The sequence below is a fragment of the Parasteatoda tepidariorum genome, chromosome 1 (genome assembly GCF_982258835.1).
Source record: "Parasteatoda tepidariorum strain Cologne lab strain chromosome 1, Ptep-v5.0, whole genome shotgun sequence".
In the NCBI taxonomy this organism is placed as follows: Eukaryota; Metazoa; Arthropoda; class Arachnida; order Araneae; family Theridiidae; genus Parasteatoda; species Parasteatoda tepidariorum.
In genome coordinates this window covers 121,462,468-121,534,556 of record NC_141755.1, presented here as the reverse complement: position 1 = coordinate 121,534,556, position 72,089 = coordinate 121,462,468, and the positions used below count along the sequence as shown (strand labels likewise).

Genomic DNA, 72,089 nt, shown 5'->3' with positions numbered 1-72,089 from the left:
TAAAAAATTAGATTACAAATGCTTTTTATTTCTATTAACTGTGACTCTTCTTCGCATTGACTTTTCCATTTTCATAATTAGCATAAAGAGTGCAGGCTAAGAATACTCAAATCGTGAACTAACAGTTGTTCTGTTTTAGTGATAGACAAAGAAAAAAATTAAGAACATTTCTTTTGCAAAGTATTTATATACCAGACTGCTTTTTTTTTTTTTTTTTTTTTTAAAAAAGACAAATTTAGAAAAAAATAATAATTTGCTTCACTTAAGTACATTAAAAGTGAATTTTATCGCTAAAGAATTACAAAATATAATATTTTTAGTTTCAAAACTTTGTTTAATCAGATAGTTTAACGGTATCCAGTATCATAGCCGGATTTACGTATAAGCTAAATAAGCTGTAGCTTGGGCCCCCCAGATTCCACTTTTTTCTTCTTTTTTTTTTAAAGTTTTATTAGGAGCTGAGGCCCTGTGAAGCCCAAAATACATTTTTGTTAATCGTTTTTACATTGTCGGGTGCTTTTTAAATGTTTTTATTAAATCAACTTTGGTAGTGGTTAGGGAAAACATGGAAGGTTTGCATAGTTCTTAATTCATACGTTTCTTAATGTAATAAATTTCAATGTTAAAATTAATAATTATGTAAGAGCTTGTGATATTTCCCCCCCCCCCTAATTACATCAATACTTTTTACTTAATTTATAAACTCTGTCAAATTAAAAAATATTTTTTATAAATAATTTTTTAAGAGCTAAAGAACGGGGTCAAACACAGTTCTTTAGCCCAGTCTTAAACCTTCTTACTAAAGGGTAATTTGACCTACTTTGCTCTGATGGATGAGTATTTCAAGAGCCAACATAGCAATAAGTAAGTGTCTAAAAAATGTGATAGTTAATTTTGTTTAAAGAAACTTCAAACCTAATAGTTGTTTACTGATGAAAAGTGAGAAATTTGAAGCACCATAGTTAAAATGAATATTAATGTTGATTCAGTAATTTAACCTATTGGAGAGAAATATATATCTTTTATAAATTTATTTAGTTTTTCTTTCTTTCAATACTTTGTGATTTCTTTTTATTTATTTAAATGGAGGGCCACTATTCAATCCCCTCTTTGACAGCCTATCAGCCAAAATTCCTGATTTGGTCTATTCTGGATGAAATTGAGATAACAGATGTAATATTATTCTAATTTTACTTACTGCTAATAGACAGAAACAACATGTGATTATGCTTGATAGACCATTGAAATCAAGTGGTCATCAGCTAAACAAATGTTTAAATATGAGAAGAAAAAAAAACCTCCTGTCTGACCAAATTTTTCATGTTTCCCCTAAATATGAAATATGTTTAATTGGTAATGTTATATTGCATTCTCAAAATTCAATTTTTTAGTTAGCTTGTGATTTTGTTGTTTATTGATCAGACTTGTTTCTATTTTTAACTCCTTGATTTTTGTTGTTATTATGTATTTAAAGTTAATGACTTAAATTGTTTAATTAATAAGGCTCTTAATTTTTTAAATAAAAGTCAAAACAATTTCTTAAAATTATAAATCGAAACTTTTTATGAAATTTGGACAGCTTTGTTTTTATTTCAAACGTGTGCATTGGAAATAAAATACAATGTGAGGTAATGCAAAGTAATTTCTAATTGCTTACTATTTCTAAATTAATAATTTGGAAAGCACTTTTCTTTATAAAAGAATTTGGTTATTTTATTTTGATTTAAAAAGTGTGGTATGAAATAATAATGTAATATTTTATGAATGCTTATCCTTTTTCTAATTTGTTCAACATTCAACATATTGTTTTTAGAAATATATATTCATTTAAAAAATACCATTTCTATTTAATTGGTAGTTTACTTCAAATAATTTAATAAAGGAAACCGAAATATTATATAAGATATGATTTATAGTTCGGATCTAAATATAATGAGAGATTATACAAAGTACTAACTGGAAGTTATAAATGTATTTTTTCTGGTTATAAAAAATACTAATTCGTGGAACCTCTTTAACTCTCCACGGAACACTGAATTTCCATAGAACACAGTTTGGAATTGCTTCTATCATGAAAAAATTTACCAAATTTTACCACATTTACTACCGAACAGCAAGGTAAAAAACTATATTTTTATTATGTTAATTTCATTTTCATTATGTTATTTTTATTATGTTAATTTAATGTTTATGTTAAGTCATAGCCAAATCGTTACGGAAAAAAATTACCGTTTTTTGGTCCTTGCACAGATACCGTAAATGTTACTATATTCTAATAGTTTTGACTATACTTTTTTTTCTCAGTGCGGTCAGTACCATGGTTCACATTTCAGAAAAGGTACTGTGTATTGCCGCATGCAAACAGTTGTGTTTTTCTCAAAATTTCAGAGGATCTTCGATTTTGATATTACAAAATAAAATTTATTCGCAAAATTGAAGAATAAAAAACTCGTGTCTAATAGTTTTATATAAAGAACATATCCAGAAATTTTCAAAAAAATCAAGAATGTCAAAAATCTAAATTACTCTTTATTTATTAAATTTTTGAAGAAAATAGATATAAAAAAAAACCCGATAGGGAGTTGTGTATAGGTGGGGCTGATGATTATGAAATCTAACGCAGAACCGAGAGATCGGGGGTTCTATTTCAGTTGATGACAGTTTTTAATCTTTATTCCTTAATACCATAAAATGTTTTTCTTATTTTTTCTAATGTATGCATGTTAAAAGAAATTAATATTTAAAAAACTACATCTCTTGTTCAATTTGCTCACCAACCATCGTGGTTGCTTCTCATTAATCATTGCAGATTAAGAGGAAGAACGGTTTATTTCCATTTTTTGCAGAAATCGCGAATGAGTTACTATTTGCATTTTTAAGATGACTAAATTTTGGCAAATCAATAAATTGGTGCCACCCGCAGAGTTATTACTCAGTGAAGATGGGCTCAAGGGATAGAGTATTTGCCTCCGAGTGAGGTGGCCCGGGTTCGAATCCCAGTGATGTCTGCTTGATACGAATTCCACACCAGGCTCGCACCGACCACAATGCTGGTGCAAAATATCCTCAGTGGTAGACGGATCATGGGTTAGAGTCCCCTTGCTGTCAGACTAACCGTGGGTAGATTTCGTGGTTTTTCGTCTCCTAACTCAAATGTGGGTTAGTTCCATCAAAAAGTCATCGACGATGGCAAACATTTCTTCCAATACTTGATCCTGGAGTGCCCTTGTGTGCTGGATTGGGTTCAAAATGACAAGGCTACGGAGTTGAACATTAGTAGTCTTAAACTCAAAATTGGGTAAGCTGTTCAATGACGGTTATATTTTATTTTATAACCGTCGTTGAGCAGCCGACCCAATTTTTGGGTTTACGACTACTAATGTTCAACTGCGTAACCTTGTCATTTTGAACCCAATCCAGAAAACAAGGGCACTCCAGGATCAAGTATTGGGAGAAATTTGTCGTCGTGGAGGACTTTTTGATGGAACTAACTCTCATTTGCGTTACATGGAGAGGAAGACCACGAGAAAATCCCACGGTCAGCCTGACAGCAAGGGGACTCTAACCCATGATCCATCTACCACTGAGGATATTTCACGTCAGCACTGTGGTCAGCGCAAGCCGGATGCAGAATTCGTATCAACCAGCCATCCCCGGGATCGAACCCTGTTCACCTTATTGGAAGGCGAACGCTCTATCCCCTGAGCCATCGTGGCTCTCAATGACGGTTATAAAATAAAATAATTTTGCCAGGATAGCCTGGTTGGTGAATTGTGAGAATGGGAGTTCGAATCCAGCCGGCTGAAGAGTACCTATGTACAAAATGGTGGATGTGAAATCTGTCAGGGTCACAAAGTCCTTCAAGTTCTCCCAACAAATCAATACCTCTAGGTACTGATCCAGGAGTTCCCTTGTCCTCTGGATTGGGTTTAAAATTACAAGACTATAGAGTTAAACAGTGGTAAACTCAAAATTAAGTTTGTTGTTCAATGGCTGTTATGAAGAAAAAAGTGAAACTAATAATCAAATTGTATTTTCTTGTATTCTTTGAAACTCCTTGCATATTTTCTATACACTTTCATAATGTCACATTTCTAAATCTTATAAATTTTGAGCAGCCAAGCAAAATGTAAAGTAAGAAAAAAACAATTTAGAAAAAAATTAGCAAAAAAATCATTTAAAATTTCAAATGACATATATTCAGAAGAAAAGAAAAACTGTTTAATATGACCTTCCAGCATGCCAAATTTTTACTCTAAGCTTATGACGAGCTTAAAATGTGCTTCTGTTGTAACTTTTTTTCCTCGTTCAAAAAATATGTGCAATAAAAGAAAGGTTCTACATTATAGTCTCTTCACAATCAATATATTTAACAATCAAGTAATATCATATTCTCTAATAATATATTGCTAACATTCAATAATAAAATATAATGACAGTTTACTTTAGGTTTATAAAAATAGAATTGAACTTATGAGGGCCCCATCATTTTCAGTAGCTTAGGGCCCCATGAAGCTTAAATCCGGCCCTGTCCAGTATAGTTCTATTAATGGAGTACTGAACAATTCATAATACATATAGAGAGATCAATACACATAAAATTTTAAATCAATACATATAAAATTTTGCAGTGCTGTTACATTGTAATAAAAAAAATAATCAGTATCAATCAGTTAACATTTCCTCATACCAATATTTAATTAAATTTTGTAATCGAGTTTAAGACTTCCTTAACACATCGACTGCCGCATGCATTTGCAGTGAAATCTCCTTCAGGCCAAGAGTATGAAGTGTATTCTGCTAAGTCCCAACGATATTTTAATAATATGAGTCCCTGGAGGTCACAAGAACAATATCTCGGTCCGTTTTGTTTCCATGATATCATGCCTGTTTATTTGAATCTGTTGCTTCTCATCTCGCAACTTCACATGATCAGTTTGAATCTTTGCTGAGTAAAGAGGAATATAACTTAAAGTTTTTACTCTAATTAGATGAAATTTCAAAAAAAAAAATAATAAAAGGAAAACTTACTATTTAGTGAGTCAGATAGAAGTGAACAAGAAAGCTTTTATGAGGTTCACAATAATTTCCTTAATAAATCATTTTTGTATTACTTTTATAAAAATTCAATAGTTTTGTTATGTTCTGTGAAATATCTTTTAAAATACATACGAATATCCTTCGCAAGGAGTCATCGCAAATAAGCATCACCCCCATACGGGTGACGTGGCCTGATCAGAAACTATGCTGTTACCTGAAGATGGGTGACGCGGCAGTCAATGTGTTAATCAAATAAGTATAAAGTAGGGTTTCAATAATCTTGAAACAAAAGCAGAGTGATTGTGTTTCTTAACACTTTTGTACAAAATTAATTTAGTGGATAATACCTCAATTTCCCATTCGAAATTGTTATGACATGATTAGAATCAAATATTATTAAAATCAGATAAAAGAGATAGATCAATATGACTTTTAAATGTTCAATGTTTGTTATTGCATTTGCATAAATAAGTGTATGAACCTTGAATTTTTCACCATAAAAATTTTACATTACATAAGATTTATTGAGTATCCTTTTCGTAAAGTGACTGCATTCCTAAATAATTTGAAACAAAGTATCCTGCAGGGAAGGTTGTATGACTTAATCGTGCATTTAAATGAGCAGTCCATAAATTTGAATCATCAAATATTGCGAATTTTAAAAGCACACTTACATAAAATAAAACGATGCTGGGTTGAAAATACAAATTTTTCAAAATTAATTTGACCATTCCCAAAATAATGGAAAATTCAAACTTATGGGCAGTTTAGTAATTATACACATGATTTTTATTTGTAGAAAATGGAATGTTCTGAATACACACAAAAATCAGGAACATCATGACAAAAAAGATAAAAATGGGTACAAAATATGATCAGAAATATCAAGAATATCAGAATAACTAAGAACTGTGAAGTTCCAAATTCTTAATAGTTATAAAAATAGCATATTATTCAATAAAAAGCATCATTTTGTTTGAGGCTCTAAACGAAAGAAAAACAAACAAATATTTGACCTTTCCAGCAACATACACCATTTTAGTATCATGATCATAAAGAGAACGCCAGAAGAAATATCAATGTTCTCAATTCTCAGAGGAGTGTCCAAATTGTGCTGAAAACATAAAAATTTTTTAGTTTACTATTCAAACATTATTAAAGAACTTTTTAAGGTGAAATATTTTAAAGGAGGGTAAAGATGAGGGTTCGGTTATACGAAGTAACATAGACTAGTTCTCTTCTGGAGGTTCATTTTGGAGAGATACATTTTTTTCAAATTTGTCAAAAAATCTTATCAAAAAATCTTTCAAATTCTAACTAGTCAAGAATTTTTTTCACTAATAATCTGAATGTTTACCTGTATTCTGGTTTATATCTAGAATTACAAAGTTGCTTAGTTATTCCGTAATATTTTTTATAGATATAAAAGAGCTGTTTTTATCCTCAGTAGCTCTACTACACAGGACTAATGTGGGCAAACTAAGGTGCTAGTGACAAATTTGATAATTTGTTAAGTAGTCATTTATCATAACTCAGAAAGGTATATCTAAAGATAAAATTAAATCAATTACAATCTAAGCCTTATGGAGGGCATTTCACTTAACTAAAAATGACATTTTAAACAAAATCAATTTATTAAAAATTAGTATTCAATTCGATTTTATTTGATAGCATGAATCAATTTAAAATTGAATCAGTTGCAATAACCATAGTTTTAACTTGATGATGAAATGGTTCAAATGAGGAGCGCATGGTTTAGTAATATTTCCCTCAATGAAAACAACTGTCAAAAGAGAACCATTTGCTGTTTTAATTTAATGTATGGCAAAAATTCTTTCATTTATCTATATTGAATGGTATTCTTTTATCAAACTTGATAAAACATCACCTTTAAATTTTCTTAAAACCTTTAAGGGATGAATTAATCTTAAGGTTTTGTGTTAAATATTGAAATCACTAACTGTAAAGGTATATTATTCTACAAAATCATTTTGATTTAGGAAATGCATAGCATCAATTGAGTTATATATTTAACCAATAAACATTTATTCCATTGGAAGTTGAACAGAGTCATTATCCACACTACCCATACCACCATTTTCTTAACTAGTTCCATGAAGACATGCTGTATTTGTTTAAGCCTAATATTGGTTAATTGAAAATATACAAAGCAAAAGGTAATATCAAAAAAAGGCAAAAATGTATAATTTTTAACTTATTGGCACCTCTTTTGAAATAATGAATATAAAATATGTTATAAAAGAGAAATTTTAAAAGTCACTTTTGCACCGTAAAAACCCTCTTTCACGAATTTAAACAAAAATATTCAGTCTAATCGTGATATTGCATTTTTGAAGTGTACATCAATGTACACTTCACTTTGACATTTTGCATTTTAAATTTTTATTTTTACATTTTGATCATTCAAAAATTAAATTTTGATGTCTAAAAATATTTTGTTTGATCAGGCAAATCAAATCAAATAAGCAACGAACAAAAATATTTTCTTGCGAGCTTTAAAAAAAATCTAAATCGATGAGGCGAATTTTACATTTATTTGAATCTATTTTGAAAAAAAAATGGGTTTTCGAAGTTTCTTCTTAATTCTGAGAAAACATAAACTATCTGTTAAGTTTTCCTGTTCTGTCATACAAATTAACAAGATTAGTAATTAAGATTTTTCTGCACCTATATTTTAGCAAAAACAACTTACAAAAAAAAATAAATAAATAAAAATTAAAAAAAAAAAAAAAAAAAAAACCAGATTTAAGAGTGTAATTTTTTATTTCAATTAAGAATTTTTTCCCGCGTTTAATGATTAAAATTCTACTAAGATTTATAAATACTCAATACCATTTAACAATAAAACTGTACTAAAATTCTTAATACCAGTAATAATAAAAAGTTTAATATTATTTAATTAATGCAAACTAATAAACCAAAATTAACCCGACTTATTAAGTATATATAAATTCTATATAAAAAAAACTTTAATTTTTAATTAACAAATTTATTAGTTAAGGCCTTTTTGCCAAAGTAGTTTTAGTACACAAATAATTAACTTGCTATACAAAAAACCATGCCAGGTAATTTCGTGTTTAGGGTTGTAGCAGCCCTGAACGAAACATAGAAGAATTTTATCAGGGTACATAAAAATCATATTTGTTTAAAAGATATATATTACATATTATAAACTTTATTTCAATAAGATTTTTTATTTTAAAATTCTTTTCACGTTGAAGGATCTGAACTCTAAAATGTACAAATAATATTTAATATTACTTAACAATACTGCAATAAAAATTCTTAATACCATTAAAAACAGCTTAATATGATTTAATTACTACAAACTAATTACAAAACAAATTATAGAAGCTATTATTTTTTAATCAAACTCAAAACTTAAAATAAATTATAAAAACAGAGTACCAATTTTGCCAAATGAAAAATAAATTTATTTAGATAAGAAATCATTTTTTAAAAAAAAAGTATAATTAATTATAAATTGAAAAAAAAAAGAAATTAAATTCCTTTTCAATATTCACACAGCCATTAAACTTAAGGGGTTTTGAATCCACGCCGGATTCTTTATAAAACAATTAGAAAAAATGTATATGATAAGAAAAAAAGAGTTAGACGTTTAGAAATGTAAAAAAATAGGTTACATATATGAAGTGTTCAGAGCAAAAGTAGATCTAGCTTTAATAAAAGTAGTTTAAGTTTGATTTATCTAAGTAATTAAAATTTAAGTAATTTATGAAATTAAATGTATTTCTTCTTTCAGCACACTAATAATCAGAATTGAAAACATAAATTACTTGAGCTATTGGGAACTTTAAAAAAAAAAAAATAATAACTAAAAATAAAAAAAAATCACCCGTTTTGGGGGGCAGGGCGGGCGGAGTCTTGTTTTTCGGTGGGCATCTAAATCTAGAAGACACTGGACGTGCACCATCCTTTTGACCTTGAGACAGTTTGATGAAAAAAGAGAATCTTAAGTTATTTCTTAAATATATAAATACTTTGCAACGTAAATGCCTTCAACTACCTACTGTAAATTCCTGTGAGAGATTTCTCCTAAGCATTCTCCTCACGTAGGAAAAAAAATGTAGTAAAATTTGAAAAATGACTTCAGAAAAATCAGAAGAAAAACAAGAATCTGGCACGAATATTTCACATTTTTTTTTAAAATAACTTCACAGAAAAATACCTAAAAATTATGTTATTTTATGCTGAATAACAAAAAATGTAACATTGTTCCTCTATGTCCAGACATAAGAGTATAGTCCTTTAATGTATTTCATTCTATTGAAATAAGAAAATTTTACAAAATTTCAAAGACAAGTTAATAATGTCAGTAGAGTAGTTAACTTGCCTTCGGTTACTATCTATGTTGTCTCATAACAAAAAAAAATTATTATTACTAAGTTATATCAAAAACTGAATAAATAAAAATAAAATGTTAAACCTTAAGGTGCATTTTTTCTTATACTGATCATAAATGCTACACTGTAAAGTAGAAAGTAAAAAGTCCTGCTTGATATTTCCTTTAAAATTTGTTTAAAACATTTCTAAAATTTATAAATTTAGAATAGAGTTCTACTTTTAAAAATAACATACATTGCATCTTAACAGCAATAAGACACTATTTTTGCACATTTACAACATACACTTTTATGCATTTTTGTACACCTTCACTCTAGCTTGGATCTTACTTATTTAGCTTACCCTAATAAAAAAAAAACTTGATAAGAAGAAATTTTCTATGACAAAAAGAATTTTTTAACATGAAAATAAGGATTTAAAAAAAGTATTCTTACACACAATTAAAAGTCGTAACACAAAAATTTAGCAAGATTAACCATACATTTTTTCTTAATTAGACATTTTATAAGACTTGTCAAATATAATGTGAAAAAGTACACATTAGGAATTTCAAATTAATATTTAAGGAAAAAGGAAACAAAAAACACTCTTAAAATGCACTTAAGATGCACAAAAAGATCCGTTTGATTGCTCTCAGAAATAATAATCAAACAGTTTTTTTTTATAATGTTAAATCTTTTTCTTTTTTTTCTCCAGCAATTGAATGTGTTTTAATGATTTCAGTCCAAGTTTCTTTTGCAGTGATTCTTTTGACTGCAATAATGTTTTTGATTTTTCATTGCTTAGAATTGCAAACTTTAATGATAGGACTATAACTAAATTTTAACTAAAATAATGGGTGTTCAGGGACCTAATATTTAAAAATAAAGGCCTAAAAAATATGCAAATATTTATACAAAATCAAATAATGCATCAACTAAATTTAATAATGAAAGAAAACGCCAAACATTTTTTCCGTCTTGTTTCATTAAAAAAATTACATTATTTCTTTCAAATTAACTGTTTTCCAGTTCATAAAAAAATTTCAATAAATGATTTTTCTTAAATTTATATAAAAAATGTAAATAATATAAAATATTATTTACATTTTATAATATTTTAATGTTTATAAGAAAAAATAATTTTGAAATAAAAAATTTGAAAGAAAAATCTTCAAAAAAACTTTTAAAGTTGAGATGAGGTTTGATTTAGTGAGGTTGCAACTATAGATGTGAGACGGGTAAATACCCAGGGGGTAGGTTATTTACCCAAGCATTTACTCTTGCATTGGATAAATATCCAAAATTGGGGCTTTTAGAATTTTTTGTTCTTTTTAAGGCATGTAAACAAGATTTGTTTTGCTTATAGTTCTGAGAATAATATAATTTTATATTTAATTTTCACAAATAAACTTGAAACTTATATGTCAGTTTCAGAGTAAATAGTTTAAAAGACTATAAATATTTAGTTTATGATACAATGTCTCATTAAAATGATAAACAATGCATAAAATCAATGTTGATTAAAATGAGACATATTTGAATTAAAAAAGTAATGTATAAAGGTTAGCAATGTGTAATGTAATAAAATAGACATTATATTAAATCATTTAAATTAAAATTGGTGCATTTTGAAGAAAAAATAATTTTATTCAATGTATTAAGATAAATTGTATTAAATGGAAGAGATCGTCAATTATCGCAGAAAATTAAATTAAAATTTATGAAATTTGCTGAAGTTTTTAAACAGGTTTTGTTTATTTGTAGTGAGTTTGTAAATTTAATATAAGTGATATAACTAAAACTATAAATTTTACTCTAAATTTATTCATAAAATTATTTCACTTAAAACAAATTTGCCTTTTTTTTTTAATTTCTTTTTTTTTAAGAAAAAAAATTCAAGATTATATTTAGCTTTCATCTGTATTAATTCTATTTTTTTTTTTAAATAATAAGAATAATTATATTATTAAAAATCAGCCATATTTGAGAAATTTTAAAATTTCATTTTAGTCAAAAGAAATATTGAACTATGCAATATAACTTTAATATATTACAGAGTTATTGGTCAAACTTTAAAATACAAAGCAATTCAGAAAATTAAACAATAGGTAGTCATCTGTACACATAAAAATTATTGTCCGTGTGTGTGTGTCCTTTATAGACCCCTAAACCATCTGACCGAAAGCTATGAAACTTGGGATACAGAATGAGGAAGGTCACTGTCGACATTAAAACATTTTACGGCAAATTGTTCTAATAGGATGAGCGAAAAACGAAATGGAATTTTGTGATTGGATAAGCAATAACCATTGTTATAAATTTAACAACTCAATTTTTCACATATTTAAAAGATAACATTAATGATAAGTGTCAGCTTATAGCTCTATTTAATCAAAAAAAATAGTTTAGTGCACATATTTAAATATTTAATTATTCTATATTCCCTATGTCAGATAAATTCAATGAACATTGTATGGTAGCATGCTTGGTTTATGTCGCCAAATGTATACTTTGTCTGATACTATGCAGTATCATTTTGTTTATTTTAATTCTTTTAAACATGTTTCTAAAAAATTACTTATTTAAAACCAACAGTAAAATAGAAAAAAATTAATTTATGTATTCAAAAGCGAAATTAATGGGAAAGTGGTACTATTCATTTAGGAGAAATGTTAAAAATTGATGCCAATGATGCTAAATTAGTTAAGGTAATTTATGCATATTGAAATAAAAGATATAAGCCTTGTACTAGAAAGCAAAACTAATGGAGTAAAAGCCTTTACTTTTCCAGAAGAAACGTAAGAAATCGTCATACAATCATTGATTACAATAATTGCTTAATTAATGTTGGTAATTTGTTTTACCTAAAAAAGCAACTTATGAACTAAAAAGCAAAAATGAAGAGAAAATATATTTATTCATGTTTTGAGCAACCCCAAAAAAATCAGCATGTTATTATTGACACCAATGCTCAATTAATATTGATGTGTATTAATTATAATAAAATAAGCTATGTGCTCAATTAATAATAATGTGTATTAATTAAAATCAAATCAAATAAGCTATGTGCTAAAAAGCCAAGCTCATGGAGGGAAGATTAAAGGGAAATTAGTTTAAGAAAATCCTAAAAAATATCCTTTCACAACTGAGGCTTAATTCATATTTATCACTGAGAGTAATATGTACTGCTGTTATTATGGTGATTGGTGAATTGGTTTTGATAAAAATTCTACAGCTCGTTTTCCGTAGTTTCGGAAAATATTTTTTTCCACTGGTAGCTAAGATAGTGTATGCCAAGTGATGCTAAATACATTTAATTTTTATTTCAATGGTACGAATTACTAACAAGGAGCGTTGCTTACTTTAACATAATGCCACCAGTGATTACAACATGTAATATTAAATTTTTAAAAAACTTAAATTATTTTAGCTATATTAATTGAAAAACTAGTGGAAGAACCAGGTAAGTGACATTTTTAGAATGAAAAAAGAAATTGCACCCAAATTATTTCATTATTAATTTATTAGAATATGGGACAAATAATTCTTTGCTTCATTTTATTTGCCACTGCCAAGTATTTGAAATAAAAATCATGCAAAGCATATTAAAAACAAATATGTATTAGTTAAGATAAAAGCAAAAACAGTTCTGTTACATTAAACATACCCATATTGACACAAATACTTTGTAATTTTTTCTAATTTATTAATTCCCTTAAAATTGTCATTCACCTGGTTCTTCCATTAAGCTCTTTAATTGTGTTGTATATGCCTTTTGATTTTCAGCACTATTGCGTTGAGTTCTCAGTACTGATTTATTGATTCTTTTCCTTTTTTATTCACCCTATCTGAAGAACGGGTATTCAGCTAGTATATCTCTTATAATCTCATTTACTATTTTCAATTTAATATTTATAACTGACAACATTGATGGGACAAAAATCCAGTAGATTTCACAAAATTTAAATTTTATGATAACCGTTGCATAAGATACTAAATATTTTACATACAAAGAATTTTAGGAATTTTTTGACATCAAAGTACAAAAACTTTATTATACTTATAGCTATGAATGGTCTACAATATTTTCCAGTTATGATTAATATTAAATGAACTTGAAATGATTTTTAGTAGAATTTCAAATAGTAATAGACAACTAATTTATTATTAATATTTAAAAGATTTTTTAATTAATTTAAAAGGAGAGTTCCGAATGAATATAATTGAAATACTTTAAATGAGATTCCATTGATTATGTGTTTGTAATACTTATTTAAATATTCAAGCAAGCAATAAATTGTGTAAAAATTCTATTTCCATCAGGATTTTTTTACGGAAATTTACTCAATTTTAGAGAATTTTCATTATATTCAAAAAGGAGAATTTTTATTAAACCAATAGAGCAGGAGGAATTGACAAGATTCAGAAATGTACTGGTAAATCCAATAAAGTTAGCGGCAATAATAATCTATAATTATTATTCTCAAATTAACAAGTGGACTATCGACCTAAATAAAGTAAAAATTGAAATACTATTTCAATCTGATGATATCCACATACCACTGACCACATCCCCTATCCCTGCAGATAATTTTCCTACTTTATTTTTCCTGGATCACCTGGGTTGAATCACGTCTTTGTGAATTTGATTGCACCATACGAATACAGATCAGCATACGAATATATCCCTGTATAATTTAAAATGCTACTTGAAGGGACGGAAATAATAATATATAATTTCATTATATAATATTTATTATATACTTTATTATATAATATTTAAATTCATTGGGGATGTGCACCCCGAAATTTATAGTTTAAAAAAACTTTCGAACTTTGAATTTTTTTAATTTAAAATACTCTCGATGATACTACAAAAAAAAAAAACAATAATAATATTTAAATCAGTTTTGAAGGATTGTGTAAAAGTATTTTTTCCGCTTTCAGCTTACTAGTTTTCTATGACTTTTTTTCAGCTTTTTGTTTTTTTGATTTTGTTGTTGTTGCTGTTTATTTACGTCGCACTAGAGTTGCACAATGAGCACACCCTGCACATCCCTGAGTTGCACATCCCTGAGGATGATCCGAAGACATGACATCACAATTTTGATCCTCTGCTTCGGTAGCCCGACGACCTGCACGTGAAGTCGAGCACTTTACGGTAGAACAGTTTAACGAGGACCAATACCGCACACCCTCGGTCCCTACGCAGACTGATCCAAGTGGTCACCCACCCGCACACTGACCGTAGCCAGTGATGCTTGACTTCGGTGATCTGCTGGGAACCGTGTCTTAACGATCAGTCCACTGCGGGACATTGTGCGGCAGACTAAACATCTAAAAAAAAGAGCTGAAATTAGAATAAATAATCTAATTCTAAGCGTAGAGTTAGCCGGTTTGAATCCCGCTTTTACCCTGGATTTATCTTCACACTGTCCTTCTCAGTATTTTATTTTGTTAGCGTCGTTGAACAGCCGACCCAATTTTAGGGTTTACGACTATTAATCTTCAACTCCGTAGCCTTGTAATTTTGAACCCAATCCAGAAGATAAGGGAACTCCTAGTTCAGGAATTGGGGAGAATTTTGCCGTCGTGGAGGATTTTTTTGAAGCAAATAATCCGTATTTGCGTTACAAGGAAAGCAAAACCTTCCACGGTTAGCCTAACGTCTAACGATTATTCTAACTCAAGGCCCGCCTACCACTGAGGATATTTTTCGTTTGAACTGTGGTCGGTGTGAGCTGGGTGCTGAGTTCGAATCGACCAGCTATCATTGGAATCGAACCCAGGTCACCTCATTAAGAGGCAGGTGCCCTATCCCCTCGGCCACCCTTCTCTGTATTAGAGCTGCCGTTAAACAGCCGACCCAATTCTCTTCGTGGTATTTACGACTCTGAATGTTCAACACCGTAGCCTTGTAATTTTGAATCCAATCCAACTGACAAGAGAACCCCTGGAACATATATTTGGAGAAAGCCTCCGTTGCGGACTTTTTTGATGAAACTAACCCGCATTGTAGTTGCATGGAGAGGAAAACCGCAAAAACCTCTCACGGTTAGTCTGACTGCAAGGGGACTCTAACCCATGATCCGTTTACCACAGAAGACCTTCTATGTATTTGTCTTAATTTTATTTAACAGCCGATCCGATTTTTTTTGTGTGTTCACGACTACTACTGTTCAACTCAGTTGTTTTGTGATTTTTAACCAAATCCAGAAGACAAGGGAACTCCTGGATCAAGTTTTGGGAGAAATTTGCCTACGTGAAGGACTTTATGATGGAAGTATCCTACATTTGAGTTACATGGAAAGGAAATCCATGAAAACCTCCCACGGTTAACCTGACGACAAGGGGATTCTAGCCCATGGTCCGTCGAACGGGATTGAGTAGTGCGAAGTTGACTTGTTAACAGTTCTTTTTTTCCCGTTGCTTTGATGTTCCGTGTTCGAGCGGTCTTGTGTCAAGAGACTGGAGTAGTAACTCACTGCTGGGCCAAAGAGGCGCAGTTTCGAATCCCAGCTGCGGCAACTTTTCAAAAAAATTTCTTTTCTTTTTTTTTTGCTTAAATTGCATTATATTACTTTTTTTAACATTATTTTCCATATTTTAGGGGGTCCTACATGTAGGAAATAATTTTTTTAAATTGGATAAATAGCGAAAAATGGGTAAAAACTTGAAAAATCAAGGAAAATTGGTTTATTTACATTATTTTAAAATATTTTTACAATATATTCGACAGTTTATCAATCGTAAGGTGTTCTATGTGTAAAATCGAGCATCTTTCTTTGTTAAGGAACTCATAATGGAATAATAATAAAAAATAAAATAAAATGGCAGGGTGGGGTTCGAATTTCGAAGCCGTCAAACTGCCTTTAATATTAAGTTATAATTTTTGAACTCGGACCCTAAGTTGGGGTCCGTGGTTCAAACATGCCTGCCGGAGGAATCTTTTATAGGTGAATTAGGGGGAGGGCATTGTGGGCCCCAAAGGTTTATTGCATAGCTGACCATGAGAGGGCTTTTGAAGCGAAATTGCGGCAGGCTTCACGTGTTCGGGTGGTCGAAGCACCGGACTAGTAACTCATGGTTGGAGCGGGGGGTAACAGGTTCGAATCCCAGTTGTAGCAACTTTGCAAAAAAATTTCTCTCTTCTTTTTCTTTCGCTTATTTTGCATTATATGCGTTTTTAATGCGTTTTTCTATATTTTTGGGGATCCTACATGTAGGAAATAAATTTTTTAGCTCTTGTGCAGCTCTTGTACGACGTAAATGTACTACAACTACAGCCTATCACTCGTTCTGCAATAAGCGAGCTATAAGCGAAATACTGCAAAGAGTTCCAAAACTGCACGACGGTCATCATCAATTCTACCATCATTTTTATACGAAAGTTGGACTTTTTGGGTATTGAATTTCGGTTGGAAAAATGTAAAGGTACAAACATTTATTCTGGTAATTTTTATTCCGCATTTTGTAATATTCTATGCTTGTTAACTGTAGTTAGGTAGTAAACTTCGGATGATTCTAAACTATATTATTAGTTATGAGATTTGCCAATTGTTTCAGCGGAATTTTCAGTGGCGTGATATTTACGGCTAAATTGGTTACGAAGCAGATTTTTGTGAATATTTTCCACGCTGTATTTAAGTCCTGTCCTCTATAAAACGACGCCTGCATTATAAACACCACATTTTTGCAACGTTGCGAGGAGTTGCATGCTGTCATTTCAATTCTGTTACTCAGGGTGAAGCCTCTTAATTGTTTGAGCGTTTGTTTCCTCATAAGTAAGGTGGTCTCCGAAGCAAGGAATGACTTTCAACTGTTTTTAATTATGCAACAATCTCTGTTTTGTGTTTATTTGAGAAAGGATAAACCTCTTCACACGCTCAGGGTGCGTAGCGTTTGTAAAAAGTACTTAAAGGTGCATTTTTCATTGGATGTTTTTAAAAAGTGCTTAATATTTCCCTTTTCCTAAATGAGATTTTTCCTTTACCGTGTTAAATTTCGCTACGAAGTATGCAGAGAGACACTGTTCACATTGTTCTATTCAACGTTTTCGCAATTAATTCAACTCCAATCTATTTCCGCATATCGTCAGTCCGTAGCGTATTAAAATGCCATTCGATTTATATGATTAAAAATTGTGACAATTGTCTAAAACAATGCCGAAAGTTTTTGTTTTTGAAATGACTGTTAAAACCAGATAAAGCCGTCAATTGTCAAACACTTTCCAATTCTGCCTAATTGGGATTTTTTTAAAGTGCTTTTGAAAAATATTATTTGAGTGCTTAAAAAGTGCTTAAAAGGTGCTTATTTTTTGTTGAATAATTTGGCAATGCACCCTGACGCTTGATTCTTTTTAATCAAAGCAATAGGGAGGACTTTTGAGGCATTACGCTTTGGCTCTTTTATCTGTTAACTTAGCTCTGGGTCGGGCTGGAAGTTTGGGACCCAGGGGGAATTTTCCCCCTTAGTCTTGGCAACTTCCGATCCCTTTAAACTTTTACATTAAATATTTCCTATTAAAAAATGTGGCACCTCGGCTATTGTAGTTAGCCTGGCAGATCACAATAGAGAAATATCATCAGAGGGGGACTTCCCCAGGACTGATTGTGCTCTGGAAAAAATCCGGATTTTTCGGTAACAGTGATCCTGGAGTTACCGGGGATTGAAGGTTCAGACGTTTCAAAAAATCGTTGATCACCGAAGTTTCCGGAGATCAAATTTTCAAAGGTGGAACTTAAAAACTCAGTTTATTTTATTTGTTTATAAGGGAGAGCCAGAGAGATACTTTAAAAGCTTATGTTCATGATTAATATTCATTTTTTATCAGTAAATAGTTATTATAATCATAAACTCAAGAAAGAAAGAAATGTTTGTAAATTTTAATTACTTCTCCAGGTGTGTGTAAAATTTCAAATATATTTTAAGTAAACTAAGAAATATTCAGAAAAAGGAAAAAAAACTTGTTTTAAATTTTTTTCAATTTAAACTTTTTTTTTTAATACTCAAGAAATTTTCCGGAATTTTGACTTGGGCTCGCAATTACCCCTGCTTCCCTGAGGTGCCTTTTGAAAAAGTAAAAATGTCCTCAATTTTTTGGAAATGTTAATAAAGCGACATTGATTTCACATAGTAACTTGATTTTTGTAAATTATGTGAAATTTAAAACATTCTTTATTAAGCCAAATATTTGATATTTAATTTTACTGCGCTCTTTAGTTGATATAGTTCATTTTATTGTGAAAAATTAGTCTTTGATAGTCTGTAATTATTAATAATAAAGCACGTGACACGATTCTTGTTAGTTCTGTTTCCAAGAATATATATATATTTATTTTTTTTGGTCATTCAATATTTAAATTCCCTAGAGCAAAAATGGTTTTCATAAATTTTTTGCTGAGATCTCAGGGGTCTGTTTAGAAGAAATTTGGGTCCATTAAGGGGCCCTTACAAAATATCTTTTCATAAAAGCGGACCCTTCTCAAAATATTTTAACTTAAAAATGGACCCTTCACAAAATAATTTATCTTTTAATCGGACCCTTCACAAAATTGTTTATCTTCATTATTGTTTTGTTAATCGAATAAAACCGGGGGAGGCAGATGTAAACGAACTAAGTTTTGTCTTCGGCTGACGCTTCTTTCTTTATTCGTCCGAAATTAATATTCTGCTTTCAGCAGTGTAGGCTGAATGCCAAATATTTGTATGTTGCATCCCTAATTTAGTAGCAGCAATTGCTGTTTATTTTTGAAAATTTAATTTTTTTAATTATAATTTTACAGTGTTGAGCATAATCTTGTATCTATTTACAATTTAAAAACTTCTTGGAAAAGTTTTTTGCAATTGCAGGACCCTATTTGCACAAATTCACAAAAGCAGTACACTAGTTGAAAGAAAGTGACTTAACGTTTATATTATATTCACAAATTACAAGTCATTTTTTCACAATTTTGCAAAAACAGGACCTTTCACAAAATGTTTGGACAGACCCCTGATGACAAGGGGGAAGGTATGAGTAAAGGGAGAAGATAATGCAGGGAGGACGACTCCCTGTAGGGTTGCCACTCCACAGGGAAAATGCAGGGAATTTTGAATGTTTCATTTTAAACTGTGCAAATACAGGGAATTTTTTTTTCTTCTTTTACAAAATGTTGACCTTTCAATGTGCAAATTAAGATTTAAAGATAGTTCAGCCGTAGGTACTATACTATTTCATTTGCTGTATCATTATTTTTTTTTTTATGTATGTTGAACTGTTCTCTATTTCTCTAAGTTTTTCCAGCAATTGAAACTAGTATTAGTTATCTTAATATAAGATCACACATTTGCACTGTTATTTTGTGTTTCCTTTTTATGTATTGTGTATAGAAATCACGGGGAACATCTTTTCCAGATTTAAGTGACAACCGTGTCCAGTGTTTATTACCTGGACATGGTTGTCTTATGTGTTGTTCACATTGTCACAACACATAAAATTCAATTTTACCTGAAGAAGGTGAAATTGAAATTTATGTGTTATAATAATGTCATTTTAATACAAAACATTGGAGTTTAAAAATTACTTGAAAAATGCAATGATTTGTAGTGAATTGAACGTGTCTTGAAAAGTGAGTTCTCAAATTGATAATCATTATATTGTAATAATTTGAAATATCGAAATTTAAAAAGCCACGTCACGTGTGAAATTATTATGGACAAATGTGTTAACAACACGATCATTAGTTGCGCACTAATGATAAAATTTCTTTTCATAAATGTCAAAAGAATATTAACATATGCATTATTTAATTTCCAGAAAAAAAAATTTTTCTCCAAAATTCAATAGGACACAATTTAATAATATTTTACAAATAAACATTTAAGGGCTATTTTCAAGATACAAATTTATTTATTTTAAAACAATAAGTACACATGTTTAATACTAGCAATAAGCAATTCGGGTTGGGGATCCCTGGTTTATAGGCTCAAAAGAGTAAATCTTTCATCAAAAGGACCAACTTTGTTAAGAATGAACACTGTAGGTTATATCCTGTTTAGTCTATGGACTAATTGTATTAAATTGAAGACTTATTGTATTATCTTTTATACTCTATAAACTAATTGTATTATTTTGTAGTTTGTAGATTAATTAAAAACTAGTATTAAAATTCTTTTTTTATTTCTAGTAAAGATGTCCATCACATTAGACCATATTAACTCTTTTTTTGACCTAAATGCCCAGTTGGAAGATTTAAAAGTGGCACCCACTGCAACAGGTGGTACTGGCATCAATAATATGCAGCAGTTTCCTCCTCCACGTCCTACCATTCCGCAGTAAGTTATTTTAATAACCATTATTTGATTATTAAGGAATCGAATGTTGTGTTTTGTTTTGTTAAAATTCTTTATGATAAATATGTAAAAATGAAGGATTTGTTTCATTATTAAACAAACATGGCTAGGAAAAAATCCAGTGGATTTTACGAAATTCTATAAATTTCATGATAATTGCTGCATAATGCGCTAAATATTTTTCACATAGAGAATTTTACAGTCATCAAAACAGAAAAACTGCAATATTTTCCAGGTATGATTGACATTAAATGAACTTGAAATGTTATGTTTATGTTTACGCATAATTTTGAATAGTAAAAGGTATTTAATTCATTAATGTTATGTTTATGTTAAAAAGTATCTGGATAAAGAAAAGAATGAACAAGTATGTTGAATTTTTGAACTTAAAGCTTTTTTAAAAATTGTGTTGGCAGAATTTTTTCAGTCTTTCTTCGACTTACCTCTTTAGTACTAACAATATCTTTCTTCAAGATACTTTTAGTAATAACAAATACAGTTAGACCTCGATATAAGGTCAACCGCATATATAAGGTCACTTTTCCATAGTCCCGGTTGGCTGAATTGGAATTATTTCTTACAAATTATTGGATATATGGTCAAGTTTTAAAAATTGTTATCGCTTATAAGGTCATTTTTATCTGAGACGTAACATGGTGTCCACCACATACATAGAAAATTGTTTCCGTCATGCAGGTTTTGTGAGTTCTCTGAATATCATGGATGACGAAACCGAAGAAAAAGACGATAGTCCTCTATCTGTTCTGATGGAAGATTTGGAAAATCGTGGCCATGTCATTGAAGAGGAGGCTGTATATGGTTTGACTGATGCGGAAATTGCCACCTCTTCTGAAGCTACAATTTCTGAAATTGTTTTACAAGTTTCACAAGTTGTGGACAATGACAGTGATCCTGAGACTGTAGCTGTAACTTAAAGGAAAAGCTTCAGTGCAATAAATGTCAAACGAATTTTTTTTACAAACCATGAGGGAGCTGAGGAACATTTTGAGAAGTTACAAAATCTAGAAAACATTGTTCGAAAAATGAAGCCAAAAACGAGACGAACCTCCATAAATGATTATTTTAAATAAGGTTAGATGTAATGTATGTCTATAAACTTTGAGGAAATTTGTAAACAGCTTTATTTAAAATTAATTTTTTTTTCAAAAATCTAACTTTCTTTAATTTATTAATTCTGTTAAAATTTATTGACTTAAATATTTAATTTATGACCGATTGTTTTCGTTTGTATTACCATTTTTAAAAATCATAATGTGTACTATTTATGTGCTTAGTTATGAACTGCTAATGAATCTGTTAAAAGGTCACCCCGCTTATAAGGTCACTTTTGCAATGTACCTTAGGGTCACCTTATATTGAGGTCTGACTGTATACATGTTACCAATTTAAACTAATCGAAGCTTCAACATAAAAAAAAACTTTTTTAATAAAATAATTTAAAAAAAAATTGAATATGTAATATTTTTTTAATTCTAATATTATGGGTGACCTTCTCCAATTTCCTGGGGTGAAAACCGCACTAATAATTTCCTTTTTTGTAAATCATCCTCACATTAAAAAAAATAATAATAAAAAATCTTGAAATCCGTAGCAGTAACAACCGATGGAGAAATCACGCTAATTGGACTGGTCAAAAAAGGATAACTAAATGCTTGTTTTCATTTCGAGATTCCGTTGTTGTAATAAATAATATTGTATTAAAATTATAGGATTTTCAAAACTTTGTGGAAGTTAAAAGTATTAAATGTAAATAAAAAATAGAGCAAAAATTTTTGCAGAGGAGAAAACCAACTGAAAAAATTATGTCACTGGGGTCATTAGTATTTTTTGGTTTTTGTAGCATGTGCATCCTTCCCACATGCTGAAGATTAAGCATTTGACAATTTGTTCTTTAGTTTTTGACCAGGAGACAGACCTTAGAATTGCCCGGTTCAACCGTCAGCCTCAGTACCTTGGAGGATGTTGACAATAATAGTACTGCCATCACTGAGGGACCAGCGGTCAGTGAATTGCATAATGAAGAAACCAGACAAATCTACTCTACTTTAATGAAGCCGCAAACTACGATCCTGATCTCCCCATCACGAGTTACAGGGAACAGGTAAAAAACATTTTACTCTCTTTTTTTTCTGGTTTCAAATTTCGCTAAAAATTTGAGTGCAAAATACTTTCAGGGTTGCCACTCCACAAGGAGAACAGAGAAAAAACCTGGAAAATCCTGGGAATTTTTTTGCTTCTCCAGATTCGAGTGGCAACCTTTCATGTTAAGAGATAATCAGCTTGAAAATTTCATATTAAACATGTAAAATACAACAATAATTGATAGTTGACTCACTGGACCAAACATGTGTTTCATGTAAATCGATATTTCACGTTATGCAGTTTCGTGTTAATGAGGTTCAACTGTATCATAAATCTATTCTAATTATATTTTTTATCTGATCTCTTTTTAACGTATCACCAATCTTATTCACATGATAATGAAATGACATATTTGCGATTCTTAATTTTTAGAATGTTTATTTGATATTTGTATTCTCTGGGTCATATTGTTTGATTTATAATGTTTATGATATTATATTGTGGTGTAAATTGATGTTATTTTCAGCTGATCTCTTTTTAGCATATTACTAATCTTACACGCAGAATAATGAAATGACATATTTGAGAGTCTTAATTTTTAGGATGTTTATTTGGTATTCGTATTCTCCTCGTCATATGTTTGATTTTTAAAGTTTATGATATTATATTGTGGTGCAAATTGGTGTTATTTTTCAATTTTAACTATGCCAAGCCTTTATAATTTTTTTTAAATATTTGAACTTCTCTAGTAAGTAAATTTACTTTGTTGTTTGATTTTGCACGAATCTTACATTAAAGAGAAGTAGTTGTTTATTCTCTCTATTGTATTATTTACAGAATGATTGTTGTTTTCATAGTTATATGAATAATTTTTCAAATATTATTTTACTATTAATATATTGTAAATATTAATATATACTCTTAATATATACTATTAATTTAGTATTAATATATACGTCAACTCTTTTTTTTTTTTTTTTTACTCTGTTTTTTTTTTAAGTTTAAAATCAATAAATATGAGGATGCAGAGAATTACAGTTTTGTTTATAATTTCAATTAATGTTATTATAATGCTTTTTTAAATTTATTGTTGTGTTTTTGACTTCAGACTTATTTATTTTATCAATTTAAAATTCTATTTTAGACATTTTATATTACATTTACTTTTAAGAAGATATAGAACAACTTTAAATTACTACATGTATCTGACTGTATGTAATTATTTGCTTTTGTGTTTTTTTTCCAGCTAGTTTATTGCTTCAACTCTTTTCTTTCTTTTTTACTCTGTTTTTTTTAAGTTTAAAATCAATAAACCTGAAGATGCAGAGAATAACAAGTTTGGTTATGCCTATCATTTCAATTTATGATATTATAATATTTTTTTAAATTTATTGTTCTGTTTTTGACTTTAGACTTATTTTTATTTATTTTATCAATTTAAAATTCTAGTATAGGCATTTTATGTCACACTTTTAAGAAGAAATAAATCAACTTTAAATTACTACATGTATCGTAGTGTACATAATTATTTGCTTTTGTATCTTTTTTCCAGCTAGTTTATTGCTTCGAATCTATTCTTCCTTTTTTACTCTTGTTTTTTTAAGTTTAAAATTAATAAATATGAAGATGAGAAGAATAACAGTTTTGGATATAATTTCTATTAATGTTATTATAATGCTTTTTTAAATTTATTGTTGTGTTTTTTTTACTTCAGACTTATTTTATCAATTTAAATTTCTAGTTTAGGGTTTTTATATTACACTTACTTTTAAAAGGAAATAAATCAACTTTAAATTAATACATATATCTGACTGTATGTAATTATTTGCTTTAATGTTTTTTTTTCCAGCTAGTTTATTGCTTCAACACTTTTTTTTTCTTTACTGTGTTTTTTTTTTTAAAGTTTAAAATCAAAAAATATGAAGATACAGAGTATAACAGTTTTGGTTTTACCTATCATTTCAATTAATATTATTATAATGAGTTTTTAAATTTATTGTTGTGTTTTTGACTTCTAACTTGTGTTATTTATTTTATCAATTTAAAATTCTAGTTTAGGGCATTTTATATTACACTTTTGAGAATTAAAACAGCTTTAAATTACTACATATATCTGATTGTATGTAATTATTTGCTTTTGTATTTTTTTTCCAGCTAGTCTATTGCTTCAACTCTATTCTTCCTTTTTAACTCTGTTTTTTTTAAGTTTAAAATCAGTAAATATGAAGATGCAGAGAATAACAGTTTTAATTATAATTTCAATTAATGTTATTATAATGCTTTTTTAATTTTATTGTTGTATTTTTGACTTCAGACTTATTTTATCAATTTAAAATTCTAGTTTAGGCATTTCACATTAAACTTTTGAGAAGAAGTAAAACAAGTTTAAATTACTACATATATATTACTGTATGTAATTATTTGCTTTTGTGTTTTTTTTTTCAGCAACTCTTTTCTTTCTTTTTTACTCTGTTTTTTTATGTTTAAAATCAATGAAAATGCAGAGAATAACAGTTTTAATTATAATTTCAATTAATGTTATTATAATGCTTTTTTAATTTTATTGTTGTATTTTTGACTTCAGACTTATTTTATCAATTTAAATTTCTAGTTTAGGCTTTTTATATTACACTTACTTTTAAAAGGAAATAAATCAAATTTAAATTAATACATATATCTGACTGTATAATTTTTTGCTTTAATGTATTTTTTTTCAGCTTGGTTATTGCTTCAACTCTTTTTTTTTTTTTTACTCTGTTTTTTTAAGTTTAAAATCAGTAAATATAAAGATGCAGAAAATAACAGTTTTGGATGTAATTTCAATTAATGTTATTATAATGCTTTTTTTAATTTATTGTTGTGTTTTTTACTTCAGACTTATTTTATCAATTTAAAATTCTAGTTTAGGCATTTTATATTACACTTTGGAGAAGAAGTAAAACAAGTTTAAATTACTACATATATCTGACTGTATGTAATAAATTTCCATTTGTATTTTTTTTTTGAGCTAGTTTATTGCTTCCACTCTTTTCTTTCTTTTTTTACTGTTTTTTTAAGTTTAAAATCAGTAAATATAAAGATGCAGAAAATAACAGTTTTAGTTATAATTTCTATTAATGTTATTATAATGCTTTTTCAATTTATTGTTCTGTTTTTCACTTTAGACTTATTTTATTTATTTTATCAGTTTAAAATTCTAGTTTAGGCATTTTATATTACATTCACTTTTAAGAAGGTATAAAACAACTCTAAATTACTACATATATATGACTGTATGTGATTATTTGCTTTTGTGTTTTTTTTCCAGCAACTCTTTTCTTTCCTTTTTACTGTTTTTTTATGTTTAATATCAATAAATATGAAGATGCAGTGAATAACAGTTTTGGATATAATTTCAATTAATGTTATTATAATTCTTTTTTAAATTTATTGTTGTGTTTTTTACTTCAGACTTATTTTATCAATTTAATATTCTAGTTTCTGCTTTTTATATTACACTTACATTTAAGAGGAAATAAATCAACTTAAAATTACTACATATTTCTGACTGTATGTAATTATTTGCTTTTGTATTTTTTTCCCAGCTAGTTTATTCCTTCATATCTTTTCTTTCTTTTTTACTCTGTTTTTTTAAGTTTAAAATCTATAAATATAAAGATACAGAGAATTTCAGTTTTGTTTATAATTCCAATTAATATTAATATAATGATTTTTTAAATTTATTGTTGTGTTTTTGACATCAAACTTGTTTTATTTATTTTATCAGATTAAAATTCTAGTTTAGGCATTTTATGTTACACTTACTATTAAGAAGAATTAAAACAGCTTTAAATTACTACATATATCTGACTGTATGTAATTATTTGCTTTTGTATTTTTTTTCCAGCTTGTTTATTGCTTCAATTCTTTTATTTCCTTTTTACTCTGTTTTTTTAAGTTTGAAATCTATAAATATGAAGATGCAGAGAATTACTGTTTTAGTTATAATTTCAATTAATGTTATTATAATGCTTTTTTAATTTATTGTTGTGTTTTTCACTTTAGACTTATTTTATTTATTTTATCAATTTAAAATTCTAGTTTAGGCATTTCATATTAAACTTTTGAGAAGAAGTAAAACAAGTTTAAATTACTACATATATGTTACTGTATGTAATTATTTGCTTTTGTGTGTTTTTTTTTTTCAGCAACTCTTTTCTTTCTTTTTTACTCTGTTTTTTTGAGTTTAAAATCAATAAATATGAAGATGCAGAGAATAACAGTTTTGATTATACCTATCATTTCAATTAATGTTTTTATAATGCTTTTTAAAATTTGTTGTTGTGTTTTTGACTTCAGACTTATTTTATTTATTTTTCAATTTAAAATTCTAGTTTAGGCTTTTCATATTACTCTTTTAAGAAGAAATAAATCAACTTTAAATTACTACATATATCGTAGTGTACAAAATTATTTGCTTTTGTATCTTTTTTCCAGCTAGTTTATTGCTTCAACTCTATTCTTTCTTTTTTACTGTGTTTTTTTATGTTTAAAATCAATAAATATGAAGATGCAGAGAATAACAATTTTAATTATAATTTCAATTAATGTTATTATAATGCTTTTTTAATTTTATTGTTGTATTTTTGACTTCAGACTTATTTTATCAATTTAAAATTCTAGTTTAGGCATTTCACATTAAACTTTTGAGAAGAAGAAAAACAAGTTTAAATTACTACATATATATTACTGTATTTAATTATTTGCTTTTGTGTTTTTTTTTTCAGCAACTCTTTTCTTTCTTTTTTACTCCGTTTTTTTATGTTTAAAATCAATGAAAATGCAGAGAATAACAGTTTTAATTATAATTTCAATGTTATTATAATACTTTTTTAATTTTATTGTTGTATTTTTGACTTCAGACTTATTTTGTCAATTTAAAATTCTAGTTTAGGCATTTCATATTAAACTTTTGAGAGGAAGTAAAACAAGTTTAAATTACTACATATATATTACTGTATGTAATTATTTGCTTTTGTGTTTTTTTTTTCAGCAACTCTTTTCTTTCTTTTTTACTCTATTTTTTTATGTTTAAAATCAATAAATATGAAGATACAGAGAATAGCAGTTTTAATTATAATTTCAATTAATGTTATTATAATGCTTTTTTAATTTTATTGTTGTATTTTTGACTTCAGACTTATTTTATCAATTTAAATTTCTAGTTTAGGCTTTTTATATTACACTTACTTTTAAAAGGAAATAAATCAACTTTAAATTCATACATATATGTGACTGTATAGTTATTTGCTTTAATGTTTTTTTTCCAGCTAGTTTATTGCTTCAACTCTATTCTTCCTTTTTTACTGTGTTTTTTATGTTTAAAATCAATAAATATGAAGATGAGAAGAATAACAGTTTTGGATATAATTTCAATTAATGTTATTATAATGCTTTTTTAAATTTATTGTTGTGTTTTTTTACTTCAGACTTATTTTATCAATTTAAATTTCTTGTTTAGGGTTTTTATATTACACATTTAAAAGGAAATAAATCAACTTTAAATTAATACATATATCTGACTGTATGTAATTATTAGCTTTAATATTTTTTTTTCCAGCTAGTTTATTGTTTCAACACTTTTTTTTTTCTTTACTGTGTTTTTTTTTAAGTTCATAATCAAAAAATATGAAGATACAGAGTATAACAGTTTTGGTTTTACCTATCATTTCAATTAATATTATTATAATGAGTTTTTAAATTTATTGTTGTGTTTTTGACTTCTAACTTGTGTTATTTATTTTATCAGTTTAAAATTCTAGTTTAGGCATTTTATATTACACTTACTATTAAGAAGAATTAAAACAGCTTTAAATACTACATATATCGTAGTGTACATAATTATTTGCTTTTGTATCTTTTTTCCAGCTAGTTTATTGCTACAACTCTATTCTTCCTTTTTTACTCTGTTTTTTTATGTTTAATATCAATAAATATGAAGATGCAGTGAATAACAGTTTTGGATATAATTTCAATTAATGTTATTATAATTCTTTTTTAAATTTATTGTTGTGTTTTTTACTTCAGACTTATTTTATCAATTTAATATTCTAGTTTCTGCTTTATATATTACACTTACATTTAAGAGGAAATAAATCAACTTAAAATAACTACATATTTCTGACTGTATGTAATTATTTGCTTTTGTATTTTTTTCCCAGCTAGTTTATTCCTTCATATCTTTTCTTTCTTTTTTACTCTGTTTTTTTAAGTTTAAAATCTATAAATATAAAGATACAGAGAATTTCAGTTTTGTTTATAATTCCAATTAATATTAATATAATGATTTTTTAAATTTATTGTTGTGTTTTTGACATCAAACTTGTTTTATTTATTTTATCAGATTAAAATTCTAGTTTAGGCATTTTATGTTACACTTACTATTAAGAAGAATTAAAACAGCTTTAAATTACTACATATATCTGACTGTATGTAATTATTTGCTTTTGTATTTTTTTTCCAGCTTGTTTATTGCTTCAATTCTTTTATTTCCTTTTTACTCTGTTTTTTTAAGTTTGAAATCTATAAATATGAAGATGCAGAGAATAACAGTTTTGATTATACCTATCATTTCAATTAATGTTTTTATAATGCTTTTTTAAATTTGTTGTTGTGTTTTTGACTTCAAACTTATTTTATTTATTTTTCAATTTAAAATTCTAGTTTAGGCTTTTCATATTACTCTTTTAAGAAGAAATAAATCAACTTTAAATTACTACATATATCGTAGTGTACAAAATTATTTGCTTTTGTATCTTTTTTCCAGCTAGTTTATTGCTTCAACTCTATTCTTCCTTTTTTACTGTGTTTTTTTATGCTTAAAATCAATAAATATGAAGATGAGAAGAATAACAGTTTTGGATATAATTTCAATTAATGTTATTATAATGCTTTTTTAAATTTATTGTTGTGTTTTTTTACTTCAGACTTATTTTATCAATTTAAATTTCTAGTTTAGGGTTTTTATATTACACATTTAAAAGGAAATAAATCAACTTTAAATTAATACATATATCTGACTGTATGTAATTATTAGCTTTAATAATTTTTTTTTTCCAGCTAGTTTATTGCTTCAACACTTTTTTTTTCTTTACTGTGTTTTTTTTTTAGTTTAAAATCAAAAAATATGAAGATACAGAGTATAACTGTTTTGGTTTTACCTATCATTTCAATTAATATTATTATAATGAGTTTTTAAATTTATTGTTGTGTTTTTGACTTCTAACTTGTGTTATTTATTTTATCAATTTAAAATTCTAGTTTAGGCATTTTATATTACACTTTTTAGAATTAAAACAGCTTTAATTTACTACATATATCTGATTGTATGTAATTATTTGCTTTTGTATTTTTTTTCCAGCTAGTCTATTGCTTCAACTCTATTCTTCCTTTTAACTCTGTTTTTTTAAGTTTAAAATCAGTAAATATGAAGATGCAGAGAATAACAGTTTTAATTATAATTTCAATTAATGTTATTATAATGCTTTTTTAATTTTATTGTTGTATTTTTGACTTCAGACTTATTTTATCAATTTAAAATTCTAGTTTAGGCATTTCACATTAAACTTTTGAGAGGAAGTAAAACAAGTTTAAATTACTACATATATTACTGTATGTAATTATTTGCTTTTGTGTTTTTTTTTTCAGCAACTCTTTTCTTTCTTTTTACTCTATTTTTTTATGTTTAAAATCAATAAATATGAAGATACAGAGAATAGCAGTTTTAATTATAATTTCAATTAATGTTATTATAATGCTTTTTTAATTTTATTGTTGTATTTTTGACTTCAGACTTATTTTATCAATTTAAATTTCTAGTTTAGGCTTTTTATATTACACTTACTTTTAAAAGGAAATAAATCAACTTTAAATTCATACATATATCTGACTGTATAATTATTTGCTTTAATGTTTTTTTTCCAGCTAGTTTATTGCTTCAACTCATTTTTTTTTCACTGTGTTTTTTTTTTTAAGTTTAAAATCAAAAAATATGAAGATACAGAGTATAACAGTTTTGGTTTTACCTATCATTTCAATTAGTATTATTATAATGCGTTTTTAAATTTATTGTTGTGTTTTTGACTTCTAACCTGTGTTATTTATTTTATCAATTTAAAATTCTAGTTTAGGCATTTTATGTTACACTTACTTTTAAGAAGAATTAAAGCAGCTTTAAATTACTACAAATATCTGATTGTATGTAATTATTTGCTTTTGTATTTTTTTTCCAGCTAGTCTATTGCTTCAACTCTATTCTTCCTTTTTAACTCTGTTTTTTTAAGTTTAAAATCAGTATATATGAAGATGTAGAAAATAACAGTTTTAATTATAATTTCAATTAATGTTATTATAATGCTTTTTTAAATTTATTGTTGTGTTTTTCACTTTAGACTTATTTTATTTATTTTATCAATTTAAAATTCTAGTTTAGGTATTTCATATTACATTCACTTTTAAGAAGATATAAAACAAATTTAAATTACTGCATATGTATGACTGTATGTAATTATTTGCTTTTGTGTTTTTTTTCCAGCAACTCTTTTCTTTCTTTTTTACTCTGTTTTTTTATGTTTATAATCAATAAATATGAAGATGCTGAGAATAACAGTTTTGTATGTAATTTCAATTAATGTTATTATAATGCTTTTTTTAATTTATTGTTGTGTTTTTGACTTAAACTTATTTTATTTATTTTATCAATTTAAAATTCTAGTTTAGGCATTTTATATTACACTTTTGAGAAGAAGTAAAGCAAGTTTAAATTACTACATATATCTGACTGTATGTAATTATCTGCTTTTGTATTTTTTTTCAGCTAGTTTATTGCTTCCACTCTTCTTTCTTTTTTTACTCTGTTTTTTTAATTTTAAAATCAATAAATATGAAGATGCAGAGAATAACAGTTTTGGATATAATTTCAATTAATGTTATTATAATGTTTTTTTTAAATTTATTGTTGTGTTTTTGACTTCAAACTTATTTTATTTATTTTATCAGTTTAAAATTCTAATTTAGGCATTTTATATTACATTCACTTTTAAGAAGATATATAACAACTTTAAATTACTACATATATATGACTATATGTAATTATTTGCTTTTGTGTTTTTTTCCAGCAACTCTTTTCTTTCTTTTTTACTCTGTTTTTTTAATTTTAAAATCAATAAATATGAAGATGCAGAGAATAACAGTTTTGGATATAATTTCAATTAATGTTATCATAATACTTTTTTAAATTTATTGTTGTGTTTTTGACTTCAAACTAATTTTATTTATTTTATCAGTTTAAAATTCTAGTATGGGCCTTTTATGTTACACTTACTTTTAAGAAGAAATAAAAACAACTTTAAATTATTGCATATATCTGACTCTATGTAATTATTTGCTTTTGTTTTTTTTCCCAGCTAGTTTATTGCCTCAACTTTTTTTTTCTTTTTTTCTCTGTTTTTTTAAGTTTAAAATCAATAAATATGAAGATGCAGAGAATAACAGTTTTGATTATACCTATCATTTCAATTAATGTTATAATAATGCTTTTTTAAATTTATTGTTGTGTTTTTGACTTCAGACTTATTTTATTTATTTTTCAATTTAAAATTCTAGTTTAGGCTTTTCATATTACTCTTTTAAGAAGAAATAAATCAACTTTAAATTACTACATATATCGTAGTGTACATAATTATTTGTTTTTGTATCTTTTTTCCAGCTAGTTTATTGCTTCAACTCTATTCTTCCTTTTTTACTCTGTTTTTTTATGTTTAAAATCAATAAATATGAAGATGAGAAGAATAACAGTTTTGGATATAATTTCAATTAATGTTATTATGTTTTTTTTTTTTAATTTATTGTGTTTTTGACTTCAAACTTATTTTATTTATTTTATCAGTTTAAAATTCTAATTTAGGCATTTTATATTACATTCACTTTTAAGAAGATATATAACAACTTTAAATTACTACATATATATGACTGTATGTAATTATTTGCTTTTGTGTTTTTTTTTCAGCAACTCTTTTCTTTCTTTTTTACTCTGTTTTTTTATCTTTAAAATCAATGAAGATACAGAGAATGACAGTTTTAATTATAATTTCAATTAATGTTATAATAATGCTTTTTTAATTTTATTGTTGTATTTTTGACTTCAGACTTATTTTATCAATTTAAATTTCTAGTTTAGGCTTTTTATATTACACTTACTTTTAAAAGGAAATCAATCAACTTTAAATTAATACATATATCTGACTGTGTAATTATTTGCTTTAATGTATTTTTTTCCAGCTAGTTTATTGCTTCAACTCTTTTTTTTTTACTCTGTTTTTTTAATGTTATTATAATGCTTGTTTTAATTTATTGTGTTTTTTACTTCAGACTTATTTTATCAATTTAAAATTCTAGTTTAGGCATTTTATATTACACTTTTGAGAAGAAGTAAAACAAGTTTAAATTACTACATATATCTGACTGAATGTAATTATTTGCATTTGTATTTTTTTTTCAGCTAGTTTATTGCTTCAACTCTTTTCTTTCTTTTTTTACTCTGTTTTTTTAAGTTTAAAATCAGTAAATATAAAGATGCAGAAAATAACAGTTTTAGTTATAATTTCTATTAATGTTATTATAATGCTTTTTCAATTTATTGTTGTGTTTTTCACTTTAGACTTATTTTATTTATTTTATCAGTTTAAAATTCTAGTTTAGGCATTTTATATTACATTCACTTTTAAGAAGGTATAAAACAACTTTAAATTAATACATATATATGACTGTATGTGATTATTTGCTTTTGTGTTTTTTTTCCAGCAACTCTTTTCTTTCTTTTTTACTGTTTTTTTATGTTTAATATCAATAAATATGAAGATGCAGTGAATAACAGTTTTGGATATAATTTCAATTGATGTTATTATAATTCTTTTTTAAATTTATTGTTGTGTTTTTTACTTCAGACTTATTTTATCAATTTAAATTACTGCATATATCTGACGGTATGTAATTATTTACTTTTGTATTTTTTCCCCAGCTAATTTGATTGCTCCAACTCTTTTTTTTCCAGCTAGTTTATTGCTTAAACTCATTTCTTTCTTTTTTATTCTGTTTTTTTAAATTTAAAATCAATAAATATGAAGATGCTGAGAATAACAGTCTTTGTTATAATCTATTATTTCCATTTAAAATTCTAATTTTTGCATTTTATATTGAACTTTTAAGAAGAAAGAAAACAAGTTTAAATTACTACATATATCTGACTGTATGTAATTATGTACTTTTGTATTTTTTTTTCCAGCTAGTTTATTGCTTGACCTTTTTTTTTCCAGCTAGTTCATTGCTTTAACTCTTTTTTTTTTCTCTGTTTTTTTAAGTTTAAAATCAATAAATATGAAGATGCAGAGAATAACAGTTTTGATTATACCTATCATTTCAATTAATGTTATAATAATGCTTTTTTAAATTTATTGTTGTGTTTTTGACTTCAGACTTATTTATTTTTCAATTTAAAATTCTAGTTTAGGCTTTTCATATTACTCTTTTAAGAAGAAATAAATCAACTTTAAATTACTACCTATATCTGACTGTATGTAATTATTTGCTTTTGTATTTTTTTTCCAACTTGTTTATTGCTTCAATTCTTTTGTTTCCTTTTTACTCTGTTTTTTTAAGTTTGAAATCTATAAATATGAAGATGCAGAGAATTACTGTTTTAGTTATAATTTCAATTAATGTTATTATAATGCTTTTTTAATTTATTGTTGTGTTTTTCACTTTAGACTTATTTTATTTATTTTATCAATTTAAAATTCTAGTTTAGGCATTTCATATTAAACTTTTGAGAAGAAGTAAAACAAGTTTAAATTACTACATATATGTTACTGTATGTAATTATTTGCTTTTGTGTGTTTTTTTTTTCAGCAACTCTTTTCTTTCTTTTTTACTCTGTTTTTTTGAGTTTAAAATCAATAAATATGAAGATGCAGAGAATAACAGTTTTGATTATACCTATCATTTCAATTAATGTTTTTATAATGCTTTTTTAAATTTGTTGTTGTGTTTTTGACTTCAAACTTATTTTATTTATTTTTCAATTTAAAATTCTAGTTTAGGCTTTTCATATTACTCTTTTAAGAAGAAATAAATCAACTTTAAATTACTACATATATCGTAGTGTACAAAATTATTTGCCTTTTTTTTTTTTTCCAGCTAGTTTATTGCTTCAACTCTATTCTTCCTTTTTTACTGTGTTTTTTTATGCTTAAAATCAATAAATATGAAGATGAGAAGAATAACAGTTTTGGATATAATTTCAATTAATGTTATTATAATGCTTTTTTAAATTTATTGTTGTGTTTTTTTACTTCAGACTTATTTTATCAATTTAAATTTCTAGTTTAGGGTTTTTATATTACACATTTAAAAGGAAATAAATCAACTTTAAATTAATACATATATCTGACTGTATGTAATTATTAGCTTTAATAATTTTTTTTTTCCAGCTAGTTTATTGCTTCAACACTTTTTTTTTCTTTACTGTGTTTTTTTTTTAGTTTAAAATCAAAAAATATGAAGATACAGAGTATAACTGTTTTGGTTTTACCTATCATTTCAATTAATATTATTATAATGCTTTTTTAAATTTATTGTTGTGTTTTTGACTTTAAACTTATTTTATTTATTTTATCAATTTAAAATTCTAGTTTAGGCATTTTATATTACACTTTGGAGAAGAAGTAAAACAAGTTTAAATTACTACATATATCTGACTGTATGTAATTATTTGCTTTTGTATTTTTTTCCAGCTAGTTTATTGCTTCAACTCTTTTTTTTTTCTTTCCTCTGTTTTTTTTAAAGTTTAAAATCAAAAAATATGAAGATGCAGAGAATAACAGTTTCGGTTATAATTTCAATTAATGTTATTATAATCCTTTTTTTAATTTATTGTTGTGTTTTTGACCTCAGACTTATTTTCTTTATTTCATCAATTTTAAATTCTATTTTTGGCATTTTATATTACACTTTTAAGAAGAAATAAAACTACTTTAAATTTCTGCATATATCTGACGGTATGTAATTATTTACTTTTGTATTTTTTCCCCAGCTAATTTGATTGCTTCAACTCTTTTTTTTTCCAGCTAGTTTATTGCTTTAACTCTTTTTTTTTTTTTTTTTTTTACTATGTTCTTTTAAGTTTAAAATCAATAAATATGAAGATGCAGAGAATAACAGTTTTGGTTATAATCTATCATTTCAATTAATGTGATTAAAATGCTTTTTTTAAATTTATTGTTGTGTTTTTGCCGGATAAAATAGTAACTTTGGTAAGTCTTGAAGAATTCTTGGAATTATTCCTGAAAAGTCATGCATTTGAAAATCTAAATTGTAGCAGATATTTGTATTTAGCTGCTGAGGCAGAGTCTGACTAAGGCAGGGGCATAAGGGGCAATTGCCCCTGGCTCCCCGCATAAGAGGGCGCTTCAAAATCGATTGAAAATTTATTTTACATTTCTTTCCTAAATGATCTTTTTTAAAGCAAAATTTCTGTTCAATGTAATATCCGTAATTTTTTTGTTAACTTCTTCATTAATCTATTGTATGAACACAAAAATCTATATTTCGTAATTTCATAGGTTTCTTGGGCGGAATTCAGCTAAATTTTCGCAATTAGGATAGACAAATTTGGCCGATCAAAAGTCTGTATTTTTGCGCATCGCAAAATGCGATATGTTTACAAAAATACAAGCCTCTGATTGGCTTAAGTGCGCCATCATTAGTGCGAAAATTTAGCTAAATTCCGTCCTAATGTCAGCAAAGTTCGCATTCGGCATGATGGACATGGAATCGTCAATCAATAAAATGAACGAAGCAATATTTCATCTGACCATTGAAGGGGGGGAGGGACTTTATATCTATATTACTCAGTCATATTTTAACAGTGTTTGGAGAACACCAATATAATTTATTTCACAAAACTCCAGAATGTAATTACTGTGGTGAATATCAATCTATGGATCTCTTGTTAATGAATTGTTCTCAATTCCAGACAATCACTTTAATAATATTAGTTAACATCAATGCTATGCTAACCTAACTTGCTGAAATATCATAAAAAAGATTATTAAACAAACTTGAGAGGATGTATTGGGGGACGGTCTTTAATGGTCTCGGGACTTGCTCGTTCCAGCTTGGGTGTCTCAATTTTATTGACCTTATAGTTTTGTAACTTTTATTATGTCTTTTATAAACTCTTCTACTTTCTCCAATTTTATTGTAATTACTTTTGTACTATTTAATATGTTATACTATGTTGCTCTTTTGTAAATTTTACATGTTTATCTTTTAAATTTTTCTTTTAACTGACACTTTTAATATTTTGCTGTTTTAATGTTTTATCACCTTACATAATTTTTGCTGTTCTATGCCCGCCATGTTCGTGGGCTGTTTGCCATGTCTGATATGTATTTTATGTTTGTACTGTTCTTTGGATTATTATTTTAATAAACACTTACCCATATGCCCTAAATAAGAGCTGGTAGAGGTAAATTTTTCCGTGTCTATATTAGGTTCTAGTCAATTTTCTTATTATGTTATCTATAATGAGGTGAAAAATTTAAATACCTCAATAAAGTTCGGTTCTTCATTACTGAAAAAATGAATGAAGTTTTTGCCCCAATTAGGCTAAGTCCGGATCCTGTGCTGAGTTTTTTTAAAAGTTATTTTTTTCATGACACTAGTATGTTTGTTTTTTCAAACTAATGTCATTTTTTAATTTCTAGATATTACAACAGTTGGATATCAGTCCTGTGTTAATTATTCAAGGACCGACTGGTTGCGGCAAGACTACACAAGTTCCCCAGTATATACTCGACTACCATCAGTCTCGTGGAAGGTACTGCAACATTATTGTCACTCAGCCCAGGAAAATTGCAGCCATCAGCATTTTCAATAGAGTGTGTAAAGAGAGGAACTGGGAAACTGGCACAATAGTTGGTTATTAGGTAAAGATTCTGTTTTACTTGGGAGATCATCAAATAATATACAGTGTAGGAACCCAAATTCGACACTCATGAAATATTTGCGAGTTTAATTGTGCGTATACTGAATTGGGTTCGGTAAGATTTTAGCTCTCTCGTGTGAAATTCTGCTGCATTTTGCAAGATATTCTCAATTTCAGGCTGCATTTTGCACCCTCTGAAATCGAACTGAAAAATCTCTCGATTTTTTTATAGTAGCTAATATAATCAAGAAAAAGGTTCTTTGTCTGAAACTAGTTATTTTTACCATGATCGTGTAAAGTCTTTGAAGATTATATTGAATTTTATTACTACTGCTACTAAATTCGCGATTTTTTAAATTTTTTATTGAGAGGATGAATTACAAAATGTGAAAAGGAAATAAGTGTGTTTTACCCCGACAAAATGCAAGAATATCGCCCCTAATATTAGAGTAAAAAATTTTTTTATTTCATGCGAATTTTTTTTTTGTTGACGTTTCTGTTACTTTAAATTAGTAACCTATATATATTTGTTGTTTTTATAAGTATCTTGCAAAAAGATATCAGTATTAGAGAGGTATGTCGCTGAAAGCCCGAAAAAATTCTGCCACAGGGATTGCGAATCTGCATGTGCATATACTGAGCTGGGTTCGGTGAGGATTTTGCACCATCATTTCAACTCTGCTGCATTTTGCAAGATATTCTCAACTTCAGACTTCGTTTTCCACCCTTTGATATTGAACGGAAAAATCTCTCAATTATTTTATAATGGCTAATATAATCAAGAAAAGCGTTCTTTGTCAGAAACTAATTATTATATCATGATCATGTAAAGTTTTTGAAAATTATTTTGAGTTTTTTTTTATGTATGTAGTGCTTAACAATATTTTTTGAGTGCTTAAAAGGTGCTTTTTTTGTTGAAAGATTTGGCTACGTATCCTGTATGAGCCTACTGGGCTGTGCCCTGGGGCCCCAGGCACTCAGAGTGCCCTTGATAATCTTACTGTTCATTAATTGTATTAAAGAAAAAACTGTGATAAACAACATTGCCTTATACATTTAAAAAATTTTTTTTTCTAGTGTATGAAGTTTGCATTTTGTTTTTCTTTCTATAAATAGTCATTGATTATCATAACATTACTGATTATCGTAACATCATTGATTATCATAAACAGTTATTGATTATCATAACACTTACCAATAATTGGAATAGTTTACCACCAAGAAAACTTGAAAAGCACCCCGAAATCTATGAGTCTGTCTAGCCTTGCATTTGATGTAATGGGGGGCCACGTAACCGCAAGTTTGACGGCACCACCTATTGGTAAAGGGACTGACGCATGCTTAACATCTGCCGTTTCATAGCGACAGTATGGTTGCACGTCGAAGATAAGGTGGTCAAACAAGTTATCGTTCATGCCAATGTGGGGAAGTAGACATTGCAGCAGTTTTGGTGGGAAACGCTGGAACATCCACCGTACTGTCCAGACCTTTCACCATACGACTTTCATGTTTTTGGACCTCTGAAATAAGCTATTAGCGGACATTGATTCACAACGGATGACGACGTGTGTGTGACTGGCTCCAGGGATGGGTCAGACCGCAGCTTACTAGCTCCTTCAAAGATGGAATCGTCCGGCTAGTGTCGCAATGGGATAAATGTGCCAACAGTTTTGACGACTGTTTTTGAGTATGTGTACTGTGTATGACAACATTTGTGAGTTAATAAAATCGTTACCGTTACTTTACACTAGTGACCAGGTTTCATTTGAGTTAAACCTTATTGCAACATAGAAAAATATGATTGCCCACATATTTTTCTACATTGCGATAAGGTTTTTAAGTACTCGACAAGTTTTATGTTTAAGTCATAATAGTTCTAAAAATGCGTGACCACCACCAACTCTGTTTAGTATTTAGAATTAATTAAATAAAGTACTAATTGAAATAGTTAACATGGCACTTTGGGACAACTTTTAAACTGGTTATATCTGATGTGCATTGAAAGATGTTTTAATAAGTGACTAGCGTGAGGAAATTAATTCATACATTTTGATGGCAACTCATTTGTTATACCTTTATGCTTTTATTTTACTGTCATTCGCTTTCATGGTTTTCAAAGTTATTTTATTATTCGAAAATTGCAACTGATTACCATCCTAATTTGTTTTTAAATTATGCATAGTTTAAAAATGCTTATTTTATATATATTGAATTTTTGTGGTATTCAAGAAGTATCTTACTTTTTATAAATTGCATTTAAAAAAAAAAAGCTAAGAATAAACAACATTGCATTATATATTTTTAAAATTGAATATACTCTATTGCATAAAGTGTACATTTTTTTTGTACGTCTAATGATTGATTGCATATTTGTAAAACTTAAAAAGGCAAACGAATTCTATTTTTCTACATTCCAATGAAAACTTTAAGTATTCTTGAAAATTTTAGGTTTTTGGGCATTGGAAGATGTTTTAATAACTGTTTTAGTTTGACAAAATATTTCGTACCTTTCGATTTTTTAATTTTATTAGTTATACCTTAATGTTTATTTAATTTGATTATTTAAATTAACTTCCATGTTTTTGTAAATTATTTTATTATTTGAGGATTACAACTAGTTAGCATATATTTAAAAAAAAACAACAGTTATGCATAGTTTAAAAATGCTTAGTTTGAGTTTTTGGGGTAATCAAAATGTGTTTAAATTTATTAAAATTATTGCCTAATACCTTCATAATGATTTATTTTATGTTTGTGAAGTTTTTTAGTTCGTTTTTAAACATCATGGCATGTTATAGGAGTCTAAACTGTTTTTGTGCCTGGGGGGCCCTGCTCTTATTGATTGGATTTTCATGAACTGTGTTTAATGTTTCTACCCACCAGTAACAGGTATTTTTTAACAGTTAATTTGTGATAAGGGAGTCCTTAATAATGTGATTATCAATGCTAATAATGACTCCATATGAGAATTTGATTCAATTACCAAGATAAGAAAATAGTGTCTGAATGATTTAGACTTGTGACAGAACCGTCTTGATAGCAAGCAGAGCACAGAAATGTTTTTTGCCCCTATAACATGTCATACTGTTTTAAAATACTGTTGAACTTAGAAAACCTCACATACATAAAAAATAAAGCATTTATAAGGTACGCAATAATTTTAACGAACACATATTTATCACCCCAAATTCTCAATGCACATAAAATAAAGCATTTTCAAACTAAGCATAATTTAAAAAAATAAATAAATAAAATAGATAACCAATTGCAATCCTCAAATAATGAAATAATTTTCAGAACCAAGCTAATTAAGATAAATTTTAAAAAAAACAAAACATAAGGGCTTCAAAGGTTTGAATTATTTCGTCATACTATTAAAGTCAGTTATTAAAACATCTTTCAATGCACATCAGACACAACCAGTTTAAAAGTTACTGTCCTGTAGTGCTCTTATTCTTAACTGTTTCAATTATTACTTTATTTAACTAATTATAAATACTAAATGGAGTTTGTATCCGCACGGATTTGTAGCGCCACCTAGTATAACTTGTAACACTGAGAGAGAGAGTGTGTGTGTAGAAGGACAGCTGCAAAGAGCTACAAAAAAGCTCTCTTCCAAATAATAATAAATGAATATTGTGCATAATTATACAGTCCACTATTTTCTGTTTATTGAGCGAGTACATATTTACCTGAGCGTCGACAGAGTTGGTGGTAGTTAAACATATCTATAAAAGTTAGTTGAGTACCTAAAAGCTTCATTTTAATGTGGAAAAATAGATTTTGATTGATTATTTAAGTTTTCCTGGTGATAAACTATACAAATTATTGGGGTTTGCATGGATTATCCATCACTATTTATCTAAAAAAAAAAAAAAATCACACTTTTTATACTAGAATATATTTATTTTAAAAAAATATATTTTGAAGTGTTTTTGCTCTTAATTTTATTTTTAATACAATACCAGGGGTCTGTCCAGACATTTTGTGAAAGGTTTGTTAACGGACACAAATTTTTTCTAAACAGACCCCTGAATACATAAAAAGTAAGATTCTCAAGGACCCCTGAGTGCTTGGGGACCCTGGGCACTGCCCGGGAGTGGTACTGACTTGTGTTAAAATTCACAGAATTGTATTCTAAAAAGACTGATCATTGAAACATGCAATGCGTAAAATAATTTTGAAATGAAACTTTATTTCTTTTTCAGGTAGTCATGGATCAGAAGATTTCTTCTTCTACTTGTATTTCCTATGTCACGACGGGTGTCTTGTTGGAAAAGTTAGTGATTGCTAAAAGGATGGACATGTATACTCACATCATAATTGATGAAGTAATCCTCTTTCATACATGCCTTTTCATAAAGGATTTCAAAATATCAATCTTAATATGTTTCATTCTATTTTATTTCATCAGTTCTTAACCACTTCCTTTACCAATTGTTTTGAAGAAAAAAAATTAAATTTTTTTTACATGTGAGTAGTATATGGGGGGGGGGGGGGCTAGAGGACACATCTAAACTCCTTATATATAATCATTTTAAGCCCTTTTTGGCAATTTTAACATCGAAAAATGACATAAAATCTTTGAAAATAACAACTTTTGAAAATCAAAAACACTAAAAAATGATGTGTTTTGTTATGAAAAACAACTTTGAGTTAGCTTTGAAACAAAAGCATCAAAATGAACATTGTAATGTGAAATATGAGCAGATAATTGACAAAACAAGTCATATAACTTTGACAAAGTTGTTTTTCGATATGTGAATAAACTCCAATATTTAAGTTTTTTAAAAAGGAAAAAAAAGCAGCGTCCCCAAGATGGAGACACTGATTTTAAAAATTTAGAAAATAAAAAGTAAGGAAAACTTAAGCTTCTTCTAATTCATAATCAGAAATTTTGTTATTTATCCAACCTTTGAAATTAAATATATAAATACCTTTGTTAATTTTCTTCATGCTTTTATCAGATAATTCTCCTGAACTTTTACTCAAAAAATATTCTTTTTCATTATCTAGTTTTGCAACGACTGTTTCTCCATATTTTGTATCTATTTTTCTTAGAGATATTAAATTGTATTTACTGACTTTTAAATCTCTTAAACTATAAATATCTGTACGTTTCTTAAGACTATTGAATTCTTCCATTTATTATATTTCGTTTTTATAAATACAAATTCATTTTCTCAAGATTATTTTTTTGATATATTTATTTATAATTTCATAAGATGATTCATTCACTATTTCTGTAGCTTTCTCTCTTATTTCCTCATTTTCGATTTTATTTACTAAATCTTCTAATATATCAATATAGGTCATGATCAAATCATCAATTCCGAATCTATCGTGTGTTTCATTAATTTCCATTAAATCACAAATTAAACATACTAAATCATATATTTCATCACTGGTTTCCAAGTATTTTAATTCCTCCATTTACTAGGAATTGTTTTTTGAAACACAATTCTTATAGTACATGCATTTACGTAATGAACATCCAGGACCTAAAATTTTTGCACATTTTGGTACTTCAATATCTAAATCCTTGGATGGCATATTTAATTCTTGTAGTATCTCTTTTTCCATAATTCCTCCTTTATAAGCAAACGTACCACCATATAAATCATAAAGATTTTGAATATATAATTTTACATTATTATTACTAATCCAGAGCTCTTTGTTATTAGGAGTCCTTTTAAATCTTAGACCATGTATCTCTGTAGCACATTTACGTACTATACTCAGTTCTTGATCATCTAGTTCACAGTCTGGTGTAAATACACTAATTGTTTCACCAAAAGGTAATTTTGTATGTACCCACCCTATTTCTCGGACTATCTTACGATTTGGAAGTATAAATCCTTGAATATTGATAATAAGAGTTATGTCATTCATATTTATTAGAAAGTGTTTTTTATAAATACTTTTCAAAAAGCTTTCTTTTCAACTTGTACAACCGTCTTTTTCCAAGTATTACATTTATAACACGAGGTCATATTCATAGGAAATCCTTTCTTATCCAAAGTAAGAAAGATACCCATATTATCAGTTCTCTTTTTACATTTTTCGCACCAACGTCTATTATCCATATTTATTAGAAAATGTTTTTTATAAAGATATAAAATATAAGAAGATATAAAAAATATAGAAGATAGAAAAAATATAGAAGATATAAGAAAATATAGAAGATACAAAAATATAGAAGATGTGAAATATAAAATTAATATACAAAAGGCACAGTATTGTAATCGTCTAAAATTATTCTTTTATCAAATCCAAACGTATATCTTTTATTCGTCTTAATACTTGAAATATTTCGATCTTTTTCGATTTTAAATTGATTGATTTCTACATCTAAGCAATCTTTTTCACCAGTTATTATTTTCATTCTATTATCAAAATCTAATAGAGTTTCACTCTGGTATGACATTTTAAATCCTTTAACTTTTCCATGTACAGAATTATCATTCAATATATAACCATAATCTTTAGAAGCCCCAGCTAACCAAGATGCTATGTATTTATCATTTTCCAATTCATTTGTCCATTCGCCTAACATGCATCCTGTTTCAATTTTAATGGTTCCATCGTCTATATACACTACACTATCTGTATCATAATAAAGCACTTTATCTCCTAATTTATCTAACATTTCATATAATCTAATTCTAGCTGAACTAGTTGTAAAAGCGGCTATATATACGTTGGTATTGAAGTTATTTTTTCAAATTTATCTTTCATTTTATAAGTCATTTCAACACAATCGTCATTCAAAAAATTCATATTTATATCTTTAATAGTGTCATCTAAAATAATTCTGTAAAAATCTTCAATTTCTATTACGTATTCTGTTTGCTTCATATTATTTCTTTGTCCAAACTTACCCCATAAAGAATTTAAACATATCTTGGCTATAAATCTCAAACCTGGATTGTCTTCAATTTTATCTAATTTTATATTCAATTTTTCTTTAACTACTCTTCTGTATTCTTTCTCATTTTTGAAATTGTTTTTCCATTTATCGCATGTTTCCAGTTTTATCTTTAAGAACATTTTAACATATTTTTTAAAGAGTTTGTTTGATTTATTTTCAAAATGCCAAACTTCATAGATATTTAAAATCTCATATCCTTTTTTAATTACTAGTTTCATTTCATCAGTTGTCCAAGTTCCTATTATACATCTATCCTCATCACTATGTTTACATTCAGAATTTCTTATCTTATAACAGATATCACATTTTTTCTTCTCCAAGGCTGTTTTGAAATGATTACATTTTACTGTTTCTGAACAACTTCTACATAATGAAAATATTAACTTTTCTGCTTTATAAGGTAGTACAGGATGATATAATTTTTTAGGTGGAAATACTTTACATTTAATTAATCCATACCAATTGTCATTATAATTTTTAGGATTATATATCTTTTTTGGATGTTTAATGGGATAGTAATCAAAGTAATTTACAGTTGGATACAGTGAACATACATCGATATATCTACCTTTTTCGTTATCTTTCATTTCATATTTTAATTTGGTAGGTTCACATCTTCCTCCAAAAAATGCATCTCTGGGATTTAAACGTTCTACAAAATCCCTTTTCCATTCTTTTTTCATGTATTTTTTCATGTATTTTTTCATATCTTTATTATTATCAAAATCACACTCCCATATTCTTATTAATTCATATCCTTCTTTTATTATTTTCTTATTTAACTTCTTAGTTTTTTTATATAAATCTTCCATGAGCATCTGATTTATAGTATTTACTTGTGTTTTAGTATAACATTTAGGACATCCATGCCAGAAGCAACCTTGAAATTGAAATATTGTATTCTTATAAAACCCATCTACTTTATAATATTTCTTACCCAATTTGATTTTTTTCTCTCCTCCATTCAAAGCATGACGAATATTAATGTTTTCAGTTTTAGATATATAATCTAGCCAAGCAATTGATTTTTTACTATATTGGTCTTTTTGAATTTTATCTTCATCAATAGCTATTGTTTTCTCTTTTAAGAATTTATCTCTGTAAATAGCCATACATAAACCAGCTAAAGTTACATACTTAAAAGGATCAACATTCACAGTTTTTAAAAATAATCTTCTTAATTCTAGACAACCTTTTCTTAAAATATCTACATCAGATCTACAGTATTTGGTAAATTCTTTTTGAAAATCAAATGTTTCATGTTTCACAGAATCATACCATTTATCAAATTTTTTTCTGTCTTCTTTAACCATATAATCATATCCATAGTAATATTTTTTAGGATATTTGCCTATATATTTTTGATTCTTTTCTTTATTGAAAAGATGAGGAAAATAACCTTTAGCTAATTCATTCAAACCAAATGTTTTTGGAAATTTTTTAAGTGGACACATTGTAAAATTAATAGTCTATAAATCTTATATTATATCCTTCTGCTTTCATATATGCTAACTTATTTCCCTGATAAATTTGTAAATATCTTTATATGATTTTTGAAACAATATTTAACTAAAAATTGAAAATCAAAGCCTTTTCCATAATGAGCTATTACAGTATATCCAAAATGATGATCTTTAAATAACCATTCACAAAATTCATTTTCATTTCTAAATTTTGTTTCACATCCATTAAAATCACGGCATATAACCAGATTTACTTCATGAATTCCACTATCTAGCATAGTTTCCACATCAAAAAATAAGTATTTTTCAGTATAATCATATTTACATTTAACACACCAATCTTTCTTATTGCTTATATTTTCAACACAATTATCTTTACAAATACCTCCTTTACTATCTTTATGTTGCATAAAACATTCATGACCTCTTGTCACAAATTTTCTACAATTCCAGCATTCATATTCGCCACATATATGCTCATCAGGTTTTCTATGGTACCAATTAATTACACGTTTACATTTCAAACATTTCCAAAGCACTTTACAAACACTGAAACCTTTTGAATTTGTCTTTATATGATTATTAAAACATTTCTGTCCTTTAAATTTACGATTGCAATCTTCACAAAATATTTCTTCTCCTACACAATCAGATTCTTTAACAAAACATATATCACATTTTAAAGGACATTTATGTTGATCACTTCTTTTATATCCTATTTTACAATAATTGCAATAGTTATTTTTACCTAAAAATCCAGTCATGGACGTAATGACATCAAAATGATTTATATTCTTATATATAAATATGCAAGTAAATTTATATTCACCACTGTATATAATTTCATTACCATTTTCTCTACAAACAATATTAATTTGAATATCTAAAAAATTTTCAAATATTTTAACTTCTTCTAAGCAACATACTTCTAATGCAATATTGCATAAATAATGTAATTTCGCAGCTAAAGTTTTTTGTAACATGCGTCCTTTTCTAATATACAATATTTGATTATTCGATAATTTTTCAATACATAATTTATCACTTAATAAATCAGGATTCTGAATCGCTAAAGCTGTTACAATTGATCTAGCTAAACAAATACTATCATCATTTTTTATTTGACAAATACTTTTCTTTTTAACTGGATCAGTTTCAGAATACAATTTTAAAGCCTTATGTCTTCCTCCATGAGGTAATTCAATAACATTAAAATCAAATATACATTCTGTTAAATCTAATTCTTTATATTCCATTTGGTTAGATAATTTATCAATGTATTCTTCAAAAGCTACTTTAGTTGACATCATTTTATCATGAAAGGGTGTATTTAATTTTGGATTATAAGTAATTACATCTACTTTTCCTACAATATTTTCAATTGCTCTTCTAAATATATTTTTTAAAATATTTTGGTACTGTTCAGGTAAAATTTTGGATCCTGCAACTCTATATTGTTTTCTATATACTCTATATTTCTTGATAAAGTCACCTCTGGATTCAATAATTTTATAATCTGGCTTAAAAAATTGTTTAAGATTTACTTCTCTCTTAATTTTATTCTTTATCTTTTGAGGTCTATATATAGCATTTAAATTAGATTCAGTTATTATATTTTTTTCTTCTTTTGGTTCAAATTTTCCATCTTTATATCTTAAATTATATGAATCAAAAACTTTTCTTGACTGATTTCTTTTACAGGGATATTTGTTAAATTTTTTTGTTTTTCTTTTCAAATATTTAGAAGCATCCAATCCCAAATAATCTGTTAATATAGGCTTATATTTTCCTGTTGTTCTGATGTAGGAAATTATAGAATCAATAATATTATCAGTAACAGAAATTTTAAATTTAGTTATTAAAGCTTTCAATTTTTTCTCACTGAAAGTTGAGAGTACATCACTCAGGTGTTTAAACACCTTCATCATGTCTCTTATTTATTGGCAAGTAAATTCATAAAGGCTTTTTAAAACTCCATCTTCTTTGTTTTTAAAAATTATTTTTATAAAAGTTCTTCCATTTGTTTTAATTCTTCCATTCTTTTTATGTGAATTTTACTTTTAAAGTGTCTCTGTTTATGTGTATACGAATAATATCTTCCGCAATCACATTGATATTGAATACATTTTTTCTTAAGGTCACATTTAATACATCTTTTAAACATATATTTTTTATTTTTGTAAAATTCTTCTTCTGATTTTAAACGATTACAATCGCGACAAACTTTCTCCATTTATAAGATGGTGTTTTTATAAATGGATTATTAATGAAGGGTCAGTGACCCTTTACAATATTTAAATCTACTTTAGAATTATTTCTTTAGGAATATAAGGAATGAAAGATTTTTCTAAATCCTTTTTAATTAAATCATTCAATACATCAAAACATTCATTGTAATTATTAACTATTAATTTTACAATTTTTTGAAGATATAAATAATTAAGAATGTAAACTTCTTTGCGTTTACTATCTTTAAAATCTATGAGTATTCTTTGAATCAATTTATCAACCTCTTTTGCTTCATAAACTTTTTTGAAATATACGTAATAATACAAGTCATTAGAATTTCTGCCTGTATTATAACCAACTAATCTTGCTTTTAAATTTTTAGTATGTCCTACTTTAAAATTATTATTCTTTGAATAGTGAAGTGTTGTTGCTATGTAAATATATGAATCTTTACTTTTTACTTTTACATTGTCGATAAAATTTTTAATATTATTATTTGCTAGCTTTAATTTTTCAATTTCCTTATCTTTTAATTTTAATTCTTTTTTCAGTTTATATTCTCCTGCTTTTCTAATATTAGGAAGAACTTCTTTAGTTACCCAATTAGTAAATTCTTCTGCTTTAGGCATTTTAGATCTAAATATTAACTTATAAAGAGCTGATTCATTAATAAATATCGTTTGGTTATGAAGGTCAGTATTTGACTGACCTTTAAAATTTTTAAATATAATCTTATTTTCATCAGAAACGTTATCTAATATTGCTTGCTTTGGCCTTTTATATTCTAATATTCTAGCTATATCAGTACCTTTAAACCAAGGTTCATTATCTTTATCAATTATAATCATAACATTTTTATTATTAAAATTTAATTTATTATTCTTAATATCAATTATATTATCCATAGTATTTATATGAGAATGTTTTTTTAAAACAGATTACTTTAAGCTTAAAATTCCGGTTAAATCTGTAAAAGTCCCTAGCTGGATTTATCATTTATAAATGAATTCCATAAATCTTCATATTTCTTTTTCTCTTTAATTTTTATAGAATTATCAATATTGAAAAGATCACAAATCTTCTTCATATAAAACAAGTATTTTAAATTCTTTTCGTAATAACAAAAATCTAAGAACTTGTAAAATAATTCATTTGCCTCATTCGTAAAATTCAGTTTATGTTTTCTTTTCAAACTATTAAAGAAATATATTCTACTTTTGAGTCGTTGCTTTAAAAAAGTATTTATATCAATATTGTAATAGGATTCATCTTCAGAACTATCATAACAAATTTCTTTCTTTTTAATTTGTTTAAACACTTTTAAATAATTATCAGGAATATCCATTTATTTACGAATGTTTTTTAAAAATAGATGACAGCACTAGTACGTTAAAAGAATAATTTTTGAGTGTTATCTTTTAAAGATAAGGAAAGTAAAAGGTTTTCCAAACAAAAATAATTATTAAACACAAGCTGATTTTTAAAGTGTAGATAAACATACAAGATAAAATAAACATATTTTTAAGTATTATTCTTATAAAAATTAATTTATATTACAAGAGAAAAATTTAACTCAAGGAAATTTCTTTTAAAACTTAATAATTTTTTTGTTGAACTGTAATTTCCTTTTTCACATATAGATGGCTCTGAGAGGTCAAAGTTTAATAGCTCTTTATATCTTATAAGGATAAGATTCTTACACTGTCGGCCTCAGTGGCCGAGTTGGTTAGGGCGCCCTTAGAGAGTTAGGCAGCGAGTTTGAGGTAGTGAGTTCGATCCTCGTTCACCCACTAGGGTAGGAGATGAAACAGAGCTCCACCTAGTGTAGATGCTGAATAGGGACCGAAGTCGGTACCTTGGATTCCCTCCCTCATAGCAACGAGGTCGAGTAGCCTCCCCCATAGCAACAGGGGTTGAGGAAGAAAAAAAAAAAGAACCGGCTGAGAGGTGAAAAAGGCCTATAACATCATCCTGTAAATAAATAAACAGCTACACCTCTCAGCCGAAGAGGCCATTTTGCAATTTTTTTCTTTGATTTTTAATTAATATAAAAACACAAGTAAATGTTTTTCGTTTCTTGCAATTCTTTTCAATTTTAATACATCTCGTAATCGATACACCCACACATCTAATAAATCCTCATTGTCTTAAAATTCTGGAAAAATATCGTAAAATATTACTTTTCTAAAATAGTGTAATTTCATTACCTTTTTTTAATGATTTTCAATAATTCTCATATTATCATAAGATTCTAATTTGAAATCGTCTCTCGCTGTAAATATTATATTGTGGTGGTTTTTTCTCCTTAAATTATCATATTCTAACTCTATTCTAAAATTGAATAGATTTATATTAAGTAATAAAATTTTATTTATATTTTTTTCAAACATATTTATTTACATTTAAAATCCAGAGGCCGGAGAAGAGGCCCCTGAAGTTTAGGGGTGTAGAAGGGAGTCGTGTTTTACGACCCCTTAACGTTATTAAAGAATAAAAAAAGCTAATTTTGTAGAGTTTTTGGAAAAATAATATAGAATTTATAAAATTCAAAACGAAAATCAACCCCTCCGAATTTGGGGAGGTTGAAATAGAGGGTACTTACCCTTATTTTTATGTGTTTTATGGGGGGGTGATTCACCCTCCCATAATTTCGATTAAAATCTTATGTTTTTATAAAATATCTTTTTTATCTATCCAACTGTTAAAATCATTTGAATAACCTAACCATTTAACGAGTAATTTATCTCCTTTTTTTCTAATTATCTTTTCAATTTTATATACTTCATCCGTCTTATTATATTTAACTAATTCATTTTCATAATAAGTACCTTTTATCTCCTCACTATTTAAATCATTTATTCTATAGGTAATCTGTTCTCAATATTTCTGCTATGATGAAAATTTCTTCTGTAAATGTAGGGTGATAACCTCTCGTAAACGTTTCTTTAAATTTTGAAATTCTTACTTTATCACCTATTTTAAATTTTGGTTTCCTGATTACTTTTCTAACATACAAGTTATTATAAACAAGATTTTCATTCGTTTTTTTACTTGCTTCGGTAGGTGACATTTTAATAGATCTATGATATGAATTGTTGTAATTTTGAACTAATTTATTTAAGATATCAATATATCTTTCTGTTTTATTAGCTGCCAAGTATTTTCTTATTTTTCCATTTAATGTACGATTAAAGCGTTCAACCACTGAACACTTTATTTCTACGTTTTCAGTTGTAAACCACTTAATATCATAGTCTCTAAATATTTTTTGAGTCTCTTTAGAAATGAATTCAGTTCCTTTATCTGTCTGGATGTGATAAGGATGCCGTTCTTTAAATATTTTTTTAAAGGCATCTGTTACTTCTTTACCTGTTTTTCTCTGAATGGGAACTGCCCAAGCATATTTACTAAATATATCAATTACAGTTAAAATATAATTCATTCCGTCATTAGATTTACTAAAGGGCTTTATAAACAATAAATCAGCTTGCCATTGATCATCAATATGAGAAACATATATTCGTCTTCTTTTGAATTTTCTAACGAGAGGTTTATATCTCGTGTATACATCTTGAGTATGAAGGAAATCAGAAATTTCATTTTGAGTGGATTTTGTTTTCCGTTTCAATTCATTCATTCCACAATAACCAGTTTCAGGATCATAATATACAGTTTTTATCCTCCCCTGTTTCAGGGGTTTAATGACGCCCTGTTCTAGAGCGTCGTTTTTCTTAAAAAAGAACACTTTTTAGATCCGCAAATTGCACATATTCCTTTTGTCATTGGACTACCTTTTTTATTAATTACATGTTCGATATCCTTAGTATCTGTATGGTTTTTACATTTTAAACAGTATATCAGTGAACCCATTCCAAATATCTTTTTTGCTTTTATAATAGGTTTAACAACTGCTCTGTCAATTCTTTCACGAATGGTAGGATTTGGAATTGCATCTAACTCATTTATCATATTTGTATCACATACTTCGTTTCTAGTTTTTGTATCTTTGTTTTTTAAATAACAAACATCGTGTCTGTATGCAGCTTCATCTACTTTATTTATAGGTTTTGACCATTCTTTATATGTTAAATCATCATTCAATCTCTTTTTTCCTCGTAGTAATTGGGTTCCAGGACCTGTAAAATTATGACCTGGTAAATGCATTTCAAAGGGTAAATTGTTAATAGTTTTATTAATTACACCCTTTCCTGTTTTACACTTGCAATTCTTTTTATTACACATTTATTTAGATATAAAAATTTTTTGTTGACATACTTGTAACCATTTAATTGAGACTTCTTTATATATCTTTCTATAGGAAAATATTGTAAATTTTGAATATATTCAACTTCTCTCATATATACTTCTTGCTCAGTCAGATTGCTTGATTTGTACAAATTTAATAGTTGTTTATAGAATTTGAACGCTTGTATATATTCACTCTTTTTAGCTGAAATCTTCAAAGATCTATCTATTATTTCAATTACACCAGCTGTTAAACTCAAGGCTGATAAGGGTAGAAAAACAAAACTTATTAAGCCAGAAGCACTAAATAAGAACTTTCCTACTGATAACGATAAACTCAATTTATTCATGAATTGATAAGATTTCCTGTATATATAAATTCTTTTTTCAAGATATTCTTCCATTTATATAGGATGAAATGTTTTATCTCGGTATCTCATTTCAGGATTCACTAAATCCAACATTAAAAAATCATATGGTTTTATGATGTACTTTCTATACATTTTATTAAATTCTTCTTTAGTTAATCGACCATCTATTTCTCTTAATATTTGTCGAATTTCTTTTTGTTTCATCTCAAAAGGTATAAAGTAGTCACTATTACTTCTTATTGTTATAGGTATTTTATAATAATACTGACTTAAATAAATAATAGAAGCATTTTTCTTTCTTCCATGAATAAAAAATTCTTCAATAGAATGTTGATCTTTTTCACGGATACAATCATCAAATACAACTAAATTCATATAGGAAGGATCCAAGTCATCTACGGTAATAAAATCCTCTAATTTGGAAGAAAACAAAACTTGATCTTTTTAAAATTTTTTATATTCTTTCAAAACTTCTTTTTTATTCTTTAAGCCTTTAAATTTTTGAATATCTTCTAATTCTACATCATCAAATTGAGTATATTTTTCTTGTAATTTTACGTATTTAGATTCACATATATCTTTTGCACACACGTAAAGTCTGTCAAAGTGTAAATAGTCATATATTAAATTAACTAATAAATTTGATTTTCCGCACTTTGAGGGACCATTTATAATTAATCTAAAAGTATGAATAGGTAGTAAAGGATGTTGATTTGGATCTTGAAATTCATTAGGTTCATTATAATCTCTTATTACAATTTTAGGATACATTTATTTCCTGTAAAATTTTGGTCTATTCACTAATCTACTCCGAGCAGAAAATAATGTACTCCGAGTAGAAAATAATCTACTGCGAGTAGAAAATAATCTACAGCGAGTAGAAAATAATCTACTGCGAGTAGAAGCGTCAGCTTCGCTGTCTGAAAATAATCTACTGCGAGTAGAAAATTAAATATATATAAATGGAAAGTATTGAAAAAGAGAGAAATAAAAAGTTGTTAGAGCAATTAAAAAATGATCTAAGATTAGTTAAACTACAATCTGAAATTAGAAAAAATAATGAAATAAAATTAGAAGAAGATATGGGAATACAAAAATCATTGGCTGATTTTCATGAGCCTTTAATCAATCAAATGGAAAAACTAGAAACCTCTAGAGAAAATCGTTTGCAGGGTATAAAAGAAGCTGTTGATGATTTGTCTCTAACCATGAATGATTTTTCTTTTAAAACTTTACCTCAGATAGAGAATAAGTCTGAAGAAGATTATACTGAAGATGCAGGAAGTATGTTTTTAAAAATAGATATAGACAGAGATGTTGATAAAACTGTTCTAGAAGAACTAGAATTTGAATTACCTTCAATAATGTGGAATAAAACTGATGAAGATATTGATGAAGTTATCGATAGGGCGAAAGAATACAGAGATAAATTTAAAAGAGAGAAAGGAAATGAAAGTAAAAATAAAAATTTTGCAACTAAAGAAAAGAAAGTTGAATATCAAAAAAAGATTGACATTGCTGATAATAAGATGAGTATGATGAAAATATATATAGATGCTTTATCAGCTATTAAAAAAGGTAGATATTACACAGGAAATGGTTTAGAAGATAAATTGAAAATTTTAGCTGATTTGACCGATAAAATTTGTAAAGGTTCTAAAAGTAAAAAATTGTATAATAAAACTGTCGATTTGTTGGATTTACTTTTAAGAGAGAAATCTTTAACAAATGAACAGGTTAAGGAATACTATGGAAAATTTCTTACTAAATAAATGAGTAATTATATTGTAAAAAAAGTATACTTGAGCGACAGTCAGATTTCTAAATTGAAATCAGCTTTTAAAAATGGTGAAGAACTTAGTTTGCAAATAGACAAAAGTAAAACACCCAACTTTGATTTACATTTAACAGCTACACAAATTAACCAAATTGCTAAAGGTAAAAGAATTAAAATATCAAAGACTCAACTGAAAAAGAATGGTGGGTTTTTACCTTTTTTAATTCCGCTGCTTTCAACTTTAGCATTAGGAGCCGCTAGCGGAGCAGCTGGTTGGGGAACCAAAAAAGTGTGGGATAAAATTTCAGGATCAGGTACGACTAAAAAAAAAAAACCTTGTGGAAAGGGGGTATATCTTCCCTCGGAATATCCAACAAAGTAATACAAGAAAATATGAAAAACGAAAAAGGATTTAGAGGTATATTTACTATAGATATGTTACCTAAAAAGATAAGAAAATTTGAAAACGGAATAATAAATTTAGATATATCTACAGGAAGTGGAACTCATTGGGTTTGTTATTACAACGACCCAAAGTATGATTTTATAGAATATTTTGATCCTTTTGGAGAATATGAATATAACACTATAAAAATAAAAAATGATTTTCTTCCTAAAAATATACAAAATTATTTAAATACTTCTGGAAAAGAAATTAGATATAACGATAGTTTTTTACAACAACCAATTTCTGTAAAATGCGGTTTCTATTGTATGAAATATATAACTGAACGAAATAAGGGTAAAGCACCTATTGATGTTTTATATTTGTTTACTCAAGAACCTAGTAATTTAAATGAAAAAATTGTTTCCACTAAATAAATGAAGTATCTTATTTTAGATTCTAAAAATGTAGATAAATCGGAAGATTTTACTATTGAATATTCGAAACCATTTCATTTCAAAGAGGTAGCTCTTCAGTCTTTTTCTATGTATATTTCATGGAATAATATTACAGAGAAAAATAATAAATTTTCATATTTTGACGGTGTGAAATGGGTAGATTTCATTATTCCTAATGGTCATTATAGTATCAGAGGTTTGAATCGTTATATGGTAAAATATTTTGGAAATGATCCTCCTATATTATTTGGAATAATTGAAGAAAGACAAAGATTTAGTATTAAACTCGAAAAGAATTATAAAATTGATTTATCTAAAAGTGAATTGTACAAAATTTTAGGCTTTGAACCTAAAATATATGAAGAGGAAGAGCAAGAAGGTAAATTTATTGCTGATATAGCTAATGGAAATGATAATATTTATATTCACTGTGATATAGTTGATGGTGCATATATAAATCAGTTTCAGTCTCAAGTTATTTATTCTTTTACATCATCAAATCCTCCTGGAAGTTTATATGCTAAAGAATTTGATAGACCAATATTTTTTCCTGTTAAATCTGATTCTACATACAGAATTAGAATGAGAATTACAAATCATAGAGGTGAACTGATTGATTTAAATAAACAAGAAGTGCAGTATAGATTTATTACTAAATAAATGAACAAACATAGATTATATAGAAAGAGTAAAAAAATACAAGGAAGAGGCTTCTTTTCAGACTTTATAAGTCCAATTGTAGAAGATAAATCTAAGGAATTTGTGAGAGAAAAATTGAATGAAATATTTTCCAAAAATAAAAAACATGGTGCTGGATTGAAAATTTTTATTCCTAAATAAATGGATAAAATTTACGATTTGAAAGACACTAGTTATTATTATAATAACGACATTGAAAGTTTTGAATATAGGGAAATAAAAAGTGAAAATAGAGATAGAAATAATCTTCATGAAAATGCTACATATAATTTCTTTATCAATGATACAAATGCTAATATTTTATATTCTGCAGGATATCTGCAACAGGAATTAAAAATTGTAAAAGGAGATGGAGGTGCAATAAGTAATGAAAATGTTACTCTAGTGAATGGAGGAGGTCTCGTAAATTCAAACAGGTTGACTATAGGAAATACTGAAGTTGAATCCACTATAAATTATAAAGCCATTATGAATCAAGTATTAGGGATGATACACTTCACCCCTGATTATTCAACATCGGAAGCTACCAGCATGTTCTTTTATGTAGACAAAGCTGATTCTGCTGATAGAAAGGATTTCAAATATAACGGAACTTTGGTAGAAGCTACCAAAATAACTGATTTTTTTAAAAACCTTAAACTAAATGAAAGTTTTAATGAAGGATTTTCAAAAAGATGTAAATTTACTAAAAATAGTCAAACAGTAAAAATATGGATTCCTTTAAAATATATATTTGATTTCTTTAACGAATATAAAAAAGTAATGACAGGTTTCCAAGTTAAAATAGAAATTCAAAGAAATGATAGTAAAAATATGCTGTATACAGATATTCAAAATCCAGACTTTAAGGTCCTTGTTGAAGATTTATCACTTTGGTTACCTTATGTTAGATTTAAAAATTCAGCATCTGTAAAATTCAATGAATTAAAATTATCAAATACTCCTATAGAAATAAATTGGGATCATTATAACATTATCAAATCGAATGTATTTTATAAAAATGCCAGTGGATCCTATTCTATTCCTGCTACATCTGATGAAGTTTTGAGTTTATATGTCATTCCACAATATGAAGAAAGAAATGAAAATATGAATCAAAATAACATGATGTTTGATCACTTGGATATGATAGAATGCTGGTTAATGATTAATAACATTAAAGTTCCTACTGTAAGTTATATGATGAACTTTAATAATAGTGATTATAATCGATTATATTATGCTCTTTTAGAATCAGGAATGAATAATATAAATTCAGAAACAGGTTGTATGATAAACTATTCAAATTTCAGTAAGTATCCTATAATTTGTTTCAACTTGGCAAGCCATGAAAATTATACGAACTTAAGTAATTTAATGATTGAATTCAATTGGAGGTTGAGAAATAATGCTACTAAAAATTATGTTTTTTACTTCATTTTGAAGGAAAGAAACAAATGCTCTGTGAATATGTCAACTCAGGATATAAAAATGATTAAAACTCTAAAAACATAAAGGATTTTTATTATTTTAATAAATGGCTGCTTATTATCCTCTGGACGATGAAATAAAAGAAGGTCCTCCTGGTATAGGATTTAAAATAACAAATGAGGGTCATTATGATATGGAAAGAAAACTTTTAAAAAATGTATTCGATCCTCGAGAAGATAGTGATTCCGCAACTAAAAGTTACGTTGATAGTAGCTACAAGGAAATAAAAGAAAAAATTCATACTTTAACAAAAAAAAGTCTGACTCACGGGGAAGAATTTTTCAATGCTAAACAAAAATATATAAAACATTTAGGAGATCCTAGAGAAGAATCTGATGCTGCAACTAAGAAATATGTTGATGAATTAAGAGATAAATGTTTGATACATGATGAAAATAACTTTGATGCTAAAAATAAAATCATTTCAAATGTAAAAGCTCCTCTAAACAAAACAGATGTAGTTAACAGGGAGCATTTAGAGTATTACTGTATATTATGGGATGTGAGTAAAAGAAATTATCATGCTCATAATGAAAGAATTTCAAATGTAAAAGCTCCTGTAAACGATAAAGATTGTGTTAATAAACACTATGTTGATACTAAGACATTTTGTGCTACCACAAGTAGAGCAGTTCAATTTACGGGTGCGGGATACAAAATGTTTCAATTCGATGAATTTAGTTCAAAGCTTTTGGCTGCAAACTTAAAATTAACTCAAAATATGTATATGAAAATTACCATCTTTTTAGCCTGTGATAAAATGAATGAAAATCCAAGAATACGTTTAGAGAAAATGAAAGAAGTCCTCATTGATAAAGCAATATCTGTCAATGAAGAATCAATAATTGTCTTTGTCTATGGAAAATTAAATGAAAATTTAGTGTTATCGGTATTAACAGAAGGGAACTGTAAAATGAAACCCTATATACATATTGAGAAATTAGAATTTAAGAAAGTGTAAAAATTATTTGTTAATAAATGGCAAATGAAATAAATTGGGATGACTTTTCTAGAAAGAAACTTTCAGAAGATGTAATTATAAGTTTATCAGATTATTTAAAATGGGAATATGTGTTTCAATATTCTGAATTATCTGAAAGGTTAATAGAACAGCATGCACAACCAGATGATTGGTTCATTATTTCTCAATATCAAAAACTCAATGAATCTTTTATTGAAAAACACACCTCTGATGTAGATTGGGAAAAAATATGTAGATACCAAACCTTATCTATCCGTTTTATTGAGAGACATTTAGATAAAGTGACTTGGTATGAAATATCAAGATTCCAAAGATTGAATTTCAGATTTATAGAAAATTATTATGACCGTTTAAATATGAATGTTGCATCTAGATATCAAAAATTATCAATGGACCTTATAAGAAAATTTCAAGATTATGTAAATTGGGATTATATTATACAATATCAAGATATTGATAAAGATTTTGCAATAGAATTTGTTTCTAAAATAGATTTCTGTCTTTTAATAAAAAATAAAAGCAATATATTACCAGAAGAATTTTATAATTCAAACAAAGAAAAGATAGTTTGTATACTTCTTGCTGAAATTTGTCATAATACACGAGTACCGCTATATGAACCATTAAAAGAATAAATTATTTAAAATTAATAAATGGCTGCTTATTATCCACTGGAAGATGATTCATCTACTGTTAAAAAAGCTTTGGAAACTTACATACAAGAAAAAGGTTTATTTGAATCAGATGAGGGCCATTATGATGCTAGAAATAAGAAAATCATAAATCTTTCGAATCCCTCTAAAAACACAGATGCTGTTCATAAACATTATGTGGATAGAAGAATAAAAATAAATGGCAAAAAATCTGATAATATTTTAACAAGAGATAATGATGGATTATATGTACCTTCATTAATAAAAAATGGTACTTATAATTTCAGTAACCATAGAATTACAAACGTGGCAAATCCGATTATAAATAAAGATTTGGCAACAAAAGAGTACGTAGACTCTCAAAATTTCTATGCAACTATTCAAGAGAGACATGACACTTATACAACGGGAGGATTTAAACTTATAAATTTTAATGTAATGAGCTCTAAACTGTTGGAACCTAACTTAAAATTAACAACAAATATGTATATGAAAATAATGATATACTTACACTCTGAAATATATTCATGGAAACCTTTGATAAAAATTGAAATAAGTAATCAAAGAATATTGTCTGTACCTATCACTGTTAATGCTGAATCTGTTACTTGTTTTGCTTATGGAAAAAGGAACGAAATTCTAAAAATATTAATATCAAGTGACGGAGATTCAAACGAAATAAAACCTTATTTGCATGTTGAGAAAATTGAATTTTTGTAATTTATTAAAAAAACTAAAATATTGGAGTTTATTCACATATCGAAAAACAACTTGGTCAAAGTTATATGACAGAATGATTTGTTTTGTCAATTATCTGCTCATATTTCACATTAGAATGTTCATTTTGATGCTTTTGTTTCAAAGCTAACTCAAAGTTATTTTTAGTGTTTTTTGACCTAAAATGAGAGGTTTTTCAAAACAAAACACATAATTTTTCAGTGTTTTTGATTTTCAAACATTGTTGTTTTTAAAGATTTTATGTCGTTTTTCGATGTTAAAATTGCCGAAAAGGGTTTAAAATGATTATATATAAGGAGTTTAGATGTGTCCTCTAGCCCCCCCCCCATATACTACTCATGTGTCAAATTTTCAATGGTTTTAACCATGGATTATAACTGACTCATCAAAAACTTTAAAAAAATTCTTTTTATGTATTGGTACAGTAATTTTCTTATCAGGAAAGTAGTAAAATCTTAAGAGCCAGCTTCTTGAATTATAATTGTGACTCTATCTCATTTGCTGGGAGGTATAATAAACTTTTATTTATTTTAATTTTAGCAGCAGCACTCGATGATACATATATTCATTCCCTGGAGTGTGCAGACACTTCACGCAAGCATACTCGGAGATCAAACATGGAACATAAATTAATATTCAATAAAATGTGTAACATAAAAGCATTAGAAGATTATAAACGTTAGAACATTAACATGGTGCGTAGCATTTTTAAAAAGTGCTTAAAGGTGTTTATTTTCGTTTTTTAAAAGCCCTTAAAGGTGCTTTTTTCATTGGGTGTTTTTAAAACGTGCTTAATTTTCCTTTTTCGAAAATGAGAATTTTTTCTTTACAATGTCAATTTTCATCACGTTTTATGCAAAAATGTACTTTTCATATTGTGCTATTCAACGTTTTCATAATTTATTCAACTACAATCTATTTTGGTCCATAGCGTATGAAAGCGCCAATCATTTTACATGTTTGATGAAATACTTCTGAGTTTACATGTGCGTATACTGAGCTGGGTTCTGTGAGATTCTTGCACTCTCATGTGCATCTCTGCTGCATTTTGGGCATCTCTGCTGCATTTATCTTTTTCTTTCCACCCTCTGATAGCGAACCAAAAAAGTTCTTGATCTTTTTATAATGGCTAATATAATCAAGAAAAGAGTTCTTTGTCAGAAACTGGTTATTTTATCATGATCATGTATTGTAATTTTTTTTTTTTTGCATTTTATTAATGTATATAGTGCTTAAAAATATTTTCGGAGTGCTTAAAAAGTACTTAAGAGGTGCTTATTTTTTGTTGAAATATTTGGCTATGCACCCAGATTACAAACGTTAAAATTTCGCAAAAAATTTTAAAATTATCAAAAACATAAATATAAGCAAAAAATTGCATCAAAAACATAAATATAAATAAACGAAGTCCTTTACTTTGCAGGGTTTGTAATAGCTCACAATTAGAGATAAAAGTAAACTTATAAGTAATTATTAATTTAAATTATGCCGCATATAGTTTATTCAGTGTTTCATATTGTGAAAATATCAATGATTTAAATTTATAAAGACATTCATTTTTTGAAATGCGTCATTTATGATTTGACTCAAGAAATTTTCGGAATTTTTGAGTTGGGCTCACAATCACCCCTGATTTTGGAAGTTGTGAATTTTGTGCAGGACAGTTTGTAACCACAAAGCTGTGAGCTCGTATATATATAGACTGACAAGTGCCTAGTTAAATATTTAAAAAAAAATTTATAAAAAAAAACAATGTAAATTATAACTAATTTCAGTCAAATACATTTATTTCCAAAATTTTTTGTGGTTTTCCATTGATGGACCAATCATGCTATCATGAACCATTATATTTTTTTCATGATAACCAACACAAGTAACTATCACCCCCAATGTAGGAATTCGAACTGATTTAGATGGCTCAACATAAGAATAACAACTTGTTTTGATGATGTTGAACCATCAGAAATTTGCATCAAAGTTTATAAAAGAAAACCAAATGTATTTGATGGTATATTCCTGCTGAACCAACAAGACTTTCCATTAAACAACCATAGAAATGTATTGTTGTACCAGTATGGACCATCACGAATGTTTGAATGATTATGAACAACCATCATGTAGGAATTCGTACTGATTTATGATGGTCCAACTTAAAAAATCCCAAATTGTTTTGATGGTATGTTCCTGAGAACCAACAAGAATTCCCATTAAACCAACATCATGGACTGTTGATTCATGGAAATCAAACTTTTCTTGATGGTAAACTATCATAGCATTTTACAACATGGAATGATGGAAGTTTGTTGGCATATCAAGCACCATAAATTCATAATGATGGATGATGGTGACACTTATGAGTCACTCTGAAACCAACATAAACCATTAAGAATTTTGACTTTGGATAAATTTACAGGGTATCCGCGCATCTGGAAAGTAATGAAAAATCATGGAAAGTCATGAATTTTAGTATTGAACAAAATTTGTCTAGAAATGTCATGATTTTAACTATTTTTTTAAAAAAAAATCTTGAAAAGTCATGGATTTAGGTCGTTGAAAAATCTAACTTTTAAGATGGAATTTACCCCCTTCCCCAATTTCATAGTGTTCCGAATATCTGAATTTGTCACAAAATCCCCACTCACAGTTACATTTGATTAAGATATAAAATGTTTTTATCGTGTTCGTTAAAAATTATGGTGTTCTTTCAAAAAATGAAAGAAAACATCATTTCTAGAGCGAATTATCTTTTAAACTTCTGTGATTTCAGAAGTTTTGTTATTATTTTTTTTTTTTTACTTTATCAATTTAAAATTTTAGCTGAAGCAAACCAGTCATTGGCAAATTTTTTTATTCCAAAATTAGAACAGAAATATCAGGAGTATTTCTTCCCTTTCCGATGAACAAGAAAAGTATCTTTAAAATGTAATTTTGCAGAAAAAAAGAAAAAAAATTATTTGCTCAGCTATTTTACTGCTTCAACTCTTTCATTACTTTGTTTTTTAAATTTAAAATCAATAAATATGAAGATGCAGAGAATAACAGTTTTGGTTATAATCTATCATTTCAATGAATGTTATTATAATGCTTTTTCAAATTTATTGTTGTTTTTGTCGGAGAAAATAGTAACTTCGGTAAGTCATGAAAAATTCTTGGAATTAGTATGGAAAATCATGAAAAATCATCAATTTGAAAATCTAAAATGTAGCAGATACCCTGAATTTATCTAAAAACGAATTTATTAATTTTTATGACTCTAGTGGCTGGTTCTCATAAGCTCTATTTATTTGCTTGTATGATTCCATTTTATAATGCTCTGATTTAAACTAAGAACATTTTATGCAACACTAGGTTCATGAAAGAGACCAAGAAGTTGATTTTGCTCTTCTGATAGTGAAGAAATTTCTAAAGTTGAATTCTCCCCGAGTAAAAGTAAGTTTCTTCCTCAGTTGCTTGAAGACCATTCTTAATATTATGTTTATAGAATCTACTGTATAAACCAGGTTTTTCACAGGTTAAGGGGAAAAAAAACAAGAATTGTGTGGGAAAACAGGGTGCTTAGCTTTTTAAAAAAGTGCTTATTTTGAATTTTCGTTTTTTAAAAGACCTTAAAAGTGCTTTTTTCCATGGGTGTTTTTAAAAAGTGCTTAATTTTGCCTTTTCCGTAATGGGATTTTTTTATTTACCGTGTTTGGCTACGCACCCTGGAAAATCAGAAATGCTAAAAAAAGTCTTAGAATGAATAAGAAATCAGAAAAAAGATATATAGATTTAGTGCTCATTATTAAAATTGCTTTGAAGTGATTGTTCGTGTCGGTATTTTCATAATTTTCCGTACTTTTTATTTCTGTATCGTTTTTGAATTTCACCTGTTTGTTCAACCAAGAATGCTAATTTTACATTTTCAAGTAAAAATTTAACTCACTATAAAATTTATTTGTCCAAAGCTAAGTATCCATCTAAGCAATTATTTTTTATTAGTTTATTTCATAAGTGATTGAAAAAAATTGAATGATTAGGTATACAAAAACAGGGGTCTGTTTAGAAGAAATTTGGGTCCATTAACAGACCCTTCACAAAATATATTTTCATAAAAACAAAAAACAGACCCTTCACAAAATAATTTATCTTTTAATCATCGGTCCCTCCACAAATTTGTTTATCTTCATTATTGTTTTGTTAATCAAATAAACCTTTGCCCGGTAGGAAAACAAGAAAGATGGATGTAAACGAATTAAGTTTTGTCTTCCACAGACTATTCTTCCATTGTTCGTCCGAAATGAATAATCTGCTTTCAGTAGTATAGGCTAAATACCAAATATTTGTATGTTGCATCTCTAATTTAGAAGCAGCAATTGCTGTTTATTTTTTAAAATTTGATTTTCTTCATTGTAATTTTGCAGTGTTGAGCATAATCTTGTATCTATTTAAAATTTAAAAACTCCTTGAAAAAGTTTTTTGCAATAACAGGACCCTGTTTGCACAAATTCGCAAAAGCAGGACCCTGATTGAAAGAATGTGACTTAATGTTTATTTTATATTCACAAATTACGAGTCATTTTTGCACAATTTTACAAAAATGGACCTTTCACAAAATGTCTGGACAGACCCCTGAAAAAGTTGGAACATTTTAAATACGGTTTTGCTAGAGCTACTTTTATAAACCGTTTTGTTTTGATTCGGTCGGTGAAAATTGGATAAACCAGACGTGCTTTAAAATTTAGACTGAAATAATGCGGTAGATAAGTCCATTAACCAGAATGCGATATACCATCTGTTGCTGTATTTGGCATAAATTGGTCAATGCTAAAATTATTTCCACCCCAGTTACTTCAGCTCATTTTCATGCCTGGAATCTTATTTAATTCATTTTTTTGATTCCCTTGTTAAGGGCATTAATTCCATCCCCTAAGGGTATTAATTCCAACCCCTACATAACGCCTGGAAAAGCATTTTACCCTGATTATTTCTATAATGCCAGAATTCTTACCTCTCCTGTCGCATCAGCTCATCTCGATGACCAAGATTCTTGTTTTCTTCATATGAATACTGATTTATGACACAAGTTCCTGGCCATTTCTCCATAGCACTTAGAACAGGGTTCCCACGGTCCTTAAAGTCCTTAAAAACTGCTTAGTTTTTATTTTGAAAATTAAGGGCCCTTAAAAGTACTTAATTTTGATTCACGGTCCTTAAAAGTCCTTAATTTCTAGTATCACTAGTTGGTTGGAACAATTTCTTTATCTTAGGAAAATATCCACAGTTAAAAAGTACGTTTTTCGCCTAGAATGAGACCCTGCATTGAGGGTAGAATGTTTTGAATGCGTGTGAGGGTAGGGGTTAAAAGCAAGTGGAAGAAAACACGTTCTTATTGTTTTTTTTTTCTTTTATTAATTTTTTCATTAAAATATTTCTTTCTGGATCACTCTGAAAGAAAAAAATTTAGTGTGGGGAGAGGGGAGCGTGATACTGCAGGTGGGTAGAGGTTTTTAGACAGTACTTAGAGGTACTTTATCAGCTGAGGACCTGCATTGCCCTTCTACATCCATAGGGTTCGAGAAATTCAATTCTTCTGATAGCACACGTGGTAGCTTTGATACTTCATTTAAATGTGAAATTGTTAGAAATTCCCGGAAAGTGTGTTTTTAATAATTTATGGACACTTGATGAAAAATATAAGGAATGGATCGGCATCTAGTGATCGTCGTAAGGCAAAGTGGATTTTTTTCATTGTATCAGATTTTCTTCTGAAATTGAATTTTATAAATGACTCCATTTTTTTAATATTTGGGATATTACGAATATTCGGCGAAGTATGATTTTAATCAGGAAAGTCATTTTCTCATTGACACTTTTTTTTTTTAAAGAGTGAAATGTTTGCTTTCTGTTTTCACTTTTGCTGGTTTTTTATTTTATTTTATAGTGCGGCATTTTAACAGCGTTTCTGCTATATTTTATCTCCACTTTTTCTTATAAAGTTATACAGATAATTAGATGACCGGTAAAATAGAAAATTGATTTTCTACGTTGCAAGTTTTGTCTTAAGAATTTAGGAAAATTTTCTGTTTCTCTTTTGCTTTTTTGATTAATTGTGTTTTTTTTTTATTTATTTTGATAGCATATTTTAAAGAGCTTCTTTTTCGTCATTTTTTCTAAAAATTCGGCGATGGGAAGCACTTAAAGTGTATTTTTCAACTTAAAATTTTTCTTATAAAAATTGAACGATTTTTTGTTTTTATTTCGTTTGGCTTTCCCATTTTATTTTTAAAAAAAAAACAGCTCTAGTTTTTGTTATGATGCGGCAATTTTAAAGAGCGCTACTCTTGGACATTTTGAAATCTATGTATCGCGAATTATTGACTTACTAATGCACATATCGGCAGCCCGATATAATTACTTTTATTTTAGGCGATGCGTCAGGAATCTGATTTAAGACGCTCGCGGTTTAACGTGCGAGGATTCTTGCCTATGCTAACGCTATCACAGCGCTGACAAAGATTATTTTGATTTCGTCTAGCTGCAAAGATGTTGATTACATTTTTAGCTACAAAGATGATGTTCGTTTCGTGATCTTGAATAACGAAGAGTGAGGATCAGCATTGAAATATAGAACGCATTTCCTTATGCGCCATTTTTGACCTTGGGATTTTACGTTTCTTGAAGATAATTTTCATTTTAAATCTTGCGTTCGCTGTGCGTTTTATTTCGACTTAATATAACGTTTCAAGTAAATTATTTTCAGTGAGACTTTTGCTACTTAGCGATCGTTGCGCATTATTTCGTCACTTTTTTTCTGTTTGGATTTAACGTTGTCAATTATTTTCAGCAGACCTACTGTTACTTGGCGATCGTTGCTCAATCGCTGTTATCTTAAATTTTTGTTCTGAAATTAATATATTACTGAAACGAAATCATGAATTAAAAAAAAAGATTCTTTATTGATTTTTTTAAAAGTGATACAATTCAATATTTTGTATTTAAGTAATTTATATTTTGTCATAAAAAGTAAATTTTTTAAAAAATTTATTTAATTCACGTTGCACCCCAGAGCCCAAGGTTAAGAAAACTGAGATGAGGACAGTAGACCTTGGCACTCTATGGGCTGTCGCGCCATTGAGTTTAGTTAATTAAGTATAATAATTTGATTAGTTTTTAAACCAATAAATCTTCAGTCGCTTTTAGTTTAAAAAAATTAGAACAAAGCTGACATTTAATTAATTTGCTTTTATTTTTGTGGAAATTGAAACAGAGTTTGTGTTCTTTCTTCTTTTTTTTTTTTTTTAATTTGGTTGTTAGTTAAAATGACTAAATTTTTTTTGCATGCAATGCCTTTATGCACATTCTAATAAACAGAAAGACTGCAAGCAAGGGCGGCTCCAGTAGGGAGTCGGGGGGGGGCAGTTGCCTCCTGTCGGACATCGTTTGTCTCCCTATCAGGACAAATTTAAAAATTGTTGGGAAAATGCTACTGTCTTGAAAAAAAATATAATTACATTCTTAAAAAAAAACTATTCATTTATTTATTTATATTTTTTGTAAATAAGAATAAATTAAAAACATTAACATGAGAATGTTTTATTTTTACTTACACTTTACCACCACTTACTGCTCACTTTTCATCCGAAAATCTGATAGACAAGTCTTTTGTTTGTCTCCATATTGAAAGTTATTTTACACCCCTGAGGGATAGGGCGAGACAAGAAGACTGTCCTACTCCATTGTTCTCATATCACAATTTTTGAGACTGACTATAATGCACACTTTCTCCGCATTCAGTAACGAAAAGTATTTTGTCAACTCAACTCAACAACGTCACTCAAAGAATTCTGTCTTTAAATTATTTGGAAGAAGTGAAGGAGTAATTTTGTTCTGTCAATCTTTTTCTTTTTTTAATTTGCTCTTAAATAGTGTATGTATACTAATAAATTCAATTATAAGTGCTCATATATGAGTATTAAAATAGAGTTGTAAATGAATCTGCACATTATGGTATCAAAATAATTGATTTTACTTTCTTAGAAACACATTTGAAAAAAATGATGTGAAAAAAAATATAAAGTATAAAATGTGTTTTAATTCAAATATTTTGAATGAATTTATTTGAGCTCCCCTATCGGGGTGGCTTGACCCTCTGCCTGGCAAAGTCTGGTGCCGTGCTTGACTGCAGCTTACATATCTCATTTTAAATTGATCAAACTTCAGTATTTTTTATGTGAATATGTCACAATGTTTGACAATTTTAAAAGACATGTCTTAAATTTTAACAAATGCAACAAAAATTTATTATTCATCTGTTTTAACACTTTCTGTCTTTTTATATTTTGTGTAGACTTGTAACGTCTTACTATTTACAGAGATCAGCGAAAAAAGTCTGAAGAAAAAGAAAGGAAGATGTGTGTCAGGTTGCGGCTCTTGGCTTGCAGAGAGAGACAGTTACCTCTTTTATTTTGTTGCGAGAGTTACGGGTTTCATTTTTAAAAAATTCAATTATCCTACTTAATAGATATGGTTTACATTACTTTCTATGTATTACTTATTTATGTATTTTTTTTATTAGTAATAAGGTGAACTTAGTTATTAATTTCGCACAATATTTTTAGTTTTGTTCTTGTACAGTATTTATTATTTTTTTTTTACAATATTTTAAACAAATAAAAACTACTTATTTATAGATATTAATGAAGAAAATTATATTTTCATGTAATTTTACTTGGTTTTTGAAGTAAAATTATGCACTCAAAACATGTAATTTTTATTTCAATTTATTTATTCTATAAATTTTAATGAGCAATTTTATAATTTACAAATTGTCTTTTTTTTTTAAAGAAATAAAATTATTTTTTGTAGTCACTGATGCAAAAACGACACTATATTTGAAAATGCCCATATATATTAAGTGCTTTCATTACTTGATGGGTCTCTACACTTTTTTATTAAAAAAAAATGTTTACCAGTTGTTATTATTATGTATGTATTTGTTGACAGTATTTTTTAATATCATTTTTCCCAGAGGTTTCAACCTCTAAAAAAAACCTCCTTAACCCATACATTATTTCATTACTTTTGTTGTGTTTACATTGAAACCTACTTAGAGCTAAAAAAAATTGCCTTATATTTTTTATACTATGTGTAAAAGTGTATTGTGCTATATACCATCTTTTATACATATTTATATATCTTTTATTCATAATAAGTAATAAGCAATTAATTCCATGTACATATAGACTTCCAGTATTTCTTTATTATATAATTACTTAAATATTCCATCAACTTTATTATCTAAATTTTAAGTTTAAAAAGTGTTTTGCTAAGACCAAATATACAATTGTTAAAGTAAAATGACCAAATTTTAAAATTCATTTATGAAATCTCATTGTATTTTTATTTCTTATATTATTTGGATATATTTTTTATTTTTGCATTATTGAAATTACTTTAGACAATGGCATTATAATTTTTTTTTCAATGGTTATTGTGCCTTAAAATATTTATGCATTTATTTAAATATCACATTTATTGTCAGGTTGTATCACATTAATTAAAGTTAGGATATTAATGTTCAGTTATATTAAAAATGTTATTTGATTTCCACTCTTTTCTGTTATGGTACAAGTTTAAATAATTTTATTGTAATAAGTATTTTTTACTATGGTCAATCAACAGTGGTTTAATTTGTAAAATGCTGTTTGCTGTAAATTAAATGTACAATTGTACCTTCCAAAATTTTGGAGTATGCTAAGCAACTTATGCCTGGTAGCAGAAACCCTACTGCACTGCAGAGGGCATTGCAGAATATTACAACATCTGCAGATTAATTTTCCCTTTTCTAAAAATTCCTATATACTATTTTGTAAATGTTTAGTGGGAATATATCATACAATTCTATAAATGATATATTGTGTGCGTGTATATATATATATATATATATATATACCACTTATTTTCATTTTACTACGATTGTCGCCACTATTAAGTATGTCTTTCTTCTGATCACAATTATATTGATAATTTGTAATTATTTAACTATCTCTCTTATTTTATGCATAATTTATTATGTAATGGAACTACATACAATAACTTATATGCTTTAAAATTTGATATTCTTCAAAATCATCAACCCCCATTTAAAAATATACAAGAATTCTGTTGATTTGTGTTGTTCAGGAATGAAATTAATTTTCTGCTCCACAATCTTTCTTATCATAACCAATATCACCTTACTTATCAGCACAATTTAGAACTTAGTAAATCTCCTATGGCATTAATTTTTTAATTATTTGACTGAAGAATTAAAACGATTAAATTTTTCACATTTTTTATCCACTGAAACTTAAGCATACAAAAAAGTTTGGCTCAATAGTCATAATTCAATTATATTATTATGCATTATTTCACATGGTTAAACATAACTTTAAAAATAATTTTAAAAAATCGTTATTTCATTTATCATTTCAATTTTATGAAAAAATTATGTTTACAAAAAGAGATTGATTTGAATGTTAGAATCTGTTCGTATAATAATAAAAATGAATTCTGAAACTCTGTAATATTTTAAAAAATTAAGAGTTTAGCTTTCATTTTATATCCTTATTTTAATAGTAGTTTAAAAGTTTGTATTGATTAGTAATTGTGTAAGAAATAAGACTTATAAATTATTCTAACTTTATCTAGAAGACCGATTTTCACTTTAAGCTTCTGGGCTGATGATAAATTGAAATGTAAATCAGTATTATTTTCGTTTCATATTTGTATTTTCAAATCTACTTAATTTAGTTTATTATCTCTTATTTTATGTCATACAATTTTTAGGCATTTAAATGCATTTCTCAGTGATAACGTTCTTGAAAGAAAATATTTTTTTATTTAGTGCATTTCATATATATTTTAGAAAATATTTTTTATATTTGTTTTATAAAGATTTATTGAATCAAAATTCAAATGTAATCTTTATCATGCTTTGTATGAATATACTAGTCTCTTTCGTAGTTTGAACTATTTTTGAATAATTATTGCAATGTCACTTTCCCACTATATATTCATATTTCTTCTGTTGCAATATTTTTTATACAGTTACACTTATTCTGTGTACTATAGTTATAATATTACTTTTTTTTAATCTTTTTTACATGTCTATTCCCTTATTGTTATCACATGAATGATGTTTATGAAAGTAGTGTTGTGATTTTGAAAACAAAATAAAATTTTTATAGATATTTATAAGAATTATTTCTCACTTTTTACAAAACTTTTTATGTCAAGTAACATAAGGTTATTGCGTTCACCTATCTAAACTCATTCTTTCGTGATTTATTATAGCCATTTTGTTGTTGTTGACCATTAAAGCAGAGGGGCGAGTTCTTGTTTTCAAGTTGCGCCATCTATGTCCAAGAATTCGACTTCTGTCACACCCATACATCACACCTGTTTATAGGGTGTACCCATTCATACATCTATTCCTTCATCACAAATTGTAATTTTGACATGAACCAGAGAATGATCAATCTCCAATGAAGTTATGAGAACATGGAGGACTTTGTGATCCGACAGATTTAACGTGCACCCGTCACCATTTACTGCACAAGGAGTCGTCCAGCAGCCTGAAAACCAGGCTATCCTGGCTTTTATAGCCATTTTGGGCATTTAACGATAAAAAATATGAAAATTTATTGATCTATTTTCAGAAATATGAAGCCAATATTTTAATATGAAACAAGTTTCAAACAAATAACCCTTGGCCAAAAGATATTAAAAAATTCACAATATAACAATATTTGAAAACTCATAAAAAAAAATCTAAATTTGGATATTTTCAAAAATATGACTCC

General features: G+C 27.3%; 1 protein-coding gene across 4 annotated transcripts; it reads left to right on the top strand.

Moving 5' to 3' along the window:
* Positions 1–16,684: 16,684 nt before the first annotated feature.
* LOC147816835 (ATP-dependent RNA helicase TDRD9-like) lies at positions 16,685–68,779 on the top strand. Of its 4 annotated transcripts, XR_015429194.1 has the most exons (8): positions 16,685–16,841; positions 20,576–20,723; positions 21,438–21,833; positions 22,658–22,863; positions 37,646–37,867; positions 42,075–42,197; positions 63,616–63,696; positions 68,619–68,774. XR_015429194.1 is itself a non-coding variant. In XM_087151667.1 (7 exons), the coding sequence occupies exons 5-7, from the start codon at positions 42,081–42,083 to the stop codon at positions 68,762–68,764; spliced, it is 369 nt and encodes a 122-aa protein (XP_087007793.1). In that variant the 5' UTR covers positions 16,685–16,841; positions 20,576–20,723; positions 22,658–22,863; positions 37,646–37,867; positions 42,075–42,080; the 3' UTR covers positions 68,765–68,779. The 4 variants fall into 4 exon arrangements, 3 of the variants coding, with proteins under 3 accessions (XP_087007793.1, XP_087007801.1, XP_087007797.1); XM_087151667.1 differs by lacking the exon at positions 21,438–21,833 and having other exon boundaries at positions 68,594–68,779; XM_087151675.1 differs by lacking the exon at positions 21,438–21,833 and having other exon boundaries at positions 68,619–68,776.
* Positions 68,780–72,089: the final 3,310 nt, after the last annotated feature.

Excerpts from the sequence above, each read along its gene's own strand:
- LOC147816835 (XM_087151667.1), top strand. The coding sequence starts at position 42,081 with ATGGATCAGAAGATTTCTTCTTCTACTTGTATTTCCTATGTCACGACG. Across the intron at positions 42,198-63,615 it reads CTCACATCATAATTGATGAA|GTTCATGAAAGAGACCAAGA; the intron begins GTAATCCTCTTT and ends ATGCAACACTAG. Across the intron at positions 63,697-68,593 it reads TGAATTCTCCCCGAGTAAAA|ACTTGTAACGTCTTACTATT; the intron begins GTAAGTTTCTTC and ends TATTTTGTGTAG.